The sequence below is a fragment of the Saccostrea cucullata genome, unplaced genomic scaffold (genome assembly GCF_032062105.1).
Source record: "Saccostrea cucullata isolate Sc308-1 unplaced genomic scaffold, CSIRO_AGI_Scuc_v1 ctg2109, whole genome shotgun sequence".
NCBI classification, from domain to species: Eukaryota; Metazoa; Mollusca; class Bivalvia; order Ostreida; family Ostreidae; genus Saccostrea; species Saccostrea cuccullata.
The window spans coordinates 136667-208755 of record NW_026924046.1 but is presented as its reverse complement, the minus strand read 5'-3'; the positions used below and the strand labels follow the sequence as shown (position 1 = coordinate 208755).

Genomic DNA, 72089 nt, shown 5'->3' with positions numbered 1-72089 from the left:
CTCCTCTGTAATAACTTCTGGACAGGTAAGGCAAAGCTTCATATAGTAGAAGATACCTGTGGTACATGTTAATATCCGTCTTCTGTATTATCACCACTTGACGTTTATGATGTTTATTAATCTTTGAAGAAAAAAAATGGAAAAGTCCGAATGTGGCCAATGGGGTTCTTTTTTATTTGATCTTGTATATGTGATTTTTTTTTTTTTTTTTTTTGGGGGGGGGGGATTGGAAACCTTGAAGATTTGTCTGAGTTAGCTCTGAGTTAGCACTTGTCAAGAATAAAATTATCAATTTGATCGTTTCTTAATTTTGAAGATTTAGAACAAATCTATTTTGATCTTTGATAAAAACAAAATTTGAGAAAGGACGTTACTTGATTCATGATGTATCGATATTTTCCAATCATTATAAAAAATATTCAGTTTTTATATAATCATCATCAATTGAGCCGTTTCAATTATTTTTTGTGTATATTACATTATTTTTTTAGAAGTACTTTTATTATGGAATATATTATGTATTTAAAAGCCCGATTATTACTTTACAGATATTTTATTTATAGAAAAAGGTTTTATTCTATAGGAATTTACACCGAAATATTATATGGAAGTGGTCTCTGCAACAGAATCAACATCTGGTAATAAAAATAGTATGTACTCTCCTGTACTCTCCTGTCATAATACGCACCCTGTAAGGTATCGCAACCCCTAAATGTGTTTATATTAAATGGTGATTTACTGAGTGAATTTTACATATATTCGAGGTTTTATTGAAAATCTTATAAATGAAAATGATTGATTGATTGATTGTATATTGTTTAACGTCCCTCTCTAGAATTTTACTCATATGGAGTCGCCTAAAAATGAAAATGAAGATCATCAGATCGTCTAGATTAATTCATATATTTAACTTTCAGTTAGAGCACTTGTTTCCGTTCAATAAACAGAACATATTAGTCATTGATTCTTTCTTAAAAAATGTAAAAGAGTTGAGATTTTTAGATTACATCTAAAGACAACTTTCTTTCATTGTGCGTTCTGCTAGACAAACAAAATGAATTCTCGAATGTAAAAAAGTATAAATTCATGTATAATACGTTGTATTTCCATTAGTAAACGCTTCAGAATTAGAGGCGCATTTGGTCGTCTGACTGGGACGGCATGGTATTGCATAGTATGAAACATGCCAAACTCAGCTCAATGGGAACTTTCGGCTCAATCTTCTAAAAGAACCGTGACGGACATATTATCTCGTATTTGTACCATTAGATAATTATATACATTTTATGTTAATTCTGTGTTGAAGGAACCCAATCTTTATTGATTTCAGGGAAGCAATGCTCATCGTTTTAGCATTATTACCTACAAGGACAGTGGTTCTGTCTTAATAGAAATGCCATGGCACAGAAAAATAATCATATTTACATTGTATTAACAATTGAATGTTGCTTTATGTCGTTTGAGAAATGTTCACCAGATAAAGATGTGAAATGTAACAAATTTTTCATTGACTCCAACCTTTTTTGTATATAAAATCTTATTTTTTTTTAGTATAGTACCTTTACTTATTAACTGAAGACTTCGCAAAGGAACAATCACTAGCCATTAAATGCCTTATTTTTTGTCCGAGCAACGGGAATGAGAATTGAACCTTTTGGGTCTAAAACATTCGAGCAGAAAATCAATTAATTAGGGCTCACTTTAGCGTTAGACCATAAATACCATATGGATGGAATTTTTTGCGAGATGCAAATTTAGCGATTTCCTTTCGCTATATAATAAATAATTTTATCTGTTTTACAATGCATATGAAAGAAGCTATTAAAAATAAAATGTAATTGATTTAGCAATATTCAATTCTAGCGATCTTAGTACTCTCACTAATTATGCCAAAATCAAATCCTCCCTTAAAATTCTGTTTATACGGTATTCTGATATTTCTGACTATATGCATAATGAAAGGCGCCGTTGAAAATCTTCAAAGGTTTTATTGAGCGCCTTTAAAAAAGGACAGAGACTTGATTTTTATATATACATTTAAGTATTAGATTAAAAAAAAAAATTAATCAAAAGTATTGTTTAACATGTGGAATAAATGAAACCAAACCCAACCGATATAACTCATTTTAGGTACATGTACCGGTATATATTTGCTGTATGTACTAGAATACATGTAATTGTTCTACTATTATCACCTCAATTTTATTCCATCGCAAGGAAAAAAAAACGTAAATCTTTTCAACAACTGATACACAACTTTGTAAGCTCGAAATATACGTCTAAACTGTAGTTCTAAAATGAGATTTTCATACATAAATGTTCAACATGTAATGCATTCATCAATAAATACACAAATAAAAATCAGATACATATTATGAAATAATATCCTTAAATATAATTTTAACTTTATACATTTCTCAGCTGCATAAGTTTTGAATTTTGTAAAAAGCATAACTGCACTTAACGTAGTTGCAATAATGTAGCCCTTTACGAAATTTGAATCTGATGTTTGCTGGAGAGGGCTACAATGCCACACCATCTCCGTATTAAATAGATATTTATGAATACGGGTGACTGCAGGCAAAATAATATTTTTTACATTCAATTTACTTCTAAAAAGACGAAATCTTTATTTACTGTCAACAACATACCCCGTTTAACGCGAAGACTAGATAAAATAGAATAAAACGGGGTGTTTACCAGTCACTGTTCCAAGCAGGTATGTTACAACACACTTTGAAAACAAAGTCCAAAGTGCGTTAAATTTGGGACCAAATCAACGCACTTTGAAAAAAAAAAATGTCTTTTCAAAGTGCGTTATTCTTGCAAATCTTAGGTATGATAAAAAATAGAACCTGTTGTATAACTTTTCGGCGATAAGGTCACTTCAGGATGTAAAAGTGAGCGATTTTGATTTTTGCATTCTTTGAAAATTCTTTCTCTCTTAAAAGTTTTCTGTACTTTTTTTTCCAGTTTGCAAGCATTTTATGTAAAGTATTTTTTTTTAAGTTTTCAACGTCATACCAGTTATGCAAATACAATGTACATATGTTTGGGTGTAACATAGGCATCAGTACCGGGAGGGTGAGGGTTGGGGTTGGGCTTATAGGCACACGAATGTTTTGCAAAGATAAATATAATATATGCATGGAAAAGTGGGACATACCTTGGAGGGGGGGGGGTCTTTCAATTTGCTTCCGACGGCTTTGTATAAAAAAAATGGATTTGGACTAAGAGACCCTTTAATCGTCTTCTCCTTGTTCTCAATGAGGTTAAATGAGTAAATGTAAATTAAAAAGTTTTTAGAAAGATATAATTATTACAAATTGATTCTCTCAATTACTGAAATCTAAGTCTAGAATTTTTTCAAAGTGCGTTAAATTTCCTCATGGTAAAAAATGTTGATGTACACTCTTAATGCACTTTGAATTTTTTTTTTCGAAGTGCGTTGGGTGTCCAAAATTTTCGCGTTGATTTTGTCCCAATTTTAACGCATTTCTGAATGTTTTTCAAAGTGCGCAATTTTTTCAAAGTACGTTGACACACAGCTATTACAGGTCAAGCGGGATGCGCTGACAATAGATCTTGAAATTAAGAATATAATATTCAATTTGTAATAAAGCAAATATCGGCATTTATAAATAATTGTGATCATGGAGAAAACGATCATATCCATTTATGCCTGCTGTTCAATCCAATTCATTGGATAGATATATTTTAAACTAAATACTTGTGATGAATATCATCACTAATATTGATAATTAAAACCATTCAATGTATTATATTTTTTTGGTACAAAGCAATATGCAGGTTTAAAATATGGGAATTCCCAAAGATGCGTTCATATAAAAAATAAAGTCTGACTTGCTGTCCATAAAATGTATGAAGGTCAGTGAATACGACTGACAAATATATGTATGGCCATGGGTCGTTCTGTATATTTCTGATCGATTTATGTCTTTTTTTCTAAAATGATGGTTGACTATTTCACGTGTTCGAGCATATTGTCCTAGTAAGCGCAAATCATGCTACCAAAAAGTTACTTGACGGTATTTAGTATTCACAATTTTATCTGAGGAAAGATATCACAAGATGAATGATAATACTGTAAACTCACATATTTCCATGGGGTAAATCTTTGTGGATGAAGCATTGTTGAATTTTAATGCATGTGATGTATCGGAATTTATGTCATTCTTAAATGAATCCTTCTTTCTTTCATTTGATTTAATAATTGTCTGACTGTAATAAACAATTTTAGATCATTTAAATTTAGAAACATAAAAAGGATCTTTGTGTTAAAGAACAAACCTTCATAAACCCTCAATTTTTCTTTGCTTGACTACAGTTTGTTTTGATTTTTTTTTCGAAACACATGACTTAGCTATAGATAATCCAAAAAATAAATCAGGCCTAAAATTAAAACGGGCTCGCAAGGCCTGAATCATAAAGTACAACATTCATTTCATTTGTGTGTGAGAGAGGGTGTTTGAGGAGGGGAGGTGTGTATGTGTATGTGAGAGAGTGAGAGGGTGTGAGGGTGTGTGTGTGTGAGAGAGAGAGCTAGAAAAAAAAAAGAGAGAGGTGTATGTGTTCTCTAATTAGTATTTTTCTTGATTTTTTTAAAGATGGAATCCACTCTATAATCGTTCCTGTTGTTGTTGGAATTATTGTTATTATTGTAGCTGTATTCGTTCTAGTTCGCTTTCAAATGTGAGTACAATCATGTATATTGAAATCATGAATCTCAAAGTATTTTTGTGCAGTAAAATTTACATATAGTGCAATTTAAAAAAAAAACACTCTACCACTCTTGTGTTCATTTAGGAAAAAGGCAGACTGCTTCACACGAGCAACTGTTGATAAAGAGATACCAGATTCAGAAGAAAAAGATGAGCCTGCTTCAAAGCTATGTCAGTATCTAGGGAAGCTATGTTGCTCTCGATCATGTAGTGATGTTTCGGAGACGGACGCTGATAATGCAATCCCAATATATGCAATCAGTGATGACGGCTGCTATGATACTTTTGATTGGAAAAATGAGAGGAAGCAAGAAACAGGTAACATTTATGACCATGCTCCTGGCAAAGATAACGGTGAAGAATCTTTTTATGACTCAACCACAGACAACCGTTTGAAGGATGACCTTGTAGAGGATACATATGATAAAGTTCCGTAAACTTTATCTAGGTTAAAAATATCCAGTCGACATGAGATTTATAATGAATACTATTGACGACGAGGAACTAGCATAATATCCAGTTTATAAATTATCTTTTATATTACAGTGTATAATATAAAGTGTATACTAAGTAAACTTTAAAAAAACATTCATGTACTAGGAAGCTACCAATTATCGGACGACAATATTAAAACAGGTATGATTTCAGCATAAAAAATATTCTATTTGTAAATGTTTCATGAAGAAAGAAAGACTGTATGTATCTGAGAAACTATTGAAAAAAAACGTATTGAACTGTAAGTTATACATCTGAAGAACTTTAAACACGTTACCTTCCCCAACTGTTTTTTTTTATCTTTTATTTTATATTTTTTTTTTTGTGTTCTTGTCCAGTCATTTGAGCTCTTATATAACTTTGTGATCAAAGTTATTTTTATGCATATTTATTTTCTATTTTAATTTTTTTGCATTGCATATTTACATGGCACAGCGATTTGTAGCGTGCTGATACAGCAGCCCTCTCTTTTACATGCTTAATTTTTATTTCACACAGCTTATTTATGGGCAGCGGAAAGGGTAGAAAAAGATGGAAGAATGGGCAAAATTAATTTTCTAAAACATATTGAAATAAGAATTAGCAATGTTAATTAAATAAAATCATCTGGCTCTTTTTCAATATCAACAAACTCGGCTGCGAGAATACCATCTCCACAAACAGTCATGAACCGAATTTATGATCGAGAGTCTGTAATTTAGGGAAAGTTTAAGATCAAACTCTCATTTTTTTTTACGTGTGCAATGTTTTTATTTTGTTGATTGTAAATTTATTTGTAATTCCCAGATTTTTCTATCACAACTTGTTTATTTTATAGATTGTATGCAAAAAATATAAAGAACATTTTGTGTCATACACTTAGTCATGTTAGTAATATTAAGAATTTCACGAATGAAATGAGTTAAAAACTATACACACAATCAGTGACACGAGTATACTGAACTTACATTCGGAAGGGCAGGTAACAATGCACTTCCTGTTGCACAAGTGTTAACATACCATATTACAGAAAACGAAAACAAATTAACAACAAATTTCATTATTTTCTTTATATTCTATAAGATAAATTATGAATTCTTTAATAAGGTTTTCATTTTACTCATGTATTGTCATAATCTTTTAACCATCTAAAACTGATGGATTATTGTGAAAAGTAAGAAAGATTTTCATGTATTTAAAATTCAAAATGTTGGACGTTCTCTTTTCTAGGAAATAAATGACTCATATGTCTTTTCTTGTATTGTCATCGAAGTGGAGGACACTATAAACACGACAATGTCTTCATATGTGTTTTCATCTCGTGCTACTACAAGGTTTATTTATATATTTTATTTTTATAATATATTATGAATGAACACAGTGAATTTCAAATGAAGATATGCATAAATATACTAATGGTGAGATTTTATGTTATGTACTGTATCGCCCTACGGCGCACGGATGATAACGTCAAAGTGCATGTGTGAAAAACAGCGTCACGTTTCATCTTTACTTAAAATAAAGTTAGATAAGTCCCACTTAAATTTAGAAATTCCACTGATTTACATACTCGAGTCTCAAAAAACAGCTGAGGAATGAAGCTGGCATACACATGCGATCTTCTGAAGATGTATTAGCAAGTTACGGATAGCATTCTCACCATCATTCAACTAATAGAGAATTTTATATCGACCGTCGATAGTGATAGCGTCTCTCGCTATTACAATAGCAGTTTGTCCGTATTTTTCTCATACCTTAGTACTCGATCAAAAAGACTTCGTTAAGAAATTTCATTTGTATAGTAAAGATCTAGTGATATTTTTTCATATTTTGTATCTTCTGTATTCTTTTAAATCCTCATAAGGTTTCATTTCATCTTAATCAAATTAAACTGCTCTCTGGTGCGCTATAACGTCATCAAACGCCTCCATTTTTTGTGTGTTGTGTGTACCACTTTGCAAATTCGAATGCTCCGGAAACTGCAAAAAATTAACCAAATGACTTGAAATTTTCAAAAAGATGACAAAATTTATTAAGGAACATAATTAGGATAGTTATACCGCCCGCTTGAAAAGTGGGAGGGTATATAGTAATCGGTATTTCCGTCCATCCGTCCGTCTGTTTCGCCTTTTTCTCTTATCCGCAACTCATCTTATACTACTGAGTGAAATTTAATGAAACTTTCACAGAATCTTTATTACATATTGTCATTGCGCACGTCCTATTTTACTTTTTTATTCGACTCATATTTTAGGCTTCCTATAGCAAAACATGGACATTGCCATTTTATGTTTACCTATGACGTCATATATAGAAGCTTCTGGATAGCATTTGATAGGACGAGTTATTCCTCTTTACACATTACCATAAAACAATATGCAGCAACACGTGGACATTATGGGAGGCGGGGGGTATCATTTAGTGAGCTCGTTGCTCACAGTATCTCTAGTTTTCATCCAAATCTTGTGAATTTGAAGCTTTTTGTTTCGGTTTAATAATTGTGTATTCTCTAATATAACCTTGTTTTATCTAGCGTGCGCCGTAGGACCGTGCCCTGTGCACATTCAGACATTACAAAATCTTTATTTTTGTCTATATATTATCAAAAAGATTATGATTCACTTAAATATGCTGAATAAACCTGTACTGAAAATATCAGCTTAGTGCGTTCATTACGCTTTTAGAAAAACGTTTTGTCCACGATTTTCCTGAACAACCCTCGTAATCGTACACCAATTAACATAACAGGGGTCTCTAAATACATCTTAACGAATATTACATTTAGTACGATAAATTGATTTCACTGATTTTCTTTCATGTAAATTGTTTTCCAAACATCGGTGAATACAAAATATACCTATTATTTTACAGTTTTTACATTGATTATTCTTTCTTTAAGATGCCCCCGTCTCACAATATACGGGTTCAAGGTAGAAGGCTGGATTATTTCCAGTTTTATAAATTGTTTAACAGTGTATAATAAAAATGTACACAGAATAAGCAGTGTTAAATAAAATCAGGCTCCTTTTTCAATAACAGCAGACAAGTTGCAAGACTACAATCACCACATGCAAAAGAAACAGTAATAAGCTGAATTAATGCTCGTGGACTTTCGAGTCTGTAAATTATAATTATTGAAAATCAATAGGTTAAACTATTTAATTTATTCTATCTGTGTAATTTTTTGTTTATTATTATTATCATTTTTGTTATTTTGTAATTTTCACATTGTAAAATAACATTTTTTATTTAATAAATTGTATGCGAAAAAAATTCTCAGTACCCAAGGAGCACTTGTCATTCCTAGTCTACCTATTTTTAAATTCCTGAAAAAAAACATTGCTTTAAAGCACCCCCATCCCAAAAAAAAATCATCATTACAACGTATGTGATGCTTATTATTCCCTCGATACTGATTCCAACGTTGATGTCTTTGGATATTTTGTGTGCTCAGAAGAGCACACATTTTTTTTTTTGTCCCGAGGGACCCTTTAAGACAAAGATCTAGTAATTTGCTTTAGACAGCATTTTGGTGTTAGATCAATTATGACATCATAATCAGTTTAAACTTTCTTTTTCCCTACTCTGCGGCTTTAATAGAATTATGAAAAAACGGATTTTCATGGAATTCAGTTTGAAATCACATGACAAGTAGTCCTGATACCTATATTAAATTTGACATTTTTTTTTAAAGAAGAGGGCAAGAACATACATAGTACCGTTATCTGAAAGACTGTAGGTAATCTGGATTCATTTTCTTTGCCTGATATGGAAAAAATTCCTCCCACATTTCTGATCGGTTTTCTTAATTTTTCATTGAGAATGACAGTATAAAATATGCAGTTTTTCATGTTGCTTAACCTACAAATTATGCCCCGAAACACCATATTTGACCAAGCAAAAGTTATAAAGCACCATTACAGGAATTTATTTCTGAAATAATTAAGCGTGAATACAGTTCGATATCATCATATTTCATGAATTTCTCTTCGACGTTTTAAACCCATTTTAAGTACTGAATAGAGTCATTATTTTTATGAGGAAGTAACAAAGGTAGCATGTCAACAAATTCATTAAATTGGTTCGAGGCACAACAAAGCTGCGTCAATGACAATAGATCCCTGAAAACCACTCTAGTAATGGACTCCAGGGATGGGTACTGGACTGGTATTTACAGACTTTTTTTGTCCATAATTTCAATTTTAGATACTGCTTAATAATTACAGTAGTAAGACATTATATTAAAAATCAATAAACCGTTACTCTAATTAGTTTAAAATAATAAGACTGAAACTAATCATGAGTGAAAACAATTTTTCCAGGCCTAGTATGAGAAACATAATTAGCATTCTCTTTTTTATCAATCCTACAGTGTAAACTATTCATTTTAAAAAGATTAAAGACAGTGTATTTACAATATTTTCTTCCTAGCTTGTAACACTCCCCATTCTCTCTGAGAATAATTTATAGCTATTGTATATTCATAATTTTCTGATAACTTACACCAAAGGGGAACATGGAGCTTTGATTTTTCCAACAAAATAGGAAAGTGTCAACATTTTCTATCAATTTGATTTACATTGAAATTCGTACGTGTTTTATATTGTTAAACTTCCAGGGCATCCAATTTCTTATATTTCAGCCGATTCTTTAAGTAACAAAAACCTCAAGTCTCTGTAATCGCTGTCCTCTTTAAGATATCATAGTTTTCTACATGTAGTATTTAAATTATTTCCTTTGTATAAGAAGGATATGGAAACTACGAACAATATTCAATCTCAAAGTCCACAAAACAATACAAAATAGGAGCAGAGCAAACACGGACCCCCGAAACATCAGAGGTGGGACCAGGTGCCAAGGAGGAGTGAACATCCCCTGCCGATTGGTCACACCCGCCGTGTAGTGCCTGTCATGAACAGGTAGCAATGGAAAAAAACATCCGTTGTCAATTCAGCGCATAAACAATGGACCAATATTCAGTATGAAAATTTGTGTTCCAGATATTCAAAACTAGATCTCCTATCCTATTTTTAAGGTATGATTCATAGGGAAGCCCATTAAGAACATATAACATATTTTCGAAATAATTAAGGAGTTGTTGCAAGCTTTTACCAAGAAAAAATGTGGATTTTGGAATCAAGGTGAAATTAAAAAAAAAAAATTTCTTCAGGAATCTATATAATTAAATCAGGACATCAGTTTATTTGTTTGAAAACTGGTAAACTATTAATTACATGACTAAAGATGAAGAAAAACATGTTTTGTCACATTTTCACTATAGCGGCATAAACGAGGCCTGTAAATGATCCTCATTCTTGAAATTCTTACGAAATAGAATTTCCGGTATAAAGTTTTAAAAAAAATTACAATTGCGCTCATTTTATGTAGATCTAAAAGTATATATAAACTCAGAAAGGTTAATCATTAATTCTTTAAGGTAAGGTTTGCGTTTACAGGGAGATAACTCTTGCGAATCACCAAAGCGTTTGAAACAGGCGAATTTTAACCAGCGATGCTAAGCATCTCGGTAACGAATTTCCTCTGTCATACTTGATGTTTGTTGTCACTTAATATTGTTAGCCTTAGGACTAAAAACAAAGGACGTTTTCAGGAGAAAGTCATATAACAAATCAAAGCATAGGAATCTTAGAAGCCTTTGAGATTAGCGTGATGTATGTGGATGAACCAGTAAAGGAGGACTTGTTTATTTTCGATACGGAACGTGGCAAGGTGCACGGCCATTCCGATCAGAAGAAGGTCATTGACGCATTGTGCTGTTGTGTGTTTCTCGCTTCACCACTACACTAAAATTTTATGTGAGAATGGGAAAGAAAAAAGAAAAGACCTGAGAGTATCCTGTAAAGTATTATGCTATATGCAGTCCGAACAGGGAAGAAAAGTCACGGTGCATTTGACCATGTCGAATGATGATGTTGACAGTTTGATTGTTGATAGTATTTTCATCAGGTAATTATTTAACTATTCATTTTACTGAAAGTTATGAATGATTTACTGACTACGGATTTAAAAACGATTATATAAACGGTACAAGAATATCAGGATGTGACTAATATCCCAACATTGCCAAAAAAATAAAAATGCATTCATTCAAGAAATTATGAAAAATAAAATCCTTGCTTTTTAGGCCTAATATTTGTAACATTATTGGGACAGGTATTCAATTATTCAAGTTACCTTTTTAAAAGAGGTTTGATTTTAATTAATATCTCATTTTCTAATTAATAAAAAAGAGATACAGATTATGCATGACAAGAACATTAATTTTCTTGATCAAGCATTTGCATTTCACTAATTCAATCTGTAAATTAAAATTACAATAGTTTCATATTGATTCTTTATTGATTATATTGGAAATTTATTCATTTCATTGAGTGAATGAAACTTAGTGCAATATTCCTTATGCAATTCCAAAAATGCAATTCCTTAAATGTTATTGTAAAAATGAACACATATGATTTCAGATCATGGGTCATTAATTGGAATAGATAAGAACCAAAAAAAAGTACTTCAGTGTTTCCTTAAAAGATTTGTGCCATCAATCAAAGTAGAGGTCATCCCATATCAGCTCAAGAATATTAAAGAAAGTTGGATGGATCAAGCTAAGATGTTGAACCAGATATGGTAAAATCAATGGAGATTTGGAAAAGAACTTCTGACTTGTTATACTCAATGCATATTTTTTTTATGTCTATAGATTATAGAAGAAAATTTAATGTTTAACAACATCCTATCTAGTATATACATGCTGTTTTCCATATATTTAGAAGATATGTGTATGTGATGATTGCAGTGCATATGCTCTGTTTGTCCATCTTTGAATTTGTTTTCAGTAAAATAAATGTATACACCAACACCATAGGTACATGTATTAATTGAAGGTTGCTTTTGTCTATACTTACATGTAACAAGTTTCTTAAAAGGGTTTGTAAAATTGCAAGGAAATTGATACATGAACAATTAAGATTAGTATTTTTATTCATTAAATTTTGTTCTTACCAGGACCTAATATGCTCAAATAAGTATTTCTGAAAACTGATGAGTTTTGTACATAAAGCTGCAGTGAACATGTATAAGTATATCTAATTTAACAGTTTAAAACATGACACTTTGAAATTGTAAGGTTGTTAATTTAGTAGGAATGATATTGATAAGACCAGTTTAGTAATCTACTAAAATAAAAAAAATCTTTCACAAATACATGCAGTTTATTTTAAAATTGTTTACATTTATAATCTTTTAATTTTTTTCTGTATTTTGATTTTAAAAAGGAGAAAATTTTGTTATATTTAAATCATTATTTCATGGATATCAAGGAGATATATCTATCACTGTAGCATTGTTTCTTTTTCCCTGTTCTTGAGAAATATTTATGACAGTGTTATGTCATTTTGCAGAATTTGCCTTTTCTTTGAAATCAGAAGTACTCTGTAAACTCATTAAAGTATGAATTGATGTAACTTAGGATTCATCTTTATTTTGTTTTGTCTGATATTTCAATTTAGATTCTCAGACTTCCTAATCCAATGATTGAGCTAATGTCCATGAAGTGTAGAAATAGGCCATCTTTAAAAAATGTTTGGTTGTCAGCCTCTCCAGACCGACTGACTAAAATGACCAGACTAAAAACTTTTTTTCAATGCAGGGCCGTATTTTTTTTCCCTTTTTATTCCTCTTATCCCCCTTAAAAAAATGTTGTTGAAGATTTTCTCACCTACCGACCCAATAATTTTACCCTGAGTCAAGAGAGGGCAAACAAACATTACTTTAAAGATAGCATTTCTACTCTTCAAAGTAAAGAAATCATTTAATTATAAAAACGGCAGCTTCGTGGATGCAATGCTTACAACATTTCACTCAAAAAATGGCATACATGTATAATGACAGTCACCAGCCATAACTGAATAAAGATATTTTGCTACAAAGATGTCTAGAAGTTACTAAATGTTGGAATAACTAAATCAGTATGAGGTCAAATTCATAGGCTTTTAATTTGTTTAGTTGCAACATGTTCAGAAGTATGTTTATATACATATACATGTACTTCTAAAAGTGTTGCAGTATAATTCATGGGCAATTTCATCAGAATATTCAGATGTAAAGATTGCCATAAATACTTGAGTTCTTTCATGGAATAAAGTTTTAGACCATCATGTAGCACAGGAGGAGTTTTATTTTGAATATATTGGCCAATTTATGCCTAAAACAATATCAAAAATAACATTTAGTCTTTAACATTCACCATGACAAGGTGATATCAATGTTGTCTTTAAAAGTGTAGAAAAAGCCTGATTTTTATGTTCCGAACCCATAATATAGCCCATGTTTCCATGGAAATAATATTGGGGACATATATATTTTTTTAGTTTAAATTAATGAAAATGATCAAATTAATTACTTCATGGATTTTGATGGAATCGGTAGATATGTAAAACATTGATTTTTATATTTTTGTTGCCATGGCAACGGTTTCACTTTATCAAGGAAAATTGAAAAATCTTCTTTTTTACTCAAATTTTCACATTTTTGATAACGAAAAATTAAAAGTTTAAATAATAGAAGCATGAATTATACTAATTTAGGTCATTTTAATTATAAAAGTTTGATAATTTATAAAATAAATCAATTTTTTCAATGAAAATAATATTCGAGGTGAAATATGAAATACGTTAAATTTGGCGTCTTTTACTAAAAAAATGGGACGGGCAATATCTTTGAAAATCATATTAAATGATGAAGCTAATCTCCCTGAATAAATTGATATATAGCATGTGTGCATATTTAAAAAAAAAAAAGTTGGAGGGAGACGCAAACCTTACCTTAAAAAATGAATAAATTAATTAATAAAAAAAAAAACCCACAACAAGAAAAGGTGATTTTCGACATCATACTATGTCTATTAGGAGCATGAGTTTAAAAAAAACGCCAGAAACGATAATGAAGACCACTGTTAAAGTTCTCTTGTAGTTTTGTTACACGTTTTTTCCCTAATTCAAACAATCGAACATTTATACACTAATTCTTTTTTTTTTAAATCATTTAGCAACGTTACTTAAAAATGCTCTCATCTTGGTGTATATTTATGTACCTATTGGATGTAGCAAGTATCCGGATATATTGAATGAATCACAAATTTGTTTCTTGTTTCTACACGGAACATAAAATGAATGATAAAAATATATTTTTTAAAAATTTGTTATGAGTTAAATTTATACATTAATCTATAATGAAGACATTTTCACGCTTGGAAGAAAAAAAATCAAACGTTGAGAGGGAATAGTTACGATAAAATGTACTGCAGATGTTACTGAACTTTTCAGGATTTCCTGAAGGAAATGATCTGATAAGTACTAAAAAGCTTAAAATTAAAAACATAATATTTAATATGATGACGATAAAGTTCGGAAGGGAAAGAAACCTACACTTCCGATTACACATTCCAAGTACATAACACTTGCCAAAAGATTAAAACCGACAATAACAACCATTCGTTGTTTTAAACAGTCACATAGTAATGAATACACAATTCATTATTTAGTGGATAAAAAAAATGAAAATTATCATTATGTTCTTGGAATTTTTCTTTGGCTTTTAAAATTGCAATTGGTTAGAATTTCACTTAAACAAAGACTTATTAACTTGGACTTTACTTTTTCGTCTTGGATGGTTCTGCTTTATAAGTGAAATGATGAAATAAAAACTTACATGTAGTTCTCTACCATGGGGAGGTTATCGAAGTGGAGCGCAGTGGAATACAGACTTCTTCTTTATGTTGTCTTTTTTCTCGTGTTAATTCAAGGTTTGTTCTTTTTTACTTTTTAATTTTCAAAAATTAACATTTATTCATTTATTTGCAATGGCATAACAGAAATAAACAAACAAGAAAATGCTCGTAGAATAGTATACCGTTTTGAAGGAATGACTGGTATTGTATACATGTTTATTGATTGCTTCGATTTTCTTGAATTGCTTTATGTCTTCTAATTCTAGGCAGGCTCACTACAGCTAGTTTTTGCTGCTTTTTTGTAAACCAAATTAAACACGTTAAGGAGATGAAATATGTCATTCATTTATACATGTAGGACTGTATAAAATTAATGTAAACAATCTAACGCACAGAAAGGGATCAGAGTCACAAGATCTGAATGTAAATTATGTACGAAATTATAATGTCTGACCCCCCTTCCAAAAAAAGAGTAGAAAAGTACATATACCTGTAAAGGAAGTCAAACAAAGTTAGCAAAAAGATGGCATAACTGATAATTGATATGTAATTTAAGACATATTCATCAAAAATCTAATATTTCACTGTATACATCGTGACAAAGAATTAAATATTGTAATATACTGTAAACTTTATCGTTAACTATAGAACATTTTTGTTAAGAATATAATAGCATATTTTAATCTGCAAAAAGATTTATTTTAGATATCTATTATTACTTTTATTCTTGTGTACCTGTCTAATTTATAAGATTCAAACTAGATGTACAGTGAAAACTGTCTAATCCGACATTTGAGTAGTCCGTCACAATGTGATTATATATGACGTTTACTTTTGCTCCCAATTTACTATATTCCATGTTTCTTTCCACTGTTCAATATGACACCCTGTCTATTAAGGCAGAAGTATGTCCCACAATGCAATTTGCTTATCCCCATTTTTCTAATGGATTCTCTCACTAATAATCTTAAGTAATATGATTATGAGGTATGCCATTATGCTTTGAATCTAGCACAGGAACAATATATTTGGATGAAAAAATCATACTCTTGTTGTTATGTCTCTCTTTTTTATTTCCATCTTTTTTTTGGTTTAAGAGGGGGGATGCTGAGATAAAATGCTTCCAATAGGTAGGCATAGTTGATAATCAAATAAAAAAAAATGACGTTTTAATGTAAAAAAAAAAAATTCAAACTTTCTTTTGCTAAGCAAAAGTAATGATATATATTTTATCTATTTTTGCATAACATCATTTAAGAACTATCTCAAATTAACAACTGCTTTCAACCAGACAGTCCAATGTCTTTCTGTATTGAATTATGTCCATACTTTTCAGACAACATTTATAGCATGCCTAATCAGAATTGGAATTGGTTTGAGGCACAACAACACTGTATCAATGACAATGGCACTCTGAAAATTAATCCAGTGATGACTTCAGATAATGAGTACTGGACTGGTGTATACAGACGATATTCAGCAATAATAAAAATTTTAGGTAAAGCTTTTAATTACATACACCATGAAAAATGATTTGTTTGAACAAGGGATGTGAAATTAAGATCTTTTTAATTTAATTTTTTTCCTACAGAATAAAGCAATGTGTCGTTGTTTCCTTACAATTAAATGGAAATTGAAATGTAACGGACTTTGAATTGTCCTGTTAGTTTAATGTTAAATTCATTCTGTAAATTATATCCCTTGATTTAAAGCTAATCTATCATTTAACGATATTTCTACTCTAAAGACATTGTGTTTCTTAAAATTCAGAAAATATATAGATTATTTCTCTTTGGAAATATTGTTTCAACGGATACAAACCATTTTTGTCCTTAAAAGAATCATTGAATATTTATCGATTGTACATGTCAACTTAAAAATTATGACGTTTAGTTTAATTTTGTAATTCAATTTCTTGAATATACTGAACGTAACTGCAGCGTGATATGTACTTATAAGAATTTACATTTATTTTTAAAATGCAAAATTACTAGCATACACTATCATAGTTTAAAAATTGTGTTCTTTTCAGGATGTTATAGTGTAGATGATCTCCAACAAACAAAGAACCTGACATTTATTATGAAGTATGCTTCAGCAGGCTTTTGTCAAGAAATATGTGAAGCCATAAGTCCTTCAAACTTTGGAATCAAGGTGAAAATCACATAATGATTGAATATTTTACTACAAAAGTCGTATTTGATTTTTTTTTTCGTACATTGGCTGATTTGTTAAAAAAAATGAAAACAGTAACAACTAATAAACGAAGAGGTATGTACATGTGGGTATTTTATGCATGTGTGATGAGCAAAGCACAACCATTCATATTTACCTAGGGCTAATATACAAAATTGAGGTCAAAATGTTATAGTTTTTCTGACATGCGTGTAGAAAGCCTTAGTTGACGTTTTCGTATGTTTGAAATATTTTTTCTTAAAATTTTCAGCATTCCGGGTAGCTTTTGATTAATGTGTTGCTATTACGGCTTAAACTGAAATGTTGTAAAAGTATATTGAAAAATATTTAATCTGGAATTTATCAAAACTACGAAATTTCGGACTCGGAAAATTGACACGCATCTTTGCACGTGAAGTTAACTTTTGTCCATTTGTAAATGAAAAGTTTAAATGAAAAATAATCAAATCTTTAACCGTTGTGCCCTTGGCACATAGGTTACGACTTTGCTTGAGAGTAGCAGATCGTGACAAATTCCGATTTTATACAATGTTATGTATCCATTCATTAAACCACCAAATGAATCCTTAGTGTCCTAATATTTTTGAATATTGAACAGTCAAGTTATCTAAATTCCAAATTGTAACCTGTGTAACAAGAAAATAAAATGAAGAAATGATTACCATCAATGCCCATGCACAACTACATGTATTTTCACTATTTATGTAGGCAATGGAATGTGTATGTTTCAAAGAAACATTGACTGCGAGGACCATATCCAGTACTCAGTGCAATGAAACTTGCCCAAAGTACACATCAGACGATTTTTCATTTGCTGAGTGCGGGGGAAGAAATGCATATACATTATACAGTTCAGGTACATGTACATGTATATAAAAGGCAAAATCTGTAGAGAACCTTTCTGAATTGAAATACAAGGCAATTTTTTTTTTATTCTATTTGAAAAATAGCTCTCTATGATTTCGAAGAAATATATATTTGTGAAAGTTTTGCAAGGAATATTCTGATTTGATTGTTTCCTCCTCTGGAGTCTTAGTGTAAGGGTTGATCTTCAGATCGCAGGCTCGATTATCACTGCAGGACCACAAGAATGGTCATTCGGATCAGTCAATTAATCCAGATTCTCAATTTGCAGTATATTCTGGAACGAAAGGAAAACTGCTCAGTGGCTCTGATTGCCGTGTAATGGTCTTAATTTGCACCTCTCCATTGGCGAGCAGACGTGTTTTGATATGATTGAAGAATTCTGGAAAGGAATATTAAACAGACAAATACCTAGAAAAAATTAATAATATTCTATATAATTGTTATAAGATATGATCCTATAAAGTAAAGAATTAACTAAGGACGGAATTTGTATTAACACATTACGGCTTATTTAGACAAAAGATTTCTTCTTTAAAAATAAACTTGTAGCTTGATTTTAGAATAGCTTTATAAAGATAAAATTTGATAAAGAACAACAAGATCTAATTTAAACAAGTAACGATTAATATCATCGCAAAATATACGAAAACCTTTCTTTAAAATAAAACTCATTTTTGTAACATTTTGGTCATTAACTTTCATTTCTTGTTTCTTAATAAACCATTGCCCAAATTTTTTTTGACGTGCATATACAGCTATCAAAGAAGAAAATATTATAATTAGCTGTTTTCTAGATTAATGTATAATGTTATCTTACTGAAATGCACAAAAATTGATATACATTGAAAAGAAAAGGTTTTTTTTTCGCTAAACCTTTCCAAGAAGCAAACCATTCCCTGATATTGTGAGTTTAAAATGTGAATTAAAACATTTAAACAAAGTCCCCCAAATCTAACATTTTTTATATCTACAAAATAAAAGGTAATATAAATTCATTCGGAAAAAAACTGTAGGTTTTATGGTTTTAATAAAGAAAAGAGTAGAAACACGTTTAAATCTTTAAAATATGTAAAAGTCTTTTTAAAAAGAATTCTTGATCTAAAACTTTTTAAATGAAGAAAACTGCCCATTTTAACTCAGATAATACTTATGTCACCCCCAATGCTAAATTTGTCTTAGTTTTAGTGGGTTTGTAGATAAAGTAAGTTGCTAAACTTTTGATTTTCATATTAGCATTTTTTCATAATCACTACATGTACTTAATTAACACAAGGGAAATAACTTTAAATAGCTTTGACAGGTACTTTGTATATATATATATGCAATATTACCTTTGTGTAAATCAGTATAAAATGCACTGAGTCGTATTTCTTGAGCAGTTCAATAAAAGGTAAAAGCTGGAGATGAAGAGATTTTCTTTATTTTTCTACCTTATAATTTTATCAAATAACATTAGTAAGCACAATATTAGCGTGATAAAGATTTCATTATTATTTTACAAAGATAAGACCTACCTATTTGGATTTGCAAGTGCACAAGGTGTTTACATGACATTGTACATTTTCTTTCAACCTTACCGTAGGAGGTGGAGCGGAACAAAATCCAGTTTGTTATGCTATTGAGTGCGGCACAAGTGGAGCATTTTCAATATCTCAAGACTGCTCAGAGTCAAAGTTTGGAGTATGTATGGACAGAGGTAATTTCTGCGCTTATAGGTTATATTTAAAGTGCAGAATTATGTGGTTGCAACATCTAAGGAATAACTCTAATTTTTGGCCAAATTATTGGATTATAACCTGGTTTGGGTCAGTTTACGCTTTATAATCCGCGAAGCGGATTATAAAAAAAGCGTAAACTGACCCAAACCAGGTTATCATCGAATAATTTGGCCAAGAATTAGAGTCATTCCTTATAATTTAATTTTAAGATAACTAAACAACTGTGGATATTAAATTGTGCTGCTTTTTATGAGTTCAAATTTGTCGCTCAATAATACATCCCTAGTAACGGAAGTGATATGAAACAAGGGGATGTAATAACTGATACACCGATCTAGCAGCGAGGATGTTTGTTTAAATGAGGTAAGATCGAGCTACTATTTGAAGTTAAAGGTACATTTATTAGATTTGGATTTTTCCATGAATCCCAAGGACTGGAAATGAAGGGATTGCTTGGATACAGATGATTCAGCTGGTTGTCAAGGGGGGGTGGGGGGGGGGGGTGTCCCCATACCAAACCAGGTTATTGAGAAATAATTTGCGTTCCTTTTTGGAAATCAACCAATGAGAGACTAGAATACAAACAAAATTAAATTATTTACCGATAAATAGATTTTACTATAGGCATAATTCAGAAAAAACAAGAAACAATCCTTCAGCTGTTCATGTAGAACTTCTAAGAACTTCAGTAATATATTTTGGGTGCAATATTAATATAGTAAGAAATTATGATTTGCAAATTCACATATTTTTTTAAATACCTATAATTAATAATAAGTTTTTACTCACACTTTAAGTAAAAAAAATGGTCATATATTTAAAAAAAAAAGAAGAAAAGTGTCCATTTTAAAACTTAATACACTTTTATATTTATATCGGTATCTGATAAATGTGGGAAAAGTTTTGTTTTGTTTCGGTTACTTGCTTTATCTATATTTGTCCGTCGTTAGTTTGTAGTATTAACATTGTCAGCTTCTTCGCTGAAACATGTAAACTTATTTTAGTCAGTTTTTACGCATAACCACATTTGTAAGAATTGGAAATGAAAAATTTCAAATTTCATGACACCCCTTCCTCCCCGATTCAAATAATCAAAACGAATGTTTCAAATGCAGAAATTATTTTGATCAGACATTAATTAACGTGGGTCTATGGTTAAGGAATGTCCTGGAATGACGAGTGAATTAACTTTTTATTTATTTAAGTATTACTCAAATGCTTTATCTTTCTTACAAATTACATATTAAATGAATCATGATCAAATGTACAAATGTAACTGCTTTTGTTGTTCTGATGACCAGTTGCGCCTCTTGCTTTCCACTCCACAGGCTGGAGAATCGACTATAGGTTCCAAGGGTGGCCGACATACAATACTCCGAGGGCGAACTTTAGACACCGGGTTCCCTAACTGTTATACACAAACTCTGATGTATGGCTGACACTTGATATATACACCATCACCATATACACATGAATTTGAATAACAAAATCTAGTTGACTTACACATATGTACTTTTACACTCATTATCAGCTTAACGTCTTATCTAAAACTCAATTATACACACTCATGAATATTAGTTGTTAAAATCATGCATGAAAAATATGGAGATAAAGAACAGTATTCCAAGTCAAAATTCCATAAAACAGCACAAAATAGAGCAGAGTAAACACGAACCCTCAAAACATCAGAGGTGGGATCAAGTGCCATGGAAATTGTGCATTCCCTGCCGATCGGTCACACACTCAGTGTGCTCCATTTCAAAATCACGAAATGACTGAAAAATCTGTCGTCTATGCATTGTACAAATAGTGGACTAACAACTTGTATGAAAAACGTAAGTCAGAATTTTACTCAACGATAAATTGTATTTTCTGACAAAGTTATTGTATCGACCATAGAACGTACGAAATGACCACTTTAAACGAGACTGCTGATACTCTTGTTTCATGAACTTGTTGTCAATAAATTACCTTGGTTTAGAAATTGTTCATAAAGCATACTCTTGCGTATCGAATCAACTGAAATACATAAACCCCGTATACAGTTGATGAAGGTATTTTGCTGTTGATGACATACAACTCCTACAAAAATGCAATATTGCAAATTACTACTTTATGGATAAACTATTAAGACAGAAATTGTACACCGTACTTGAAAGATTCAAATGCGTGTTACTATACATAGAAATAAAATTAAACGAAACATACATCCTAAAAATGATGAAAAAATACTGAATGACACATTCCAAATACTTACAATGAAATTATAAATAGGAGACCTTGCTTAAAAATAGACCTTTACACACGAGGAATACAAAGTAAACCCTGCAAGTAATACTAGTTACATTTAACTATTAATGCTGGATACAAAACATATGAGAGGGTCAAAAGCGTACTCCTCTCTGGACTGCCGTGTCCAAACTTATTTGCATGAACATGCGGGTTTTAAAGTCATAACTGTATCGTACATAACATTAGTTATAGAATAAGATAGAATTGCGGTCAGCACTTGTGTAAACAGAGAATTAAAAAACAAGATGTGTTTGTGAAACACTGATGCCCCCGTTTGGCAACATAGCAAAAATTAAACTTTTTTTTTTAAAAATGCAAATTTAATCAATTGGTACCAAAAATATTCTCACTGAAAAACAATTAAGAAATTTGAAAATACGCCAATGTTAAGGTTTTTCAATAAGTACAAAAATCTCCAAGGTCAAAGTCAAAAGGTCAAGGCCATTGGTATCCAATGAAAGGTCTTGCCACATAGAATACTTATGTAGAGTATGGAAGCCCTAACCCTAACCGTTCAGAAGTAATGGCCAAGGTTTAAAATTTTTAAAAGTAGGTCAAACTCCAAGGTCAAGGTCAAAGGCTAAAAGGTCTTGTTTCAAATGAAAGGTCTAGTCACAAGAATTAAATATGTTAAGTATGAAAGCACTAGGCCTAACCCTTTAAAAGTCATGGTCAAGGTTTGCTCTATTAATGTAGGTCAAACTCAAAGGTCAAGGCCAAAGGGTCAAAGTTCTTGGTATCCAATGAAGAGCCTTCTCACAAGGGCTACATATATGAAGAATGAAAGCCCTATCCCTTACCGTTCAAATCTAATGGCCAAGGTTAAAGTTTTTTCACAAGTACACAAATCTACAAGGTAAAGGTCAAAGGGTCAAGGCTGTTTGTATCAAATGAAAGATTTTTTAACAAAAAATATATATGAAGTGAAGTAAAAATGTCTTGGTATCTACTGTTTAAAAGATATGGCCTAAAAATGTTTTTAAAATTTTCATGTAAAAGTGGATCAAACTCCAAGGTCAAGGTCAAAAGGTCAAATTTGGTGGTACCAAAAGAAAGTTCTTCTCACAATAAATACACATGTGAAATATGAAAGTCATGGCTCCACTAAATCAAAAGCTATGGACAAGGTTTTTGCGGAAAAACAAAGAGACAGAGAGACAGACAGCTAGACAGACAGAAGGACGGACACAACAAAAACAATATACCCCCGAAACTGCGTTTACGGGGGCATAAAGATTTGCATTAAAAGTTGTATAATATTTCAAAACCAACTTTGTTGTCGATCATATATAACCCTTTATCGGTTAACTTTATTATAAACCAGTAATGGTCAACGCATTTTCTAGAGACATATTTAAAATCTCCATTCCAAAGTGTCATTGAGTCTTTAATTGTTTGAAACAGTTTATGACATTTCAATGAAATTCAAATACCTTTCATTTCTATTAAAGTGATATAAGACATTTCATTTTTTCATATTAAAAAATATTAACAGATATACAGACAAGACAAGGTTGGATAGAGTCAATGAACCTTTGTGAATCTTTACTCTCACCTTCGTACCTTGTGGGAAACCTAAGTATCTACGATGCAAACATTGCTTGCGAACAGTTGAAAAGAACACAGAATGAATCATCGTGGATTGGGGTAGCAAATGAAGTGTATGTGGGATATGATCGAGGTAAAATGATTTTTTTTTTCATTTTAATTTTCTATGGTTTGAAATATGAGCATTATTATTGAGTTGATATTGTGAGTGCTATGTAAAGAAATAGCAGAGAGAGAGAGAGAGAGAGAGAGAGAGAGAGAGAGAGAGAGAGAGAGAGAGAGAGAGAGAGAGAGAGAGAAAGAGAGAGAGCTTCAAAGTTTATTTTTTCATTATAAATCATTTCAAGGATATGTTATATTTACGCAGCATTGTTAAGGCTTGAAAAAGGGGGCGGGGCCTAATTTATACGGGAAAAGTTTACTGTGACGTCACACAAAAATATGACTTTTATGTATTTCTTATAAGACCTGAAAATGAAATAATTTACAACTTTTAACTGTATAAGCATAATAAACAATAATATAACATATCAATGCTTTTAAAAAAGTTTCTAGTTAAGTCCCATATAGCTGGTTATAAACAAAGCACTGATCACAATGAACTTGTAAACATGACGTCATATTGGTAAAAATGACGTATTTCATGTGCTGTGAGAGGCAGATTGAGGATTTTTTTTAATTATGAAAAATACGTTTTATTTTTAAGCGGAATATTATTTACAGGTTTTAAAAAGTCGATTAATACCAATGTATATCCCTTGTTTAGTGCGATTATTAATTCACTATCAAGAGAATGTATTTCATTAATTATATCGTGTTTTTATTTACAGGCTACGTATATTTTACATCAAGATGCCTCATATAATCGTACTTTTGCAAGGGCATACACTGCATAGATCAGAACCATTTTTTGAATATAGATAAAGGATATTTTCCTTAACTTGAAAAGTGCTGCTGCTTTCTTTAAATCGAGGGCGTGATTTTATAAGTACACAAAATATTTGGTAAAAGTCAAACATACTTCAACATTGGCCTATTTACTTGAAAGTTTAACTATTAAAAAGCGAATTCTATTCAAAGCAGCAACACTTTTCATAAACTAGAAAGTATGCAGAAACAATTAATAGCTTTAATTTTTAATTTCAACTAGGGTATGTCCTTGCGATATTGACATTTGTTAATGACCTACATTTGTTAATGACCTACATTCAGTACACGAACTATGCATTCATCATGGGACTAAACTTCACAAAGTACAGAGTGGGTTATAGTATGCTATTTCCACAAGTATTAAAGTTCTGTGATAATAAAACAGCTTAATTAAAATAAATTCAGTTTAGAAAAAAAACCTTTTTTGCAGGTCTATTTTCCATTGATTTCTCATAGTAGGCCTTAACAGTGCTGCGTATTGATGCATGATGGACTTCACTTGTTGTAATATCTGTGTTTCAGTTTTGGCTGACAATCAGTTTTTATGGAAGGTCAACGAGTTCAAAATTCAAACTCTTTAATTCGTAACATGTAGTTATGTACTCATGTAAACCTGAAAATTTTCAATTGTAAATAATAATTTCATAATTTGTCAATTGTTCTATCCCAATTTGATAATTTTAACTATCCAATGTAATTTGACAAGTGTAAAATATAAGTGTAATTGTACATGTAGATTGGTGGTGCTCTCATGTAATTCGTAGACTTGCGATTTGTCAACCTGTGAAATGTAAATTGTACTTTTGTGATTTGTAAATTTTGTAAGGTCGCATTATGCTAACGCCTATTCAGACGAAAGGGGGGGGGGGAGTGTAAGGTTGTTAAGTTAATTCGTTGCTTAACAATTTAATCATTTCCCCAATTTGACCAACCATACAAACTTTGAGGAAATGATAATAAATTAATCCATGTATGTCCTTAGGATTGTCTGTAAATAATAATATATAAGCAGAAGTGATCTAGTAAGCACTCCTAACAATCCTGAATAATATTTCCCTAGATACCAATGTTTTTTGTTTTTTTTTCATCTTGACATTGAAGTTTGATCTATGTTAGGATGGACTTAGACCCCCTTTTGGCCCTTGGTTTTGAATATTTCTATGAGCAATGCAACATATCATTATTGAGAACATGTTTCTATCACTGTAACAAAAATAATATTGATTCTAAATTTTAGGACAAACAAAGGTCATAGAAAGGTTACTTTTTTTCATTTTTGTAATTTCGCAGTTTTATGCCAATTTTCATCAATTTCAAAAAACATTTTGCTTAAGAAAACATAGAGGACGCATTTGCTAATCCACAAAATTTATATATAAAATAGGGACAACAAACAGTATGCAAGCTCAAAAGTCCCTTTTACAATACATAATAGGAGCAGAGCAAACACGGGCTTCTAAAACATCAAAGGTGGGATTAGGTGCAATGGAGAAATCAGATTCCCCGCCATGTGTTCCTTGTCATGATCGGGAAATAAAGGAAAATCCGTCGTCAATCCAGTGTGCAAATAATGAATTAACAATAAGTATGAAAAACGTTAGTCAGCATTTGACTTAATGATAAACCGTATTATTTTGCTTATAAGGTGTTTGTTTCAACCATAGAACATACGAAATGATGCATTTAAACGAGACTCCTGATATTCTTGTTTCATCAAATTGTTTGTCAATAAATTACATCGTTTTAAAAATAGTACATACGTAAAGCATGCGCTTGTGTAACTAATCAACTGAGAAATATAAACTTCATATGCAGGTGACGAAGGTATATTGTTGTGTAAATAAGGAAATTTGACGATCGAAAAATTCGAGTCATACGTTTATCATAGAGCAAGGTTGTCTGCTCTATGGTAAACGTGATGTCATATTTTGTTTAGAATGTTAAGAATTCCAATAAAATGTTGAAAAACCTGGTCTCCACATAGATATTGTCAATCAAAGACTCAAGCGTCTTTTTGGTGTCAACTTCAGAGTACTTTTTCATTTACCAGTGCAAGATGCATCTTCTTTATAAAAAATCTCATATGACCCAGCTTGTGTTCTATGTTCTTTGAAATGCAAAGTCTAAGATTTAAAGAAATTCCACCAGAAATGTAAATCAGAAAGGTGGTAAAATGTGAACGTTCCACTTTGTAATTCTCTTGTGGCTTCTTTATATTTTTGAATCAAAAGAAATACCGGTTTAAAACAAGCACCATTTAAAGTTCCTAGCTGCAAACTGACACAATTTTAACGGTGTTTACTTTTATCACCAGAGGGTCAAACTCTGCTTGTAGATGTACCGTCCCTTTACCATTAGCTGCCATATGGGGGGCATCCATATATTGTTACACAAATGAACGTTTACATATTTACTACGTTTACTACGGTCTCTTCCAGGTTTTCCTTTCAACATTTCTGAAAGCAGTTTCTTACAGTGTCGAAAATGTAACATGAGTAACTGTGAATTTACAGACTGTTTTGAGAGACTATACAATTTCCATTGTGAAAAGGTGTGGTAACTATAATTTTCTAATTTATCAATATCTTTATTTCATCTTTAATACAGTTAAAGGACAGATGATACAAACAAAAAAGGTGCTTAAATTGGTATATTTTTTTTACCTATTTTGTTTGTGGATGATGAAAAAAATTAATTTTTTGAAGCATTAATAAAAGGAAAACGTCCAATATAATATTCGAAATTCAATTCTTCTGCAACCATCTTTATAAATCTTTTAGAATTGTTGTCACTTTTAAGTTTGATTATTGTGAAAATCTTAATTAAATATGATAATATTTGCAGTAGCAGTCTTTAATTCTACTCCTTTGAACATGACTTACATGTAAACTGCTATTTAAAAAAATAACAAAATTTTATTTGTGCCATCCGATCTTGATTTAATAATAATAATAATAATAAAATAAAAATCGAATAATTTACTTCAAATATATATCTGATGTAGCATTGATTAAAATTCAGAATGATACACTCTGAATGTAGGTATAATAGTTTGCTGATAATATGTTTCAGAAAATTTGTGTATGTAAAACAAGAAATGTCACTATATATTCGTCTGACATACATGTAACTTAAGACAATGCTCAGTTTTCTTCTCTTTATCTAAGATTAAAGAAATTATGCTAGATGAAACTGATATCATAAACAGAGAAAATGAAGGTAAGAATACAAAGTCATATATTAATGATATTTTGTGCTCTTAAACATTATCTTTGTTGAAGTGATGCTAATTTAGGTACGAAAAAAATTCTAAGACGAGAGTTATAAAATATCAAGTTTCATATACGTAACTAAGCAACTGTTATTCGTGTCATCACAAATTAGCGATTTGTCAAATGCTGACGATTACTTTTTTGCGATAAAATATTTTGTATAAATACAAAACAATAAGTTTGGTTTGCAGCGATTAATATTTGCGAATAAAACACGTGGGTGTCGGAACTTGAAAATATTTATCAAATGCGAATAAAAGCTGGTTTAAAGTCTTTTTACTTGTTGATAAAATAGTCTTTATAAAATTTTAAGGTAAGAAAGAGTTAGACATCACTGTTCATGTGCAAAAATGATAATCTTATAAGGTTTGAAAGTTTAATTTAAAACAAGTGTTTTAAAGAGTCAATTATAACGAACTTTTTCTTACATTTCAGATCCACCCTTTACTGTTATTCTATTGTCAGTTTTAGTCCTCGTCATAGTTGGTTGTCTAGTTCTTGTATATACTTGTTGGAAAATGTTCGTTATTATTTTTTATTAATTTATTATCATTATTATTATTAATATTTTTAAATAAGATAAGTTGAGTTAAAAATACAATTTGCAAAAAAAAATTTTAACACGTATTCGTAAAAGAAATTGTTCTGTATCGCATATTCCTTATTATGTACATATACAGAAAGAAGAAAAAGAGAGAAAATGCCAATAAAAGTAAAAATGACAGTCCACAGAAAGAGCGATATCAAGATATAGATGATGAGAAAATTGTAAACACAACAAATAAGACGGAAAAGTATGAAGGAACGTACAGAGAAACCCCAAATGGAACGTACGATCATCTCAGGACTAAAGATGCACGGAAAAGGATAAGTAAAAATGATTACGATCATGTTAATTCTTCGAAGGAGGAGGAATACGAGGGGTGTTTAATGAAGGGAAATAATGAACATAGAGAGGCTGACTACGACCATCCTTGCATATCATCTGATTATGGAAAGTGTGTCATAACAGCAAATCCAGTGGATGAAGAATATGCAAAACTCTCTTCCCTTTAGAAGACTTGTCAATTAAAAAAAATAGAACTGCACATTCTACACGTCGAAAAGAATTCCAAAGACATTATTGTAAGATTTCCGGATAAAAAACTTTATTAAAATGGTGAATGCTCAACGCCCCTGTGATATAAGTAGAATAATTATAGTTTCTTACATGTTATTATGTTAAATGCATCATTACATGAATGTATACACCCTTCACGATATTGTACGCATTTTTTCAACTTCGTTGCTTGTAAAGATAACATGAAAATTTCGTATTCGTCAACATTAAATTTAATATATAAAACATTAAACTCTTCATCTATTTTAATTTATATTCATGCCTACATTGATATTTTATACGTTTTGTCTAGAGTTTAATCAGGTAAATTAAATAAAACAATCATGGACTGAGTATAGTACTCATAATCACAATCAAGCCCATACCCCATTTTTCTTTTATGATTGATACATCGGATCGTATTACTCGTCAATTTGATCTAATCGTAGGGTGAATTTAAGCTTAAAAGAAAGGTGGCTGAATCAATAAAGTTTGTTTGATTTTTTTTTTTTGTTGGTAGTGTTTCAAGTATTAGCAGGAACCTGAAAGGCATTGAAGATCTGACGAAAAAGTAAAAATAATCACATAATACACTTTTTCAACTGTCTCCATGTAATCGTTTTTTAATAATTGATTTTCATATGTTTTATTCTAAAAAGCTTAAAATTTGTCTATTGACAAGAACAGGCTATTGTTTCACATAGAGAGGATTTTAAATATCCCAACACATTATTTACTCACATCCAATACTATCATTTAGGAAAACGTCAGTTTAACGTTTTGTTTGCAAAAGAATCATCTATATTACCTGAACTATGTGCATATATAATCACATTTTTGTGAAGAAATCCGCATGGGACGATTGAAATCTGAGTTACTCACAAAAAGTTACTAGACTTTAGTCATATTTCAATGCCATATTGCAACCCAACAGATTAAAATAATATGGGCAAAAATAAGAACATATTTAAACTTTAGCAGAGTAACTTTTCGAGAATTTGAAAACACTGATATCAACAATCTAACTTTAAAAAAAAATCAAAGATTTGTTGGCAACGTAGGTGTCAAGTCTTATAAATGTGATTTTATGATTTGGTGGAAATGATACCTTTATAAAATGAAAAGGCAGAGTAATTTTTAGACACCTTCTCGATGTTGTATTTGGCGTTACAATACTGTTATCCCGCTCCAAGTTGACAAAACATGTTGCTTTTAAAACGATAATAGGCTAACACTTCTTCCATTTAATCAAATGAAATTAATCTTCACACATCGACAAAATGAATGTTTGTACATATCAAAATGAGTTGATTTTTATTCTTGATCGCCTGCGTGACACAGTGGTTACAGCGTCTGCTCTAGAGTGGCGAAATAAGGAATTGATCCTTACGTTGCGGGTTTTAATTTCACCGTGGGACGTGGAGATCGGTCCTTTAATGAGACCGTATAAATCGAGACTCCGTGTCGCAGTAGGTGCTGGCACGAAAGAGATCCCTCACTGCTCAAAGGCCTTAAGTGCAGAGCATATGACAAAATTTGTACATCTTCACCGGCAGGTAATGGCGTCTCTATATAAGAAAAACTTTGGAGAGGGACGTTATAAACAACATACAATCAACATACAAAATTGATTTCTTTATATAAGCAAGTAACGTTTAAGTTGATGGTGTCTCTAAGTATCTTTGCATAAACAAATTCACCGATTAAGAAAAAAATTTATTTAACGTTAAAGTAGAGCATACGAAAACATTAGGGATGTCAACGATTACCCGGTTTACCGGGTACTCGATCAAACGTCCGAATATCGAATACTAAAAGTGATACTCGGTCACTCGAATGTGTATTTTTCTAATTCCAAAGTACATATTTTTAGTAAAATCTTAACAAAAATAATTTAAACAATTGTCATCAACACCTGTGAACACCCGTTATTGCCTTTGGTTAAGTATACACAGTAATTAGTGACTAATTATCTGGTACCCCTACTGTGGTCCTTATATTTAATTTAGATGACTTCAATGGTTTGTTTTCAGTGAACAATGTTTTAGTATGGTCTTTTATCTCCAAATAATTTTGAAATTATTTAGTAAGTATACGGCTGCGAAATTGGACATGCATAGAAATGCCGCTACCCACTTCAAAGTGAAGAGAAATATTTCAAGATAACTAAAGCTTAAAAAAATATATATATATTCAAAGTCAGTTTTTGTACAAGGAAAAGAGCCAACATTTGATAATATTAGACAAGCAATCACATCAACGTCTGTTCCTTCTTTTCACAAGTGCAATTATTACAAACCTATATACGTAGAAACAAAATTCGATGTTTATATACATTATTACTTATATATATTTTTGAACGTGATAAAACAGCTTTCAAATTGGAATTTAAGAGAGCTTAATTGGACTCAAAATTAACACACTTGTATATGTATTTATATTTTATCGAGTACCCGGGTACTCAATCGGAAAAAAAGGTCAAAGTAACCGATTATCAGAAATTGACCGATTTGACATTCCTAGAAAATATTTATGTCACGTTGAAAATAAATATATGTTCATTTAATACTACGAACTAATTATCGGATTTTTTTCCAACAAAAACAATAATTTATAAACTTTATAAACTGGTATTCATATAGATTCTTACTATTTGTGCTAAGATTTACACTTAAGTATCAATATATTCTTTGAAAAGATAAAAGATTCTGAAGTCGAAGTCATATAAATTCTTAATAAGTCCATTTTTAGCTTATTATGCTCGCGGATCGATAGATCCGAGGCGTTTATTGTTTTTGTCCTGTATGTTTGTCTGTTTTTCTGTTTGTCTGTTTGTCTGTATGTCTGTTGTCAAGTTTAACCCTCACAATAACTTTTGAATCATGAGAGATAGAGACTTTAAAATAGCTTTATTCAAACTTTCGCCATAGCTTTTGATCCATGAGCGATTGAGTCTTCATATTTGGTATGCATACTTCACTTATTAAGTTCTCTCAAATGACACCAAGGACTTGTAACCTTGACTGTGGCCTATATGCTAAAAATAGTTTTTCGAACTTTGTTGCCGCCGGGCGCATAGTATTTCACAAACACATCTTGTTTTAATTCTGAAAACATTAGAGAAATTAAATTAAGTCCTCATTGTAACGCATGAAAATTCCCAAACAAAAAGCGTCCTTTTTGTGATGGATGTATATAGTCGTATATATATAATATCACAACTGATAAATAAATGCAACTATGTCATCAACATTTTATATTTGCATCTTATCAGCTTATACTTATCACAATTTAAGTCAAAAAGTTTTTAATTAGCAATGGGGTCTTAATAAAAGATTAAGATTGTCTATGTTTACCAATCTTTTTATATTGATGAAGTAAACTTAAGTAATTCTGATTTTCTTAATGCACCTCCTTTGAACCTTTAACTTTAAATCAATACTTTAGCACTTTTTATGTTTTTGAGACTGACACTTAAGTATTTCTACAATATAAACAATTAAGTTTAATAAAAAATACATTAAAATTTGACTATTTAACTTCGAATATACTCAGAAGTTTATGAATCTCGGTCTAGGTTTTTCAATGACTGTTAAGTTTATCGTTAATTGAAGGTTTAGAATGTAGTTATGAGAACCTTTAAATACATTTATAATACCAAAGAACATTTAAATAAAAAATATATCACCATTGTACAAAACAGGGAAGAATACACCAGGAATTAAAGTATGTCCCTCAACTTGAAAAAAAAGTATAATCTTATTATCTTAGCAGAGTGACAGGAGAGGAGGACGTAGAAACAAATGAAGATATCCTAAATTGTTGTAGCTGGTTGCAAATAGAGCAATCTGAAACTCCAAATTTTATCATACATTACGAGAATGTTTAGGGTTATTATCATCAATATGCATCTTGAAGGCTTTATAGAAGGAAGTGAATATAAAAAAGCGCAAAGTTGTTTTAATCCGGCAGATGTAAAACTCATTCAGTTTTATACTAAAGCATCAAGATTCCTAGGAGTAAAAAATCGATTCTTCAGTATAGCCCCATTACATTTTTCGAAGCTGCATCTCTGTTTAGAAATTTATTTTTATTTCATACCAGTATGGAAAAAACTTTTTTTTCTTAAATTGAATCTTGGTTAAAATAAAAAAAATAATGAACCAGTACACTGTATGTGTCCAATCAAAATTCAACAAAATGTGTTTGTGAAACATACCAGTATGGAAAAACTTTTTTTTCTTAAATTGAATCTTGGTTAAAATAAAAAAAATAATGAGCCAGTACACTGTATGTGTCCAATCAAAATTCAACAAAATGTGTTTGTGAAACATACCAGTATGGAAAAACTATTTTTTTTTCTAAAATTGAATCTTGGTTAAAATAAAAAAAAATAATGAACCAGTACACTGTATGTGTCCAATCAAAATTCAACAAAATGTGTTTGTGAAACACTATGCGCCCGGCGGCAACAAAGTTCGAAAAGCTATTTTTAGCATATAAGCCACGGTCAAGGTCACAAGTCCTTGATGTCATTTGAAAGAACTTAATAAGTGGAGTATGCATACCAAATATAAAGTCTCTATCTCTCAAGAATCAAAAGTTTTAACGAAAGTTTTAATAAAGCTATTTTTAGCATATAATTCACAATCAAGGTCACAAGTCCTTGGTGACATTTGAAAGTATTTAATTGTGGAGTATGCATACCAAATACGATGTCTCTATCTCTCATGGATCAAAAGCTATGACAAAAGTTTGAATAAAGCTATTTTTAGCATATGGCATAGTCAAGGTCACAAGTCCTTGGTGACATTTGAAAGTATTTAATTGTGAAGTATGCATACTAAATATGAAGTCTCTATTTCTCATGTTTGAAAAGTTATTGTGAAGATTAAACTTGACAACAGACAGACAGACAAACAGACAAACAGATAAACAGACAAACATATAGGACAAAAACAATAAACGCCTCGGATCTATCGATCCGCACGCATAAAAAGCAAAAGGTGTATAATTGGACTATTTAAATTAAAAAGTAGCAATGGCGTGGTTTTCTTTCTTTGTTATTATTAGTATGTTTTTGTTATAACAACGATATATAGAAAATCGTTATTTCTTTATGTAGAAAAACGAGCAAGAATTGTGCACTTAAATGTCAAAAAATCGATTTATTGTGAATTATAAACCGATTATATTCTGTACCTTAATAATCGACGCAATAAATACTAAGCTCTTGTTCTGATAGGAAGGAAATAGCTACTGCATGAATAAATTAAGATATTTTAATATTATCCGTTCTGTGTCTGTCTCAATTTCTTCCTCATGATTGACTTAAACAAATACTTTTCTTTCAATAACAAGTGAAAGACTATTTCATTTATATTTTAATTTGAGGAATGCATGAAAATGATAAAGCTTAAGACTGTATCACAAATACTGTTGTCCACTTGGATTTTGATACGTAATGGTATGTATTTCATTGAATTTTTTTCTTTTGCTGAAATTGTTAAGAAAAGTTACTCTATGTTGATATAACGTTTGTAATGTCAACTTATATATCGTGTTTAAGTCAGCATAGTGTTTCAATGTAAGACAACATTTTAGACAAATGCTTTTAAATGTAAAAGTGATACAAGTGACGTGGAAGTTGGAATAAAATCCTTTGACAGTTTCCCTGCTAGTTAGCATTTTTTCACTATTAATTAAATATTGTTAAAAATAAATTGTTATATATGTATATATATATATATATATATATATATATATATATATATATATATATATATATATATATATATATATATATATATATATATATATATATATATATATATATATATATATATATATATATATATATATATATATATATATATATATATATATATATATATATATATATATATAGAAAATACTATCAATTATATTCATAAACATAATTAAAAACCATCGATTATAAATATTTAAGTTTATATTAAATTTAAGAGATATGAAAAATCACTTCCTGTTTTTATTGATAAATTTCTTATGTTGCATAACCCATATGTTATGAATTTTTTTTTATCCTTTTAAAAATTAATGCTTGAACCTTTTTTGTAATGTTTTATAAGTTGGCTCGAAAAAAAGCTAAATTCATTTTTATCAATTTAAACGTTACTATTTTGAATTGCAGGTTATATTACAAGTATGTCTTTTCAAATGAAATCAACATGGGATTGGTTTGAAGCTCAGCAACAATGTAACTTAAATACTGATACATTACCAAGCTATAGTACTTATGCTTCACTATCAATGGAATTCTGGTCTGGTTTCTACCAAAGACAGTCAATCTGGATTAAGATTCTAGGTAATGCTGAATTTGTGGATTCAGAGAGAGAGAGAGAGAGAGAGAGAGAGAGAGAGAGAGAGAGAGAGAGAGAGAGAGAGAGAGAGAGAGAGAAAGTATAATGGTAACGACTGCAAAAATTATTTTCTGTCGATTACTTTAATTTAAAAAGACAAAAAAGTCAAAATAATATAAACTTGATTTCCTTTTTAGGCTGTTATGATTCAAGGAATATGCATGGCTATCCAGAATTCCAGATGAATAATTCGTCAGCTGGATTTTGTCATGAAATATGTGCATCTGATTCAGTGAATTTGACAATATTTGGGATAAAGGTAATTCTGATTGTACGTGTATAATACTGTACATGTATGAATAGAAATAGATGTGCATTTTATGAATGAATGAGGGTAATGCATTAATCGTGATAGATTATACAAAATTGTAAATACAGGCATTTAGAAAATTTTATCTACATAGCGGTAAGGTAAATTTAGAAGAAATTTAAAGATTTCAAAGAAGACAAACTTCTGTTGATGTAATAGAAAGCAAATAATTTCCTTTTTTTATTTAAGAAATCATAAAAGTAAATTTTTTGCAATCAACACATATAAAATTATACCTATTTGAAAATAAAAGTCACATTATAAAGTAACTTTAATTGCAATGTTACATATTATTGATATAGAAATAAGTTGTTTTTTTTACGTATACGAATCAAATTAAATACAAGTTTTTTTTGCAATGTGCATGTCTCCATTGAACATTTTTTCAAATATGTTTTAAAAAATAATTTCAAACGAAAATTACAAAATAGAATTCAAGGGTTTTTTTTACTCACTTTTAATCAATTCATTAAATGTGTTTTTGCTTTTACACTCATTCTTCACGTTTTTAATGTTATATACGTTCCTGTAGTATTAATGATAAACTTGTTGTAGAAGGATACATGCGTGTGCCTTGAGAGTTCAACTTTGACTGAGACGATTTCATCTACTGAATGTAATGAAACATGTCAACAGGATATAGAAGGTTTTCGGTTCTCAGAATGTGGAGGAACAAATGCCTTTTCTGTATACACTGCCGGTACTAAAATATGGTGTTGAAACAAATTTATATATTCATGTATAGAAATTAATTCATGTTATCTAAATGCCTACACAATTGTGTAATTTTTATTTATTGCTATTTTGTGGACCTTAAAGGAATTTTGAGTTTTAAAGCAGTCGTTTGACAAGTTCCGAATTTGATCAGTTCTGAATAATTATTAATCCAATAGCTGATAATTAATAATTTAAAAAAGATAAACATAAATTGATACTAATTTAATGAAGTTTTAGCTGCTGACTGTTAAAATTATGTGAATTTTTCACTTTTCGTAATCAGAATGTGTTAGCTGTCGCACTTGTAACAGTTAATATAATTTTAAAGTTTAAAAATCTGAATTAATGCGACGTATGTGTCTGCAGAAAATAAAAACTTTTAAAGATATCAATTTTTCACATAAAACAACATCCCAGGGGTCAAAAGAAAGATGATTTGTATTTTGAAAAATACTAAAACCATGCCAAAGAAAATTATATCAGCGGAGGATATCATAATACTTTCCTAGCGTCTTTTAACTACCGTAGACGTACTTTTTTCCACGGGGTCATAATTCCGCAAAATCTCAATTTCTGTTTATTCCACGGGTAGAATATTTTTTAGATTGTCACTGTATGCCTTACATTTATATTATGTTCGCTTGGACAAATTCCCGCGGAAATTTTATGACCGCGAGCATAGCGTAAATTAATACAAAGCGGAAAAAAAGTACTTCTACAGTACTTCAAATTATCCATTACAAACACTATGGTTTGTTCGTTTTCTGTTATTTTCTACCTTGTATTCGTGTTTCGGAGCGAATATAGTTATCGGGATGACCATCCATCCATCTGTGTATCCATGTATCTGTCTGTCTGTATGGTTGTCTGGTTCTTTCATTTTTTGGACCATTTCTGATCCGCAAATTTTCTTATACCACTGAATCTTTAACGACCGTTATCCCAGAAAATGCGAAATTTTTGAATACATATATTTAAAACATTATTACACCAAAACTAATAAATTTTTGCATACTGTTGGAAAATGATAATTTTGCTATTTTGAAGAAAAAGTATAAGCCTAGGCCTGTGATATCATATGCATTTAAACACCATATAGTGTGTGTTATATTTACGTGGTATAATCAGTACACTTTAAGTGGAAAATTAATCTAATCTCTAAAAGACAAATTAACAAGGCACTTGGAAACTGAAAACATTATTTACTTTGTATTTAAAAATGTTGAGTTATTCTGGAATAATCATTATATATCTACTAAAGTATTATTTTGAATATTTATTTAGATTCAACATTTTCGCCGAATATGAAAGAAACTGAACTCGTCGGAAATCACTCTTGCATTGCAATTGATTGCGGTACGACGAAGACGTTTTCCATTTCTTCTGCCTGTTCCGAGTCATATTATGGAATTTGTGAAGATAGAGGTATTAATGATATAAAATGAAAGTAAAAGGATTTTTTTATGTAATAAATTACAATATTTTGTAATTAACCATATTTTGATTTGTCTTACAATACACTTTTCATCTCTCTACATTTTCAAAATACGCATTAAATGTTTTTTCAAATTATGAGTTGTAATTAACGGAAAATAATACGTAAAACATGTTATAGTTATTCTTCATATTTCTTGCTATTTCTCAGTAGGATATCTAGGGTGCTTTGAAGACGAAAGGAAAAGAATTTTGTCTGCAGAGAGTGTTTCCGAAACATTAATGACCATAGAGCTTTGTAGAAACTTCTGCTTACAGAAGAAAAGAAAATTTTATGGCGATGAGGTTAATAATTTTATTGCCTGTCAATAATCTCCATCCAAAATATAAAACTAAATACGATATAGAAATACAAATATTTCATCTATGTTAAAACTTTACTGGCAGAACCAAGGCAACATAGCAGCTCTGTTTGTTTGCAAAATTCCTAACAGAAGACATGTTAAGTGTAAAAATCTTTTCATATATATTTATTTAAATGACGAAAAATGAAATCCATTTATAAAAACAATTACCAAAGAATTTGGCTGGTAGACATAGTTATTACTAAACAGTGGTCTCCCAGCCACAATATTGTTACAACACACAGATGTAATAATGCGGTTAAATACAATATCAAACTTGAACTTTATGGCGTTAAGGTTAGTAATTTTATTGCATGTCAAAAAACTCCATCCAAAATGTAAAACTAAATAAGATATAGAAATACAATTATCTTATTGAAATCTTTGATAGTATCGAAGCCAGTGTTTTTGTGGAGACCGTCTTACAACAACAAAAATTATGCCCGAAAGCGAATGCAACATGAAATGCAGTGGAAATGACAATCAAGTTTGTGGTGGATCATGGAGAATCAATATTTACAGAAACCCATATTACAAGGTAGGTATGCATTTCTTTTAGCCAATTTGAAGAGCTCTAGCATCTTTGCATACAACAGCGGAAACACAATTAAAAAAAGATATCTAAAAGTTTTATGGAATTTTCACTGTAAAATGCTTTTAATGATAAATAATGATATTTTTTACACAATACTGAAGCCAGATGGTATTTAACAAAATTTAGCGATGTACAAGAAACCCTTTCTGTTTAATGGCACTGAGATCCAAGAATAGGTATAAATTTGTAGACCTCCATCAGCAAGTGGTAGCATATCAGTGACAATTTCTCATCAAACAAGTAAAACTGATGTAAAGCATCAAATCGGTTGCAAACAAAATTAAGTATTTTAAGAAGTACTTAAACATTTAAAAAAATTATTCGAAAAAAAAACCCAACTTATTCAAAGCTAAAATAGTGATCTTTTTTTAATTATTTTTTCAGACTGTCGGTAAGGAATACTGCTTTGTGAACATATTAAAACAAATCTTTGCACCCTTTATCAGACATCAGTTAATATGTGTATTGTGGCAATCTGACAGAAATCTTTCGTAATTAAAAAAAAATACGCTCAAAATGAAATAACCTAAAAAAAATCGTGTAGTGTTCATTCACTTTCAATTGAATTCAGAATCGGTCCAGTATTTTTTTTTTATTGTCTGTCATTCCCACTCACTGACATTGCATCTATGAAATGCCTGAAGTGAAAACCCTTCAACAAGTACATTCAATGTATGACATCGAAAAAAGAGTCGACTTTTGAAGTATACTGTTTGAATTCCTTGACTACAACTTTTTCACCTTTCAATGATACTTTAAAATTGCTTTCAAACAGGAACAATTACCGGTTATTGTTCTAGCATATTCTAATCGTTGAATTTACATGACAGATGCCTCAAAAGGATTAACAATGAATATTCAAGTCATGAAATTGCATCAAATATTAAACTGACTCTATTCAAGATGTTTAGATGCTTTGTACTTATTTTTTTACACAGACAGGGAAGCAAAGCAGAACTGGACAGAATCAATGAAATGGTGCAAAACATGGCCCAGCCTACATACTTGTATGGTAACATATTCATGAACGCTTCCCTGACATGTCAAGCATTGCAAAGGACTAAGGCTGGCTTATCATGGCTAGGTGTTGCCAAAGAAGTTTATATTGGATACGATCGAGGTAATTTTTTTTTCATTTTTTTCCATAAACCTTATTTAGTATCTATCAAAAGTCAAGTACTTGAATCTGTAACTTCTGTTTCTCTTGGGGGTTAAATTGGCAGTTATTCTATATTAAATTTTGATACAGAGATTAGGAGTACATATACACGTAACACTAAAAATGGGCCAGATTTTTAGGATCCCATATATGGTACACTAGCTGACATTATACCGATACATATATACATGTACATATAAATCATTTTATTCAATGAACGCTTACGCGTCTCAACATACCTGCACTCTGAAATCATCATACAATTGAAAAATTATGCAACGAAAAATTTTGTTTGCTTTTTAAATGTCCATCTTGAGTATTTTTCATTCATACGGAGATAGCACCACATTAACAGCTGAAATCTGGACCCATGTTCGAGATTCAGGGCCATTGAAAAGTAAGGGATCCTTTTTTGGCAGCATCTATTGCAAGGCGGAGCTTCGGTTTAACGGTCTCATCCGAAGAGAGAACACAAGGAATAAGCAGTTTCTTTTATTTTTTATTTTTCTTCTTTCCATTCCTTGTCTAGGTTTTGTTGCTGATGCCGATCAGAGAACATCTTTCCTTCAATGTCAGAAATGTAACCAGAATGCTTGTATGTTTGTGGATTGTTTCAACAAAGTAACAAATGTTCTTTGCAGTCAGGTACATGAATGTACAATACTGTAACTAAATGATGTATGTATTTAGTCTAAATAAAAACAAATACAATAAATGATGCTATAAAGAAGTTCTCTTTTTATTTTTTTTTCTTTCGTATTTTTACATTAGAAGATTTTTTTTAAATATCAATTTAAATTCATTCCAATTAAGAATGTAATTTAATTAATACATCAAACCAGTCCGTTTGCTAAAAATAACACAAAATACTAAGAGGAAATTATTTTGTATGTTTTTAGCTCACCTGAGCCGAAGGCTCAAGTGAGCTTTTCTGATCACATTTTGTCCGGCGTCCGTCTGTCCGTCTGTCTGTCTGTCCGTCTGTCTAGCTGTCTGTCTGTCATAAACTTTTCACATTTTCGACTTCTTCTTAAGAACCGCTGGGCCAATTTCAACCAAACTTGCCACAAAGCATCCTTGGGTAAAGGGGATTCAAGTTTATTCAAATGAAGGGCCATGCCCTCATTCAAGGGGAGATAATTGAGAATTAGTGAAAATTGGGTGGTATGTTTTAAAAATCTTCTTCTCAAGAACCACTGTGCCAGGAAAAATGAAACTTATGGGGAAACATCCTCAGGTAGTGTAGATTCAAGTTTGTTCAAATCATGTCCCCCGGGGGTAGGGCGGGGCCACAATGGCTGACCAAAATTTTACATAGAAATATATAGGAAAATTCTTTAAAAATCTTCTTCTCAAGAATGACAAAGCTATAATTCATCAAAATTATATGGAAGCATGCTCAGGTAGTGTAGATTCAAGTTTGTTCAAATCATGACCCCCGGGGGTAGGGCGGGGCCAAAATGGCCGACCAAAGTTTTACATAGAAATATATAGGAAAATTCTTTAAAAATCTTCTTCTCAAGAATGACAAAGCCATAATTCATTATATTTATATGGAAGCATGTTCAGGTAGTGTAGATTCAAGTTTGTTCAAATCATGACCCCCGGGGGTAGGGCGGGGCCAAAATGGCTGACCAAAGTTTTACATAGAAATATCTCGGAAAATTCTTTAAAAAATCTTCTTCTCAAGAATAACAGAGCCATAATTCATTATATTTATATGGAAGCATGCTCAGGTAGTGTAGATTCAAGTTTGTTCAAATCATGACCCCTCAGGGTAGGGCGGGGCCAAAATGGCTGACCAAAGTTTATATGGAAGCATGCTCAGGTAGTGTATATTCAAGTTTGTTCAAATCATGACCCCCCGGGTAGGGCGGGGCCAAAATGGCCGACCAAAGTTTTACATAGAAATATAAAGGAAAATTCTTTAAAAATCTTCTTCTCAAGAATGACAAAGCCATAATTCATCATATTTATATGGAAGCATGCTCAGGTAGTGTAGATTCAAGTTTGTTCAAATCATGACCCCTGGGGGTAGGGTGGGGCCACAATGGCCGAAGCTTTACATAGAAATATATAGGAAAATTCTTTAAAAATCTTCTTCTCAAAAATGACAAAGCCATAATTCATTATATTTATATGGAAGCATGCTTAGGTAGTGTAGATTCAAGTTTGTTCAAATCATGACCCAGGGGGTAGGGCGGGGCCAAAATGGCCGACCAAAGTTTTACATAGAAATATATAGGAAAATTCTTTAAACATCTTCTTCTCATGAATGGCAAAGCCATAATTCATCATATTTATATGGAAGCATGCTCAAGTAGTGTAGATTCAAATTTGTTCAAATCATGACCCCGGGGGTAGGGCGGGGCCAAAATGGCCGACCAAAGTTTTACATAGAAATATATAGGAAAATTCTTTAAAAATCATTTTCTAAAAAATAGCAAATCCATGGTCATGGGACTACTTTTGGATTTAAACTTAACAATAATAAGCCATTTTCTACTTTTCCTACCCTTAGTGCTCAGGTGAGCGATGTGGCCCATGGGCCTCTTGTTTTTCTCTTTGATAGTTTCTATTCTTATTCTCAAAGAATAATGTGTATGGAAACAATTCCTTACCCTCTTTAAAGGAATCGTTCTTTTAACTTTTGCAGACTTCATTAGATGGAGCCAACATTGTATCTGATCCAACCCTTCCTGAAGGTAAACATACATGTATATATAGTTTATATCATGAGGACATAAATCAATAAATTTATTTTTTAAAATGAAAATAAATGTATTTGTTCCTAGTCTGATAATTTCTTTTAACAAAATTTAGAATGAAACATACATGTTATGTATTCTAGGAACATTTGACTCTGGTTGGTGATTATTATAATTTTTTTTTAATAACTGAGCATTTTTATTCTCCATCTTAATGCTGGCCTGGTCACGCATTAAGTGTGTAACTTGACCCTGACCCGCGCGTGCACGGGTTTACATTGTTGTGAAAGCATCGATGTACATATCGGATATATACAAAATAGATTGTTGATTAATTGTATGTTGTTAAATGTCCCTCTCGAGAATTTTTCACTCAATTATATGGAGACGCTACCACTTGCCGATTGAAAGCTACAAATTTTGTCTCATACTTGGCACTCAGGGTGAGCAGTGAGGGATCTTTTTCATAATAGAAATAGTGGACATGTATATAATATATTAAAGCAGAAATGAAAATGGAGGAAAGTGCTTTACTGACATTTTTATTTTTCAATTTAGCACATTCGGATTCGATGCAAAGCAGATTCTCTTGCACATCAACCCCTCCCCCCCAAATAAAACATAATTGTTGTTCAAAGGATAGTTATAAAATTAAATATATAAAATATATGATATAGGAAAATCCCCTAAAGACTGTCTGCTTTGATTAAAAAAAATATTTAACGTAATATCGTTGAATTAGTAAATGGAAACGTATTTAAAATAAAAATATTTAATTAATATACTTTCAGTTCATAACTTCTTTTAAGCAATGTTTTCAGTTGTGCATTGTCCGTTGAAAGACGATTTCTTTGTTAAAAGACTTGTGACTGTCTGAAATGAATGAAGCGTTGACAAAGCTACACACAACTGATTATGATAAAAATCCGGGTCTGAAAGTTCGAGTGCTATATTCCCTTATATTATGTTGCTAATTAGCAACATAAAAGGTTTATTATAATTAGATGTATCTATAATTATAAATGTATATAGATCTTATTTACATTTCATTTTGACTCAATTACAATTCATTATAACGGGATGATTTACAAGAAATACATGGAGATTATGAATAATATTCAAACTCAAAAGCCCATTAAAGCATACATAATTTGTGCACAGCAAATATGGACCTCAAAGTATCAGAGGTGTGATATGGCCTGGGAGTCATATATTTTAGACGAGCTCACTTTTAATCTCCATTTCATTTTCCCTCAATTAATTGACTTGGAAAAAATGAGACAGAGAACAAAAATGATCTCGTCTAAGGCCAAAAGCTGTGGAGGAGCCGACTGGCCACACCTGCTCCTTGCCATGATTGTGAAATAACAGAAAATTTGCAGACAATTCAGTGAGTAAAAAGTTGCTTGGCAAAAATTGGAATGAAACATTTTACAAAGACTTTTTCCTCTTTTTACTACAGATTCGGAGACCCTAGTAACGATTATTGTAGTAATTTCGTCATCAGTGTTAGTTTTTATTCTTGCTGGTTGTTTAGTATTGGTCGTCATCTGGTTTATCCGTTATGTGTTTATATTTACTTTTAAGTCGTTTATCTTTGTGTTCTTTTTTACGATTGTTGATTGTAAACATGTTTAAAAATGTTACTGACTTTTTTATTGTCCTCAAATATTTTGCAGCAAGAACAAAAAGAAAGCAGAAAATAAAGATATAGATCCTCAACCTTCAAACCTTATTGAAATTTGTTTTGCAAATGTAAATTGCGGCCATGCTATTATTGAAGGGTATTGTGAAAAAAGACCTCCATGAAAAAACTTTAAAAGACTTCAAAATCCGGAACAAACTTTAGATGAAGTATATTTGGAAACATTTGATGGTGTCTATGATCATCTCGGGGATAAGGCAACGAAACAAAACAAGAACGACGATGTCTATGATCACGGCCATTTTGCTGCAGAATCAGAGAAGGGGGTGTATGATATTAGTACTAGTAGTATATCACAAAAAAAAATCTCAAGATGAGGCTACTTATGATCATGTCGCGTCTTACTCAGATTATGGACACCAGGGTGAACAAGTCGATAAGATGGAGGATACGTACTCCAGACTTCAGATAAAATCAAGGAGCGGACACTAAGGAAATACGTTTTTTTTCTCAATTAATTAAAAAAGTTTTTTTTTTCAATTAAAAAGGAACCTATATATATTTTGTTTTAGAAATTGTTCATAGCTAGAGAATTCTCTTGCCTATTGAATCTACTGAGATATATTAACTTCGTATGAGTAAGGGAAGTTGACGATAGGAAAGTTAAAGTCATCACGTTTATCATAGAGTTTGGTTGTTAGATTACCATAAACATCTTTTTCTAATAAAATATCCAAATATTAAACAGAAATGTCAGACTCTGTGTATTTTTTTTTTATCTCAAACTCACTCGAATATATCGCATCAACATAAAAAAAGGAAATTACCATAAGATTGTTAATTGACACTACGAATTGCAGAGCTCAGTTTTCCTATAGGAAATTCAAAATATATGTCTGATCATAAAGTAAAATAGAAGATGCAAAATTGCACTTTATATGAGAAAGATTTTGAAAATTTCATTAAATTTTATTCAGTTGTATAAGAGGAGTTGCGGAAAAGAGTTGAGTAACTCAATGCGTAACAAACGTGAAGTATAATAGGTCATACACCATTTGACAGTTTTCAGCCAGATGTATATCAAAATCAAACACAGGTAAACAGAAGGAATTTATTATTTTAGTTCTCAAATAATTTTTAGGATCTGCATAGTGAACTTACAACAATAAGTACAACAGACAGCCAAACAGCAGATACTGATGTTTTGACAACGACTTTTGATCAACAACTTCATGTAACAACAATGATCCATGACTCAATAACTCCAAATGGTAAATAAACATTTCTTGTAATTAGTCTATGCATATTTTCTAATGAAAGCTTACAAAATAATCTATGATTTTTACTCAAGCCCCAGAGGGGCTTGAGTTATCTAAAACGATGCTAGGTCATCGATTTACTAAGTTTACAAACACGGAAACATATTATTTTTGTAGATAAAAATATTTCTAGAAACAAAAATGAAGCTTATGTTGAAAACTTCTGTATATTCATAGATATTAAGTGTTAAATGTCGGATTCTATTCTATGGCGAATGAACAATGAGTGAAGCTCCGCAGCCGCAACAGTTTCTATACAGAGATTTCGCGCTTTTCTTCGCGTAGGAATCTCAGGTAACTTTTACAGTCGCCGACAAAGCATCTTTGGACGAGTCCACTGGTTAGTCTGAAAGGTGACGCAGGTTATCCCATCGTTAAATTCTACAATTGTATGGTTGTGCCCCGAAAAAGAAATTGCTTCTCATGGGCCTGCAAATGATGTGCACTTTCAGTTTGAGTGACAGTAAAATAAAATAATAGCACAAAATTAATGTTAAATTCTCCCTCATACGTTTTTTCTTTAATTTTAAAGCTATATATGCCGTATTAGTGTTTTATTTTAAAAGTAATAAATATATGTGGTGTCTCATCAAGTTATATAAGTTATATACTTTCTGCAAATAAGACAATTCCACTCCATCACTTTTAAAAGTTATGAAATATTATTTGGTAAAAATTATTTTCTCTCCGTGTCGGATAAAAAACCGCCTCTTATTGAAATATTCATGATCACGTTGTCTCGCATGATTACAGCAAACAATGGTCAAATCTCGTGAATGAACCGAAAAGCATGATGGTCTACTACGTTTATACTACAAACACGTGAGTTAGGGATTGTCAATATTGAGAGCACCTCAGAGTTGGCTGCTTTTTGTACCTAGGAATAACCACGTGCAATTGTCTTTTCAATGGACATTTTCGGTTGGGTGAACTTCTACAGCTGTCAGCGACTATGGATAAAGAAGTGTGGAAACCATGTTGTGCCAAATTGAAATAACCAATACAAACAAATGGTATAATTTGATCAATCAAAATGGTTATTAGATACATTCGATTATGCATTTCTTAATGGTTCAAAACAGCAAAAAGTATTCCACAGAATATCATATATAAATCTGCACAATATACCGAATGCCAAACCAGAATACTACTAAATAATATAATTATATTCTTTACATGTGAACCACAGTATTTCTGACCCCTTGCATAAAATATGAAAACAATTTGCAAGTAGGTTATCAGCATTGGCTCGGGCTTATTCGAAAGTGAAATTTGGAGTTTGGCAGTAAATTGTAGTGAATGAATAAAATTTAGTAGTGAAAGATATTGGAACTTATTTTACTTGTCAGATATCTTCGAACTAGTTGATTTTTATTCTAACTGTTCTATCCCCCCACCCAATTAAAAAAAACGATGCTACCTACCTGAATTAATTTTTCTTAATGGTGTTCATCGAAATGCTTGGTTGTGCTCTCAAACTGGAATAGTTTTTAGAGGCCTGGAATTCCTTGACCAATTTTATTTTATTAGCCCAACTATATTTCTAAGAAGGCAAGATGTATGGTATGTAAGTTTCATCTACATATGTTATGTAGTTCATATTAAAAAACGAAAAGGGATAATTGACGATATCCAATTCAGGGTGTAAACAAAGCAGTTTAAATTACTTTCCATATTTTGTATTTGACATAAAATATCTTTTGCGCATAATATGCGCTCCATACTGAAGATCGGTAAATGTTCATCCAAACGAAAATGTCCACTAGCAGTACAGCACGGGGAAACTCTAAACAAACGGACCTGTACAATGGAGTGCGGAAAACTTTTATTTTCATCATTGTTAATCATTTGTATGCAAATATGAGCATGGGATTAGCAGATAATAATGTACATAATGCATCAAGTCTTTCTAAGAGCGATTTAAGAAACTAGCCTTTTTGAAAAACACATTTAGTTTTTTATGTAGTAACTCATAAATGCATTAAAATCAACTCATTGAGCTGATTGGTCTATTTGTGTCCCTCACTGAAAAGACGTCACAAAAAATATTTTCCTCGACCTGATGATTCTCGCGATGCTTTTCCCGCGCACATGCGCAGATCCAGGATAAACGTCAGTCCTTTATGAATATGCATGAGAATATCATGTTCTTTTCCCTACCAGTACTTTGTTAATACCGAATAAAATTTCGTCGAATTTGCAAGAATGCTTATTTTTGGTAGCTTATCATACTCTAGAAATTTTTGTTCGGTTTCAGCTGTGCAAAAATACTGTTTAACACGGCATACATATCTTTAAAAAATCGTACTATCTTCAGCTTTGGTATACATAACTTCGATTCTTTTTGATTCGTACGGAATATGTATTGGACATGCCGCACAGCTAGATAAACCCGTAGTCACGTGGAATTTTTGGATCCCGGTATTTTATTAATAGATTGAACTCAATAGCTCTCATTTTATACAATTTTAGGATATTATAAATGACACTTCCTAGTTTACTTTCTACAGCTTGAGTATCTCTGACGTTTTGTCAGTATATACTTGTTTTTAAGATAACAACTACTCTTATGTGTAAATCACGCAGCTGCATAATGGCTGCCCAAATTCTTTACAAATATTTCATTTCTTTTTACAAAAATGATTTATTTCATATCAGTTAGGTAGAATTGTATATGCTTATGATAGCCTTTTTATCATGCTTTATTTTCCACCGAGTGGTTGATCATGGGGCGAACATAAGCTTCTTAGAGGTTGGCTATGTAGCGTTTCGACATAAATTATATGATTGTATATATGCCATTTCGATTAAAAAAAAAACAGAGGTAAGAATTTTTAAAGCATATAATATTGTGTTACGCTCATAGCAAGTGTCTTATTGTGAAAACATCAGATATTCATTAAGGAATAAAAATCACTTTTTTGAGCTCAAATTGGTGTCATTTTATTTGAAGTTTGTTTGAAATTGATAATTGAATAATAATTGAACAATATAAGAAATTTTGACAAACCTTTGCTGCCAATGAAGATACAAATTGAGGAAAAAAAATCATTTTATAGCTGACCGTCTCTTAATGAAATGAGTACGTTGTCAGTCCTAAAATTTGAACAAAAGAAATGACCGACTTAAAATTCTTTAAGTTTCAGATTCAAGTACTTATACCGGCATCATTGTTTTGCTGTTGATTATTTTCGTTCTGATTTCTGGAATTGTATTTTTTGCATACATACGGTATATGCTCTATTTTTTTTCTAATTTGATTAAAATACTTTGAATATGAATACTTATAAAAGAAAAAAAAGGTACGTGTTTAAAAAATTGACTGGTTTTTTCATAATATGTGTTTTGTCCATTGTTTGTTATAGAAGCAAAAAATCAAAGATAAATACAAAAAGACGCAGACTCCAAAGATCGGAGGTTAAATACCTAAATAATGAGAAGCAGAATGACGAAAATTGTACGGACATTTTTTTTGTACTCGAAACTACATCAAATTCGTCTTGAATCGTCAATTACATTGACGACGACTCTTATCTTATCCTTACACGGAAATTCAGGAAGGGACATATAATCATCTGCAAGGCAACCATGTAAGGGAAGTGAAAGAAGAAAAGACACATGACCATGCAACTTTAAGTATAGAATATGGAAGTTACGGGGAAAATAAAGAAAACATTGATGATACGTATGCTGGAATTTCCTCTGATTATGGACAGATTAATACAAATGTACATATGGAACCAATAAGTGGCGAATACGATAAAGTTGTTAACATTTTTCACGATACAAAGTAAAAAAATATGTATTGATAAAATTAATATGATAGGGCTATTGGGAATAATAAAACCATTGAAACCAAGGCAGTTCCAGAATACATTTTCTAGAACTAAACCGGGATAGCCTACCCAAAGTTTAAGACTGGTTTAACTTAAAAAGTAAATTAAATGGTCTCAAAAGTCTCGGTCGTTGACGGCATTCTTATACGCGTTTTGTAACCAAGGGAGACATTTATCAATATTCTAATATCACAAAACATAGAATGAATTTCTCCAAAAATACTTTCCCATAAAATTCCCTCAGTATCGCCAAGAAATAATTCATTAAAAGAGGTTATATGGCAGTCAATTGAATATATCATTTGAAGATTAGTTGTGTGAAATTTTCATTAAAAGCACAAGTTCGTTTGTCAATATTTAGTTTTTTTGAACCATGTTGTGGCCTTCAAGAAGTTTGCTTCAGTGGACCAGAAAAATTTTGATTTTAGTACCCTTTTATATGATATATTTAAAACTAAATGAACATATTGACGTCTTTTTTTAATCCCTGTTAAAAAGAAAAGAATTATGCTTTTTATGCATTGCATCAGGCAAATATTATTATTTTAGATTATACATATCCTTAAGAAGTAATATGTTTTCTTTTTTAACAATTTGACATTGAAGTTTGATCTGTTCTTAATAAATGTAATCTAGAACTTTGGCTGCCACGCGGGGGCCTTCATTTTTTTATGGTTAATACATGTACACATTTTTTATGTCCACTTCCAGATTTGCCATTCAATGCTTCGGAAAGTAACAGTTTCTTACAGTGACAAAAATGTTACAGGGGTAATTGTGAATTTACAAATTGTTTTTGAAAGTCTTCGTACTGAAAAGGTATAGCATGTAAATTTTTCTTCTAGTTATAGATTTATTTTCCAAGATTTTCAAGATTTTTTTTTACAAAAAAATGTTTGTGGTGTCTGTCCTCAATTAAATAGAAAACGGATATTTTACTTCAACCATACTCTATGATACTCTATTATACTCTGTGATAAACGTGATAGCTTTACCTTTTTTACCGCCAACTTCCTGTACCTATGCAGTAATATACCTTCATTGCCTGCATACAGAGTTTATATACCTCAGTTGATTTGATACGCAATAGCATGCTCTACGGATGACCAATTTCTGATACGAGGTAAACTATTGACACATAAGTTGAAGAAACAAGAACATCACCAATCTCTTTTAAAGTAATCATTTCGTAAGTCTGCTGGTCGATACAATGACCTTGTCAGCAAATACAATTTATCATTGAGTAAAACGCTAACTGACATTTTTCATATCAAACGTTAGTCCATTATTTATATAATGAATTGACAACGGGTTTTAGCGTTATTTCCCGATCATACCAAGGATGTGACCTGTCGGTAGGGGATGCTTACTCCTCCTTGAAACGTGCTTACCTGTTATGTTTTGGAGGCCAGTGTTTGCTCTGTTGCTATTTGGTATTGTTTGATGAACTTTGGATCTTGAATACTATTCCTTATCTCCATATGTTTCATTTTATATTTTTTTTTATTTCTTACAAATACAATTAGAGCATGCGAAAGTTGAACAGGAAATTTAAGTTTTTGACATAATTCATTGTAAAACACTTTTCTGTCATAAGTAAGACAATGCTCATTTTATTTTCTTTTTTTTAAGGAAGAAGGAATCATTTAAGATGAAACAGATATCATAAACTGAGAAAATGGTGGTACAGGGACATATAATTAGGATAATATATGATATAAACAATGCAGTATTGTTATGAAATGCTAAAAACTTCACAGGTGACTAAAACAGGTTATATTGTTATATGTACACATAAGGAGAATTTCAAATACTTTTATACACAATATACTCATCACATCCCGATACTAATATAACGGAAAGGATCAGTCAAAATTTTGTATGCAAAAATGTTGCCTGCAATGCAACTTTTGAGGTAGATTTAGAGCTTAGAAAGAAATCAAAATGGACATGTACATATGTAACCTAGGATGAACAACAGAACAAACTCAGCCACGTTAATACAGTTACTGTAACTTTAAAATTATGTCGCTATAAGTGTCTCAAAAATACTCTCTATACATTCCACATACATTGCCTGATACCAGTCAGGCAGTGTACTTATTTATATTTTTTATGCACCTGGATCGACATATAATCAGAACGTATATTGTTTTTGTCCTGTCTGTCTGTTTATCTGTTCATCTTTTTGTCTCTTTGTCTGTCTGTCTGTTGTCATCTTTAACCTTTGTCACACAACTTTTGAAATATGAGAGATAGAGACTTCATATCTGGTATTCATACTCCACTTATAAAGTTCTTTGACAGCAATGCCAATGACCTTGTGACTTTGACTGCAGCTGTGACCTATATGCTAAAATTAGCGTTTTGGAACTTATGCTATAATAACTTTTAATTCATAAGAGACATAGTCATTCTTTTAAGGAAGGATTTTGTCACTACCAAAAACACCATAAGCTTTTTTTTAAAAAAGATGGGCGAGAAAGCGCCGAATTGATTTTTTTACACAGAAAGGACGATTCGGTATCATCTGGTTTATTTTGCTTATTTCTTTGATATTTAACGAGTTTGAGTCAGATAGTTAGAATTATAATTTTTTTTGTGAAGTGTATTTTATGGGATTAAAATTGTCTATGTGGAAATGCATTGTATTAATCGTGTATCGTGTCTTGCCAACAAACTTAGAAAAAAATGGAAGTTGACTGTATTATACAGGAAGGTAGTATAACTCGCAAGCTAGATGTTTAGAAATTTGGCGTTATATGACTTACGTTTTGTTGTGTAGTTAATTTTAACACAATAAGAAAACAAAATTCATAATCAAACAGAAAATGGCCAGAATTACTTGATTAAAAAAAAAGACGTAATTTTCATCGCAAAGTCTATCTATAGTAGCTACTTTTCCCAGACTGCTAGACCGTGAAGTTTTCCTAGAATGCCCGACCGTGAAGCCGAGCATGTGTATTATAGAAATATAGACTAACATGGTTGCTAGCGCTCCAGGGCAGAGTAATTTTTTAGCATGGTTTACTGTAAAACCTTTCTCTTTGAAAAAATACAAAACAATATCTAATTTTTTTTCTGATATTAGCAGGATAAAATGACCGGTTCTATTTATGGCATTTTTATTAGTATCTTTGAATACGTAATTTAGATAATTTAGGAGTATTTTACATATTATTGTTTTAATGTTACGTTACAGAATTCCTAAGTTTTAATGTCCATTTGAAAACTTGATATTTTCATAGATAAATTAAAATAAGAATTAATTATCGAGATTTTCTTATTTTATCAATCAAAAAGGCAATTATATTTATTAAAATTAAAAACTAGGTTACTTAATGTCTGCTTCATTTATTCTACATCGGAGGCTAAGATTTCAATAATAAAATCATTTAAGTAAAATTCCAAGGAAGTTTTAATTTCAAACAAAAAATATTTTGTTAAATGCTTCACTGAAATCCTCATCGTACAAAACAGAAAAAGAATGCATCAGGATATTACGTCGTATTTGTTTCCTTGAACTAGATTAAAGGAATAAAATACTTAGCTGAGTGACGGAAGAAAGGAAATATACAGAAAAAGAAAATATCTTAAATTGTAGTGGTTGGTTGTAAAAGGCCTAGGGTTAAGTGAAACTCCAGATCTTGCTGAATTATAAGGAGTATTTTTACTAAGGGTAATTAGCATCAAAATGAATCTTTAGGCTTTATAGAAGGGAGGTTTTTTAAAAGAAGTGAAGAGTGGTTTTGTTTAATCAGGAAGATATAAACCACAATTATTTCAGATCTAAACATCAACATAAAGATTTATTTAGGAATGAACTGTCGAAAGTCTCCAATTAACATACACTGCTCTTAAAAATGTTCCAAAGGCATGAAAAACATAAGTTTATATCTACCTCTTTGATGCTGTTCTATGAGAATTAAATTTTCAAGTTAACTGTTTTACTATAGAACTTTTATTTGATTTAAATTGAAGTTTAAAAATACCGGCAATATATAGAATATCTGTCGGACTTATGCTTTCTTTCTAGAAATACAAGCAAGGATGTGTACAATTAAATGTTAAGGGAGTCTTTTGAATTATAATAAGATATTCATTTCTGTTTTCACGAATCTTTAATCAATGCAATAAATACTGAACAATTGTTTTGATAAAAATTAGGAAGGAAATAACAACCGGTACTGCATAAATAAAGAAACAAAGCTATTTATATCATGCTTTCTCTCTCTAAATACACTTCTTCCTTGTGATTGAAAATAATATTTATATTTCTTTCAACAAGTAAATGATTATATGTTTTCATTTTAGATTAAGGAAGACATGTAAAATGACAAGGAGAAATACTGTATCACAAACACTGTTGTTCACTTGGCTAATGTTATATAATGGTATGTATTTCATTGTATTTTTCTTCCCTTGCTGAAATTGTTAACAAACTTTACAAATATTGATATAAAAATGTGCGTATTTAACGCAGAAATTGTGCTACTGTCAGCAAAATGTTTCAGTTTTAGCTCACCCTAACCAGAGGATTGAGTGAGCTCTCCTAATCAAAATTTGTCCGTTGTCTGTCGTCGTTGTCCTTGTTGTTGTTGCCGTTGTAGTCGTTGTCATCGTCGTTAACTTTTCACATTTTCGACTTCTTCTCAAGAACCACTTGGTCAATCACAACCAATCTTGGCCAACAGTATCCTTAGGTAAAGGGAATTCAAGTTTGTTCAAAAGAAGGGTCATGTTCTTATTCAAGGGGAGATAATTCAGAAATAGTGAAAATTTTATGGTATGTTTTAAAAATTCCTCTTCTCAAGAACCACTGTGCCATGAAAGATTAAACTTATAAGGAAACATTATCAGGTAGTGTAGATTTAAATTTGTTCAAATCATGTCCCCCGGGGGTAGGGCTGGGCCACAATGGCCGATCAAATTTTTACATAGAAATAAATAGGAGCATTCTTTCAAAGTCTTCTTCTCAAGAACCAGGAAAGATGAAGCTTATAGGGAAGCATCCTCAGGTAGTGTAGATTCAGATTTGGGTAGGGCGGGGCCACCATTTAAGTTCAAATGTAAAGGGCAATAAAGCCACTGGTAGTCAAAGAAATATGCAAGCTTCCTTACTAATAGTGTAGATTCAAGTTTGTTCAAATCACACTCTCTTCCTTGTTCTTTGATATTTAAGGATTGGTAAGGACCCCTATTAGGTTTAAAATTTTCAATAATAAACTGATTAATGCTATTTTTCCTAGCCACATTGCTCAGGTGAACGATATGAACAATAGGTTTCTTGTTTATATATAGAAATCACCTTTGACTTTTTATGTTACAAGACGTGGAAGAAGGATATGGAGATAACGAACAGTATTCAATCTCAAAGTCCATAAAACAATACAAAATAAGAGCAGAGCAAACAAGGACCCCCGAAACATCAGAGGTGGGTTCAGGTGCCATGGAGGAGTGAGCATCCCCTGCCGACCGGTCACACCCGCTGTGTGCTCCTTGTCATGATCAGGAAATAACGGAAAAAATCCGTTGTCAATTCAATGTATAAAAAATTGACTAACAATTGGTATGAAAAACGTCAGTCAGCATTTGACTCAATGATAAATTGTATTTGCTGACAAGGTCATTGTATCGACCATAGAACTAACGAAATGATGACTTTAAACGACACTGCTGATATTCTTGTTTCATCAACTTGCTAGTCAATAATTTACCTCGTTTCAGAAATTGTTCATACGTAGAGCATGCTCTTGCGTATCGAATCAACTGAGATATCTATATATACTCCGTATGCAGGTGATGAAGGTATATTGCTGCATAAGCAAGGGACGTTGACGATAGAAAAGTTAAAGTCATCACGTTTATCATATAGTTTGGTTGTTAGATTACTGTTAGCGTCTTTTTCAATTAAAATATCCAAGTATGAAACAGAAGTATCAGACTCTGTGGTATCTTTTATTTCAAGCTCACCAGAATATATCGTATCGATGTAGGAATGGAAATTACCATTGATAATTGACAATACGTCGTCCATTTATCTAAATGTCGAGTTGCAGAAAAATCTTCAGAAATTTTCTTGCCGGTAGATATATTAATACATATTAAACTGTCAAATAGCCTATGACTAAAACCTGAAAAGTCGAAGAAAAAAAAAATGATTTTCTTGGGAAAAGGTTTATTAATATTGTATAAATCTGTACCACATGTGTTGCCAGGTTTCAGTTCAGTTAACCCAACAACTTCCTCGGCTTCTATTTTGCTTTAATTTTAATTTTCCATAATACAATCATATTTATATTTTCTGATTCATCAGTTACGGATAAAAAGTATGCATTAACATAAGTTTTTGTGTAGGCTTTCGTTTCTTTTTGTCATGAATTCTGCATATGATGATTTAATTTTATGCTGTTTAAAGTTCCAATCGAGAATATTTCACTCAAATAGAAAAGTCATCATATATCGTTGAAAGGCTTCAAATATGCAACTTTACTCGGTACTTAAGGCCATTGAGCAGGAGCAATGGGGGATCTTTATCGTGCCAGTGTCTACCGTTACAGGGGGCCATGTTTTAAAGGTCGCATCCGAAGAACGTGCAACTTTTACTGCAAGGTGTCTAGCTCACAGAAACAATAACTGCTTCCTCTTTATTCGACATTCCGAACACAGAGCAAATGCTCAACAGACTGAGCAGCTGTGAGAGTAATTTTGCATATGAGATATGGCAACGACTGAAAAGATTTCATTATTTTTTTTTTTGGAAGGGGCGGGGGGTGTATGATTTGTGACAATATTATATGATCAGATACTTCATTACATGAAAACTCATGCACGTTTGGACATGTATGACCAATAAATGTTTTTAAAGTCGGCAAGGTGTCACCTTTCATTTAAGAAATAGCATTATATTCTTAAGAGTACTTTTTTACTCGCAGGTGATATCAGAAGTGTGTCTTTTTCTATGTCATGGGATTGGTTTGAAGCTCAACAACAATGTCATAAAATTAATGATACATTACCTAGAAACACTTCTGCTTCAACAGAAATGGAAATCTGGACTGGTTTCTACCTGAGACAATCATCGTGGATTAAAATTCTGGGTAATTCTTATATTATAGAACTGATTCATAATGAGATGGGGTGCAAGGAGGGGGGGGGGGTAGCAATTGCAAAAATAAGTTTTGTCAACTTTTTTTACATGTATAATCCTGTAGAGAAGAAATACAAGTTTTAACCATCAAATTGTATTTTTAGGCTGTTTTGATTCAAAGAATATTTATGGCTATCAGGAATTCCTGAAGAATCATTTATCTGCTGGATATTGTCACGAAATATGTTCATCATTAAACTCGACAATTTTTGGAATTAAGGTATTCCCAAAAAAAAAAGGTATACTTTGGTTTGCGTTTTATAAATGTATGATCTATAAATTAAAAGCAATTAAGTAATGCATAGTGATAAACATACAAAAAACGAAATATTTAACCTACTATATTCATCTTTGAATTGTCGTTTATCCAGATATAAAAATATTTTATATTAAATTTAGATATTAGAATTAACACCTAAGCTTATGCGAGTAATGCATTTTTTTTTTCCAATCGCTGCAACATTTATCAAAAATACTAATAAACAAAGAAAGCATTTCATTGTTTAACTACTATAAAATGAAACCCTTAAATCGTTACTTTTGTAACATCCGCGATCCGGAAAAATAAAAAAAAAGATATAAAAACGTACAAAGAAGTTACATATTATCCTCATTTATTTTTTTGGTGGGGGTGTATTCCTACACTCAACGTTCGTAGCTGCATAGACATGTGCATGTTGTGTGTTAAGCACGCATATTATAAGACATAATTTCAAAACAAAATACATTCACGAACAAATTATCTATACTTAATCTTGATAAAGTCAGCTTTTAAACCATAATGATTCCTTTGAATTTTTAGATTTTTTTTTATCAGGTTTCACTTTTTACTCTTTGAATGTATATTGCATGCGCAAATGGTTAATTATGTTTGTAGGAAAAGAAATGTGTGTGTCTTGGACGCTCAATTTTGAGTAAAACGATTTTACCCAATCAATGCAATGAAACATGCAGACAAGATACAGAAGGTTTTGGATTTTCAGAATGTGGAGGACCTAATGCCTATTCTGTATACACTGCAGGTACACTGTATATGAATAATACGACATTTTCTAAATTTGGTGTTGAATTCTAAAGTTACCTTTATAGCACTTTCTGAAAAAGAAATATTGATGGAAATATACTGTATCATTTTTTTGTATTAAGTTCTGTTTATCCTAAATGATGTTTGATGTTAACTTCCCCTTTGCAGCATTTAGGACATAGGCAACGGGCCATACCTACTGATGATTTTTACAAGATATTCTTAATTTAAGATAACAGTGTCATCAATTAAATATTCGAATACAAAATTCAGCATGCGTTATCAGGGGTTTTGAAGAGATATCAATCGATGAAAATTATTTTAAACTTTAAAAAAAATATACGAAATTTCTAAGCATGTAATCTCGGTGTTTTGTTTATCTAAACTTGAAGACGTGTACAAAAGCATTTATAGACGTTACTTGTGAAGAAAAGAACACAGTTCCTTTAAAATTTGAAACTCTTCAACTAAAAATCCAGGGAGAGACACAATACACTACAAACTATTTTGCCATTAAATTGGTAAATACATTCAAATCATATTTTGGCGAGTTCTTCCAACGACATATGTTGATCGATATCATTTTCTAAAAAAAAAGTTTGTAAAGTAAATATGCATAAATTATTTTAAAATACAAGTATGTATATTATATTTCCTCTAAAATATAATTTTGAAACGTTTATTAGATTCATCATTTTTACCGAATTGTACAAAAGCCGAAAATGGTGGAAAAGCAACATGTCTTGCGGTTAACTGTGGTACTGAACAGAGGTTTTCTATTTCAACGAGTTGTTCTGAGTCATATTTCGGAGTCTGTGAAGTTAAAGGTATTGTTTTAAGCATATCAGATTTAAAGTAACCCAATGATAGATCTATAAGAGAAATTAATATGTTAGTGATTAGTATTGATTTGAGAGGAGATAAAATGCAGTGTCTGCATTGAACACTTCAGATATCCCCTTAATACTTTTTTTTTTGTGAGTCTTGCTTTAAGCGTTAGCATTTTAAAACAAACACACAATGCCTGCATTCTCCAAAAATAGAACAATTTAATGCAAATAATAATTAGTCATTTTCCTGGAGCGAAAGTAAAGTCTATATTTAAATTTATTCATCCTGTGAGACCGACGTTACTTTTTGATTAATAAACAGAGATCGATGGCATCAAGAAAACTAGGTATTAGGCCGTTTGGTATAACTAACAGATTTCTTTGACATAGTCTTTCTTATACAATAGGAAATTGTTGTGTAAAATTTCATTGCAAAACCTCAAAAAGCTTTTCAAGATATGGAAGGAAACAAAAGTGTTGCAGGGACACGGACTAACAGACAGACTATCGGAGGGAAGACAGACCATAATTGATATCCCCACGTTCAAGGGCAGACAAAAAATAATATATGATTACTTTAATCATTGAATGGTCTTTTTCTTAGAATACCTGGGGTGTTTTGAGGATCAAAGTTCGCGAACCCTTTCAGGAGAGGATAAATGGGCCAGAGATATGACTATAAAACTTTGCAGAAAGTTTTGTTCAGATCGAAAAAGAAAGTTGTTTGGAGTCGAGGTTGCTTTATTAACTAAAAAAATTTTATGACATATTAACAGTTATAAGGAAAAATCCTGCTGTATTAAATTTATTGAAATATTCCTTTACAGTATTCAAATGAATGTTTTTGTGGAAACGATTTTGTAAGGAGGATCAAAAAGGCTGAACGTGAATGTAACATGACATGCGGTGGAGATAACCGTCAAATATGTGGTGGACCATGGAGGATCAATATTTACAGAACCCCATACTTCGAAATTGGTAGATATCGAAAATTTCAAGTAAACATGCTACTAAAATTGTAGTTTAATTTTCCCCTTCAATCTTGATTCTCCTCTAATTTATTTTTAAAGTACACGAAGCTAAAAAAAATATAAACATTGTGTGTTTCTTTCTAATAAGACATTTTTTTCGAATATCACTATGGTCATTATTTCGAAAATATTTCTAAAAAGATCACATTCTCTTCTGTAGAAAGGCACTTTAACCCATTTACATCTATTGACAATATGTCATAATTGCTAATTGATATGCTTCAACGATCGCGAATTACTGTACATGCCCCCAGCCTTTTACTTTTTCATGGTTTGGATGAGTTTATTTGTAGCATGCTGCTCCAAATATGAACGTCCTGTTATATGTGATTCAAAAGTAATCACGTCCAAAAACATTTTCTTTCCAAATAAGGTCAAATATGAAGAAAAGCGTTAAAATCATGGCATGCCCGAAAACATGATTTCGTATGCAATGCGCATGTTAAAAATGAAAGCTATTTCTATTTTCATCAATGTTAAATGTTTGAAATAGATAAAAATGCTAGACAGAACTGGACTGAATCGATGAAATGGTGCAAAACATGGTCTCCGCCTACTTACTTATCTGGAAATGTATCTCTGGTAAACGCCAACCAAGCCTGTCAAGCATTGCATAGGAAAAAAGATGGTTTATCATGGCTTGGTATTGCAAAAGAAGTATACGAAGGATATGATCGAGGTAAAAAATGTTAAACGTTTTTCTTTTAGTTTTAAAAATAAACACTATACATTTAATGCATGACAGTGAGGGAGAAATGAAGATTTCTTCGCCCATGGAAAATCATATTCCCCGAGGGCACAGCTCGAGGGGAATATGATTTTTCATGGGCGATGCAATCTTCATGTCTCCCTCACTAGCATGCAATAAATTGTTTATCATACCAAATCAAAAACAGTGCAAGGAATACGAAGAAAGATCCAATGAAAAAAATAAACATTTGATAAGAACGATATGAAACAGCCCCAAGTTATACCACTAGCCGCACTTCATTAAAAAATTCTTCGTGACTAGTCCATGTGATTTACACATCAGCAACAATCGACCCCTTCCCAAGAGAACACAATTGTAAATATTTATATTTTACACGTTTGAATCGACACAATAAATCAACAATATAAACAACTTGATTCAGTAGTAATCATATCATTCATTGCATTGTGACGTCACAATCGTGAAACACGACGTTTTGTTGCAGGGCGAACACAACGTTCATGTAACTGCCTAGGCCAATCAGATTAGCTTTCACTTGTGATTATTTATATGAGGTATAATAAATTGGAATATTGTTCTTTCTAAGTGATTAAATACTTATATTGTACAGACCTTTCTAAAGGTTGTTTAATAAACAAAAAAAAGTTTGCCTTGCTTTGGCATGAAAACTACATATATTGCAGTGCATTTATTCACTTAAAATAATGTTCTCCATTTTTATTTAGAAGAAACATAGTTTTCTTTTGAAACACAGTTCAACATAACCGCGTTTTAGAAGGCTTATAAAAATCTAATTATTTTTTATTAAATTGAATCAACGTAAACGTCGTAATATTTGTAGTGCACAAATGAAAAAAATTAAAGAATTTATAAAACAAAAAGAAAAAAAAAAGAAAAACAAACCAGCATTGTCAGTTTTTGTTGATTAAATTTTGCTGAGTAAGCAAAATGAATAAGTCCAGAAAAATTTTAACGTAACAAAAACATGCAGATCTAGATTACACTGTAACAATGTTCATTAACACGCAGATATGTTTGAACTGATTTTTCATAAAATCTCTTTGTCATTAGATTTTAAGAATGAGATATAAATTATATTCCTGAAACAGATTTCTTTTATTTTGTGTTTGTGTCCATGAAAATAGAAAATTAAAAATTGTTAAAAAACAGGCAAAACAAATGTGTCTAGGTCTCACTATATTCTTGTGCGAAAAGTTAGGATCAGATTTCTTTCAATTGTTATTTTTAAAAGTGCTATGATAAAAATTAATATTTCAAAAAAAGCATAGTTCGCTCGGCAACTACTCAATATGTACCTTTTTTGGTTTCCTTTTCATATGCAATAATTATCATTTGTATGTTTCATTTGATTTATAATAGTAAGAAAAGAAGACTTGCTTATTTAGCAACTTGATCTGCACATGTACAGTAAAGAGAAAAATTTAATCTCGGTTGTTAGTATTCATTGTTCCTGAATTCATTTACTAGGTATAAGTTTTGACACCAATCACAGAAGAACCTTCCTGAAATGCCAGAAGTGTAACCACACTAGTTGTGAATTTGTCGACTGCTTTCAAAAACTGAACAGTATTCTGTGCGAAAAGGTACATATTTTTGGAAATATAGAATATTTATGTTTACGTTTTCTTCCCAATTGTTCGATCAGGGAAGAAAATCCGAGAAGATTTAGAGTTTCAGTTGTTGACACATGGTATTACGTGGGAAGCAATCAAATGTATCTTTATCCCGTATGGTTACATTGAATGATGTTGATTTCTATGCAAAAAAATATTGTTTTCCTTATACATGTTTATCCAATGAAAAATTCAATTTAAGAAAAGACATTATTTTACACAGTGACTGTAGTGACATTTATATTCAGTCTTTCAATTTGATATAAATGTGATAAAAAAATAAACATTTAGAGGGATATACATGTATCGTGACACATCATTTATTTTTAATCAAGATTTTTCTGATTTTTTTTTCTTTCAGACTTCATTGGAAGAATCTACCACTGTTGACTTTCCACTGACCATTTATGAAAGTAAACACACTTATATAACATATCCTTAATAGCTTGGAGAAATATCCTTGGTCATTGATAGTAAACGTAACATCATAAGATTCACGTGTGGGAATAAATCCAAGATTTCAATTATCAATTGTTATCAATAATCAGAAATATGATGAAATCATTTGACACAGAATATTCCATACATATTGTAGAGTAAAATATGCTTTGTTTAATTTTTTAAAGTTGGTCTTCATGATATGTTTAAAGAGACCTGCGAGTTTTACTGAAGATTTTTTATGAACTATCATTTTTAAAATATTCGATCAGTGCTTACTATTAATGCAAGATATATTACTGTAGTCAGCGGTGACTCGCACAAATTGTTCCGACGAAAATATTTCCATCATGATATGTAGATACAACATTATTGTTCATGATAAGAATTATGTTGTGTATGTCATACGTTAAAGAAACCAAAAATATCGTCAAAATGTTTTTAGAAAATCACTTTCCCCCTGAAATGCAAATAAAGAATATCAATATTCCTACGCTCGCTCCCTCCTCAGCCCCCCCTTTTTTTTTTACATGTTTGATAACAGAGAATATTTAGGTCATTCTTCGATTGATATTTTTTCACCGATGAATTAATAATACTGTATCAACAATTGTATTAAGTACATGTTTATAGTCCGTTAATTATCATACAATTTTCTCTTAAAGAAAAAAAATAATCATTAGATGTGTGTGTGTGTGTGTGTGTGAGGGTGTGAGGGTGTGAGGGTGTGTGTGTGTGTGTGTGTGTGTGTGTGTATCATTTAATGACGGAATTTTAATCCCTGGCCGGATTCTGCTCGTGTGTACACTGTGTAAACTGTAGGGTATAAAATGTGTAGCAAAACACGAACCGCGTCGGAGAATTCTAAACTGAAAACCGGGTTCGTGTTGAAGTTCAGCATATCATTTTAATTATATAGAATTTTAATTATATAAGTAATATATAATTCCTGCAACAAATACATTTTTGTAATTTTCAAAACAAAAAAGAAAGGTTTTCAACTTAGATTTTTCGACCCGGCCCTGAGTTTCCTAACCCATTTTTAACACACTTTGTTGCAATTGCAAATGTTAGAACAAAATATAGTTCAACAGGTATTGTATATTTTTTATTAATCAGAATTCGTATTCATATGATCTAATTAAGAAAAGAAAAGTTTTGTCTGCCATAGTAACTTCTCGGCAAAACAAAACGTGTTTCTCCGAGCTCGATAGATGCGTTTGACAACTCCATCACAAGTGTGTAGACTAAGGCTAATGTTGGTATTGCGGACACAGGTATGTGTACTGTTTGTTAAGAAACTGGGTGACCGTAATGGTACGGACTCACGAAATTTACTCGATTTGCATAATTAAACAGTGCATTTTTTTTTTAAATTAAATTCATTATAAACACTGTTAAACATATTAAATCTAAAAGTCAAATACCTTTGGATATGGGGTAACCCATATCTATTCTTGTTAGTAGTAAATAAAACAAGTCATACGAGATGAATCTGACCTAAAGGTATGACGTAGACTTCTGCAAGGAAAAGTATATTTGCGATTTAGATAATCACTAGCCATTAACAATTTTTTACAACAGAAAAGCTTTGTACATGTAATTATGTCAACAGACTTAAATATTAGGATTAAACAAATCGTAGGAATTACAACTCAATGACACTCAGTTTGGAAGACATTTCACAAATTAACGTGTTTTCTTTCCTTTATTTTAATTTCAGATTTAGAAAATCCCGTTCCTTTGATTTCTTTGATAGTGTCGTTAGTGGTAGTCTTTATTCTTGCTATTTGCACAGCAGTTGTCGTCACTTGGTTGATTAGGTATGTATTACAGTTTAATTATAGATAATCACGACGATGGTGTGTGTACATGTATGTGCTTTTATGATTAATTAGGTATTTCTAATTCCATTTTCTAAAGTCTAAGTATTTTACAGAAAAAGGGGGATAGAAAACAAAGACAACAAGATAAATCATCAAATGTCAAACTCTATAAGTGAAAATGTTTACGTCAACGTTAATGACGACCCGAATATGATGAAATATAATTCTGAACAAAGACCTTCATCAAAACACTTTATCAGACCAGAAAATCCAGAACAAAATTTAGATAAACCATATCGGGAAACAGTTGATGATGTCTATGATCATCTCGGGGATAAGGAAACTAAACAAAACAAGAACGACAATGTCTATGATCACGCCCATTTTGCTGCCGAATCAGAGGACGGGGTGTATAATATTAGTACTAGTGGTACATCACAAAATAAATCTCAAGATGAGGCTACTTATGATCATGCCGCGTCTTACTCAGATTATGGACACCATGGTGAACAAGTCGATAAGATGGAGGATACGTACTCCAGACTTCAGATAAAATCACGGAGCGGACACTAAGGGAATACGTATTAGAAAGTTTTTTTTTCAGTTAAATAGGAACCTAAACCGTTTGACGTCAGAGCATCAGCTTTTGACTAAACAATTATACTTTCCTCAAGGAATTTGCATTCGATTCTTACTTTTGTGCAATGCATGCATTTGTGATAGAAAATTACCGGTGTATCCGGATTCACGTATGAGCGTTTGGGCACATGTTTAAATTGGAGATTTTTGACAATCTAAGAATAAAATAAAACAATTATAATTCTTCATATTTGATTAAGAATTTGTAAATAAAAGAAAAATTCTCTTGTTGATTAATAACCTACAAGGCCAATAGCAATCTCAAATGGGGAAAAAATTTCCTCAAATTTGAAGCAGGCATATTCTTTTAATATAATTATTATATTATAACTATTATTTACAATATTGTCAGTCAGCATCCTCATTTAGTCTCTGAAGACCTTTATGGCATATATTTGGACATTTTAAATCAAAAGTTTGTTTCCAAGAAAGATAGTTTCATATGAGTACTTTTTAAAAGAATCTTATGTACTAATATTCATGATTTTGGAGATTTTCTGTTTGTATTGTTTAGTTAATAAACATCCATAGATCCATTTCTGAAGAAAAAAACCTCATAAATTAATTTTTGAAAATGTAATTAAAACTTTAATGGAAAATATGTACTGACTGTATTTTGTATTGTTTATATAACAATTATATTGCAAGACAGTAGGCTTTAAAATACAGTATAATTTTAAAAATATTTCATTATTGTGCAAAAATATAGACATCAAAAGTCGGGACATGTTTGTTGAAACACCCTGTAAATGTCAATTTTAATTTCGAATTCCAGATTTACGTTTATCACGGTGCATTCAGACCAATATAAATATTATTCAATCAACTTATTAAGTAATTAAAACATGATCAGTTCTTTATAGAGAGCATCACATACACTGGACATTTCTAAAGCATCATCTGTTTTTTTTTTATTAGTAAATTGTACAATTGCATAATTCGTTACTAGGATGTCTAATATCGGTAAGTCATACAATGGTATTGAAACATGTCTTAGAGTCATTATACATGTAACACCCTTATATTAAATGACCTTTTCGTCCGAAAACGAAATTCCTAAAGTACGTGCGCTGTGCACAGTTTTTGCCTAGATATATGATGCAGGTGACTACTGATGTTGGTCAATAAGATTCCAACAAAAGCAGTCTTCCATATAAAATCACTGCTGTGCATAGGTACTAGGTGCTTAATACCAAATCCACCAAATTTACGGTTGCCCTAATTTTAAATAACAATCTTGAAACTGAAATGTTCGATTTAATTAACGCCATGGATATCTAGAGTTTATATACAGCTCATGCTGTTCAAGGCATTTTTTAAGGACATTGGCAAGGTTTCCGTATTTTGTATAGAATTTTTCAAGAACTTTTGAACAGGTTTAATGGTACCAAACATGTTCAATTCAGATCCTTTTTACCCATCAAGCCAGCCTTCCTTTAAAGGTTTTGTCAAATCAATGTTTTTACAATTCTCAATGCATTCCCTATGTAAAATGTTGATAAAATGCATATGGTCCTATATTATTTTTAACCATAAGTTTTTTCTAAAACCCATTTATTTCATAAAGTTTACACATAAAATACATTGTTGAATCTTCATTTCTGATGACAAACATATACTTTGGCTCAAATTGCAAATATAGAAACAAAACACAGAAATACTAGCACTTTTGTTTGATTTTGAGTTACTTCCCTTAACATCTAATTATTATTCATAATGATCAAGAGACTGGTTGTTTGTTTCTATACTATAATTTACTTTATTTGAAAGGAACTGTCGTTAAACATTTTGGCAAGGATTTATTTAATATTAACTTTTAATGATGCCTCCTTCACAAAACCTATAGAATCGTTCTCATCTGGTCTACCTAGCTATCACCACTTTCAGCATAATTATGTCACTTCTTTTCACTTCCCAGCATACATGTACTTATTCTAAATGACGGCCTGTTGGCTGTCTGCCCCCTCAGCACAATGTAAACAAACCCATCTCTGCTATTCTTTTCTTACTGTAGAGTTGAATATATCAGATTAAAAAACACACACGTGCTTTTGTTTACCTCTCAGTCTGTAACACACGCTTTATTGGTTTTCACCGCCTAGAGAATTCCATACGGGAGATCACTCTCAATGACTATTTCTATAAATGAAAAAACCTGGGTATAAACCTTTTTTCTCCGAAAACCCTGCGTTGCCAATGACCTTAAGCTCACATGTATGGTTTTTCACACAAATTAAGGTCACATATAGAGGCGACAAAATATACTATGTAAGTGATTGTTTACAGTATTTACATTTTATTTCACTTATTAAAAACAGAATTCACAATTCAGAACTGGTAGGACTTTTATATACTCTTAGTTGATAAATTACAATTATTCCCAAATGAATTTTTGTCCCCCGCTTGAAAAGTGGGGGATATTAATTTGGGTCTGTCCGTCCGTCCGTCTTTCTGTCTGTCTGTAATGCTTTCGTTTCCACACGATATCTCGAGAACCCTTTGAGCTTTCGCAATGAAATTTTGCAGAGCAGCTCCCTATGGACTAAAGAAGAACCCTATTGATTTTGAGGTCAAAAGGTTAAAGGTCAAGGTCATAAATTTGCAAATTCTGTCTGTTATAACACTTTCGTTTCCGCGCGATATCTCAAGAACCCCTTGAGCTTTTGCAATGAAATTTTACATAACAACTCCCTGTGGCCTAAGGAAGACCCCTATTGATTTTGAGGTCAAAAGATCAAAGTTCAAGGTCGTAAATCTATATATTCTGTCTTTGTGTAACACTATTGTTTCCGGGTGATATTTCATGAAGACTTTGAGCTTTTGCAATGTAATTTTATTCCAAAACTCCCTTGGACCTCTCTCATCCCTCTCAAAGTGTCCCGCCCCGTTTGTTTTATTGTATTACATGTCGCTATTTTTAGCAGAGTCGCATGAGGAGAGTTATTACGTATAAAATAGGTTCGCGGCGGACTTTATATTCTTAATACAACTATTAGAACTGTTTAATAAAGACTAAATTAGACACCATGCATTGTGTAAAATTTTGACAATATCGAACGTGAATGTGTACATGTATGTACATGTATGTGACTTAATGTTTTCATATAATTTTCCACAATTGGAAGCGATTCCGTGGTCTAGTAGTATGTTTCTCGCTTATTGTGTGAAAAGTCCCGGGTTCGATACTCGGACGTTCCTTTTTCTTTTTTCCCGAAATACTTTTTTTTTACTAAATGATAATATTCGGCATTTGAAATGAAAAATTTATGAGGTCTGGCTTGTACAAACTCATAAAATCATCATTACAGTGTGATAAATATTCCATATAAAAAGGATCTTCTATACATATAATAAAGAATAAGCAATCAAATCTTTATATCCATATAGGCATATTTTATTTGTTTCAGTATACATATATACATTTAACAATTCTACAAATTCAGTCAGAGGGATCCGACCCCTCCCCCCCCCCTTCAACCGAACTGCGCATGGTTTACTTTTTCCATAAGCGGGGGGCACAAATTCTCTGAATTAGCTTGTTATGGTTTCTTTCCAATTGCATCCGTGGTATTATCCATTCTTTTGAAAGCAGTGGCATTTTGCAGAAAATTAGGAATAGGCACAGCATTGTTCCCGTTACTTGTATTTTTCTGTACATGCTGACTCTATAGCGCACAATGATAAAAGTATTTTTCATCTATTCAACTGCTTTCTATGTTAAAAAGCAGACATTTTTCCGAGTTAACTTTCTAAAATCTAGAATGCTGAAAGATCTATCCTACTGCAAAATTTTAAAGTTTCAAACCGTAAATGTAAAAGAATTTTCATTTCAATAAAAAGAATTTGCTATTTAAAAAGATGAACAATGCTTTATTATCCAAGCTACGTATTGTCGTGGTTTCTTTCTACAGTGTTGTCCATTTTCGCGGTATATTTCGACAAAACCAAGACGAGTATGGTAAATGTGCAAAGTATTTTTAAAAATACTCACCTTCAAGAAGCTAATCTAAAAAAAAATCAATTACATGGTTTCAAAGAAAGTTCGTTTTATTCAACTTGTATAAACCTATGGTAGATACATATACAATGTAGTTGTTCCGTCGTATAATTTACTCATACATTACTTTTTAAAAAATGCTCTTTTGAAACATAATATAATAATGTGAATGGACATTTATCCTTGACATTATATATAACACAATTCAGAGTTATGTTGCCGTACTGAAGTTCGCTATTTTAGTAAAAGAGGAATGTGACCTTAATTCGTGTGAAAAACCAATGCATGTGAGCTTAAAAAGTGCGTTGAGCTATACATGTATGCTATTTTTTTTTTACTTTTTTTTTTTACTAAAACGTGACACAATTTCGAAAGTGAAAGTCATTTTGCTTTCTATTTTTTAGCCCATTAATGTGCACTGTGAATTGTTCACTTGTACTTGAGCATTTACACATAATATTTTTAATATTTAAATGCCTTCTTTAATTTTGAGTTTGGGGTAAAATTGTGTAACACAAATGGAGTTCTTCCCTAAAGTGGTAAAATTCTTTTTGTCTGGTTCGATTCTCATGTGAGGTTCAATTCGTTTTCTTTTATAGGTTATTTATCATGACCCAAAAATCCTTGACCTGCAGAAATGACAATGAAAATTCTGTTAGCATCCTTCTCTTTGTTAAGAGTGTGAATGCAATGGTCGGTAAAATTATTTCAAAGTCCTATAGCTATATAGTAATCTATTATTCTATTAAATAATGTACAATGTTTATGGCTCAAATCATATGAAATTTATGTAAATGATGTTTATAATCTTGTAAGTCTTGCCTTTCGTGTGGACATGAGGGTCGTACGTCCTGTAAAACGTAAGGTTTTCGACTTATAAGGCAAGCCTTACGGCCTTTATAGAGCTATTTTTTCTCAAGTGATGTCATACAAATTCTTCGTTGTACAATGAAGCGCATTGAAGTGGTAAAATTTTCCATTTGGATGAAACGTTCTGAGTCATGCTTTGACCGTCAATTATAACAGAACGACACGCCCATTTCTTTAGAAACGAGAAAGAAATATTCGTCGTAATGTTTTAGGGCACCCCACTTTCCGCGACAAACAACATGAGTTACACTAAATTGAAGATTTTTAAGTAAATAAAAAATATAGAGAGAATCCCCGCTTTTGTAAAACACGCATTGCAACAAATTTGTACATAATTATGATTTTATCATGTTTATTGGAGTTAGCATAACACATGTATCGGTCGCACACGTGCCTACTCGGTGTTTATGCAGTCCGTCAATTTGATTGGCTACTATATTTATGGAATACCTGTTCTACAGGTATTCGATTGAATCATTTGACCGATTTTTCCTTTCTAAAGAAATGGGCGTGTCTTAAGATAGCTCAAAACGTTCCATCCAAACGGAAAATTTTACCACTTCAATGCGCTTCATTGTATTTCGAGTTTCGAGTGTTATATATATGCGCAAAATCTTATGATCAGAGTAAAAACTATGTAAACTCTTTATTTAGGTAAGGAAGATACAGCACACACCCTCTGAATTCCAATTAAATTCCCTAGAAATTTCATGAGAATAATTACAAATAATACATTAATAAAAGGTGATTAATAAAGAATGGAAATGTTCAGCATATGTTTTAAAAATGTTAGAATTATTATGTTTTTTTAACTAAAAGTTAGCTGAATAACTTTAAAGATGAAATCTTAATTGTTCATAGGTATAGGTTAACGTCACCTGTAAAGGCAAAAATGTGATTGACAATATATATGTAGTTTTTAGAGAGGGTTGTAACATAAAGGGTACTTAAGTCTTAGACCATACTAACGTAGGACTTAAGTACAGTCATAAACTTAAGACCGTAGCTAGAAGCGTGATTAGATTCGACAATCTTAGCAAAACTTAAGCACTCGATCGCTAGAGGTGACTTACATAATGTACGTTTAACTTAACATCTTAATATACACATATTTAAGAAAATTTTAAGACGAATTTAGAGGTTTAAACATTCTTCTATTCCTATCATGTACACGAAGGAAAATGAATATATAGCGGCATATTAAGAATTCTAGTCCGGGGGGGGGGGGGGGGAGTGGTTACTAATCACTAATTCCAATATCATTCTCAACGTACATTACCATGAAATATATCGATTGAAGATACATTTTATTTTGCAATTCAATTCGATTTATTCACTCAAAACCATGTGAATGGTACATGAGGTACAAAAACATATATAACATATACATATAATACAGTGGGTCTAGCAGAAGGTGATAATCAACTAAGGGGATTAACAAACAATATTATTAATTTTACATGTAGAAATAAATGTACATAATTTTTTTAAAGAATCAACACCATTTTGGCACATAACTTCACAAAACTTGATAATATTTGGATTAGAACATTTTTTTTTTCCTCAGTTGGTTTAAAGCACTACATTCTAAGATGTAATTATGATATGGGTGCGTATCATTACCGCTACATTTTCAAATTTTTCATTACCGCTACATAGTCATTACCGCTACAAAAAACCTTACATTACCGCTACATGAAAAAGTATACATTACCGCTACATTGCCTCTTTCGTTAACCAGCCACTTACCGGTATGCGTGTACAGTACAACCTATACATGTATAAGACCAGCTTCCCTGCTCACCACGGGGAGTAAAAGTAAGACTTTGAACAGGATGGGTTTTTTTTTTATTAAAATCAATTTTATTAAATTTCATAAAACACACAAAAAAATTAAAATCAAGCACTGTTCATAGAAAAAAATCTATAAATGACCGTCCAATGTGCTTCCGAATACGCATCAATCACAAAGCACTCTTCAACATCTCAAGGATCCAAAACCCCAGCCAAAAAACTTTCAACGACTGTTCATATTCTGTTGATTAGAACTCATATACAAAACCGGTTTATTCCCTGAACTTCTACTCATTATAAAATTATTTAATTATCACACTCAATTAAGAGGCCCTCTAAGGGGTACAGGTAGAGTTAACCCGTGTTACCTTGATGTGATTAAATACTTTAATATTTACAGATAAACTTTTGTACGAGGGTCATTCAAAAAGTTCGTAGACTTTTGTCATAACTTTTTCATTTAACGTCATATTTAAACCAAAATTGGTACATATATTTTAACTATAGCTCAAATATTTTGACCAAAGAAATTGGAATATGTCTTTATGTTTGTCAAAATTATCAAAGATTTAAGACAGCAAAAATGGGGTCACGGAGCAGGGTCAAAATTGAGTTATTGACTGATTATCCACTTTTCATATCTGTAGCCATACCTCTTGAAAATTGTCCTTAAATGAAATAAAATTTACATATTTAAATTAACTATTGTTCCATTTCTTCAAAAGCAAAAAGTTAA

General features: G+C 31.3%; 3 protein-coding genes across 6 annotated transcripts in view; all 3 read left to right on the top strand.

The window, feature by feature from the left end:
* Positions 1-5179, top strand: part of LOC134265554 (uncharacterized) — a 12683-nt gene extending 7504 nt beyond the window's left edge. Inside the window, exons 4-7 of the mRNA XM_062747769.1 lie at positions 1-25; positions 584-650; positions 4629-4713; positions 4828-5179. The exon at positions 1-25 is cut by the window's left edge and continues 106 nt beyond it. Of these exons, the coding sequence (XP_062603753.1) occupies positions 1-25; positions 584-650; positions 4629-4713; positions 4828-5179 (529 nt within the window). The remainder of the gene's footprint in view (positions 26-583; positions 651-4628; positions 4714-4827) is intronic.
* Positions 5180-14899: 9720 nt separating this feature from the next.
* Positions 14900-29155, top strand: LOC134265552 (uncharacterized). The gene is made up of 9 exons (XM_062747768.1): positions 14900-15033; positions 16295-16456; positions 16991-17112; positions 17863-18010; positions 23527-23712; positions 26948-27060; positions 27677-27728; positions 28217-28301; positions 28462-29155. The coding sequence occupies exons 1-9, from the start codon at positions 14955-14957 to the stop codon at positions 28835-28837; spliced, it is 1323 nt and encodes a 440-aa protein (XP_062603752.1). The 5' UTR covers positions 14900-14954; the 3' UTR covers positions 28838-29155.
* Positions 29156-34289: 5134 nt separating this feature from the next.
* Positions 34290-65064, top strand: LOC134265557 (uncharacterized). Of its 4 annotated transcripts, none has more exons than XM_062747779.1 (12): positions 34290-34347; positions 56344-56508; positions 56663-56778; positions 57436-57580; positions 58269-58409; positions 59017-59147; positions 59240-59390; positions 59937-60122; positions 61644-61759; positions 62151-62202; positions 63951-64050; positions 64167-65061. In XM_062747779.1, the coding sequence occupies exons 2-12, from the start codon at positions 56370-56372 to the stop codon at positions 64624-64626; spliced, it is 1737 nt and encodes a 578-aa protein (XP_062603763.1). In that variant the 5' UTR covers positions 34290-34347; positions 56344-56369; the 3' UTR covers positions 64627-65061. The 4 variants fall into 4 exon arrangements, with proteins under 4 accessions (XP_062603763.1, XP_062603762.1, XP_062603765.1 ...); XM_062747778.1 differs by lacking the exon at positions 34290-34347 and adding an exon at positions 53680-53802 and having other exon boundaries at positions 64167-65060; XM_062747781.1 differs by lacking the exons at positions 34290-34347; positions 59937-60122 and adding an exon at positions 53680-53802 and having other exon boundaries at positions 64167-65064.
* Positions 65065-72089: the final 7025 nt, after the last annotated feature.

Excerpts from the sequence above, each read along its gene's own strand:
- LOC134265557 (XM_062747778.1), top strand. The coding sequence starts at position 53,700 with ATGATTATATGTTTTCATTTTAGATTAAGGAAGACATGTAAAATGACA. Across the intron at positions 59,391-59,936 it reads AACCCCATACTTCGAAATTG|ATAAAAATGCTAGACAGAAC; the intron begins GTAGATATCGAA and ends TGTTTGAAATAG. Across the intron at positions 62,203-63,950 it reads TCCACTGACCATTTATGAAA|ATTTAGAAAATCCCGTTCCT; the intron begins GTAAACACACTT and ends TTTTAATTTCAG.
- LOC134265552 (XM_062747768.1), top strand. The coding sequence starts at position 14,955 with ATGGGGAGGTTATCGAAGTGGAGCGCAGTGGAATACAGACTTCTTCTT. Across the intron at positions 27,061-27,676 it reads ACAATTTCCATTGTGAAAAG|ATTAAAGAAATTATGCTAGA; the intron begins GTGTGGTAACTA and ends TCTTTATCTAAG. Across the intron at positions 28,302-28,461 it reads GTATATACTTGTTGGAAAAT|AAAGAAGAAAAAGAGAGAAA; the intron begins GTTCGTTATTAT and ends GTACATATACAG.